Raw genomic sequence first — 71,890 nt, 5'->3', positions numbered from 1 at the left:
TAAAATGTGTAGTGATGGAACAAAAGTTTTAAATGACATCCTGAGTATTGTTATGGTTTTAATAGCAAAGACTCACACATCCCGAGGCTGTGTCACTCACAAACATTGTGTTATAGGCTAAATATTGCAGCTGGTTTTTAACTGCCGTTGGTACACAAAACCAATAATATGTGTCTTACTACTGCCAGCCCAATGTTTATGGCAGATGAGAAAAATTGTATTTAAATTAGAAATGCTAAAATTAATATTTATTGACTCCGTGTTTCATTATCATTAGAAATTAGTTTGTTCTTGGGTAAACAGTTTATAGCAAGATATAAATATGTTCCATTGACCTACTAACTGGCTCAATATATCTTGGAGTTATTGACAGCAGCAGTAAAATTTACTAACAGCTATTAAACCTTTTAACATACTTGATATGACTCTGTCCCCCTAATACCCAGGAATTAGGCTGTTGTGTTTTTTTCTTTTTAGGATAATCTGCTGCTGATATTAAATTCTTCCAAGATTTTAATATATTGTCTAAGTTTATGGGTCATAAAATAAACCTAGAGCTTACAAAAATTTACATGACAATATTATGTTTTTAAAAAGGGCATGTAAATTTTAGTACAGTAAAAATGATGATATAAACTATGGGAACACATAACAAAAAGTTTCCCAAACTGTGTTAAAGGAATACTTAGGGTCTTATTTCCATACACAAAGCCGACAGACCGGCCTGCCCGGAGAACCTGGGATAGCTCAACTTAGATCCACTGGGGAACGAAGCTGGTGCCCCGCGGGGGGTGAGCTGGGCACCGGATGCAGAGTGAGCCCTCAGGTGATTTCTGCACGGCCCACACCTCGTCCAACAGACTATCCGCCCCATCAGCGCCCAGCTGAAGGAAGGGGGGACGGGCCCTGGTGGGCTCACCAGACCTCTGCGCAACGTCCACTCCAGAGGCCACCTTCCAGCCAGCTGCCGGGTGGCGGGCCGCTGGACACGCACAACATGGTAGGCAGATAAAGGCCTCCGAAGACATAAGGTCTTAATCCCTGAAATCTGTGAATGTTTCTTTAGATGCAAAGACTTTGTAGATGTGACTAAATTAAGGACTTGGGGATGGGGAGCTTGTCCTTGGTTATCCAGGTGGGCCTTAAATGCCATCGCAGGGTCTTCATCAGAGGGAGATGCAACAGGAACAGAAGAAGGAAAGCCCTGTGACCACACCAACTGGAGCGATGAGGCAGCAAGCCAAGGACTGCCGGCTGCCACTAGAACAGGGAAGGAGCAGGACGGGGTCCACCCCTGGAGCTCCCAGAGGGAGCAGGGCCCTGCTGGCACCTTGGTTTTACCCCAGTGATACTGATTTTGGACTTCTAGCCTCCAGACTGTGAGAGAATAAATTTCTGTTGTTTGAAGTCATCCAGTTTGTGGAAAATTGTTATAGCAATCAAGGGAAGCCTAGCCACTTCGGAAAGTGGGGACACACAATAGGATCACATTTCTCAGACCACCCTGTTCAGGCTGAAATAAGGAGCAATGGGACCCCTGGGCCTCACCTTCCTCCCAACTCCAGGGACCCATGAGTTTATCCTGGACATTGTCTCCCATGGACCTGACTACCTGAGGGACTTGGGTGGCTTCCTGGAGGTGGAGGCATTTGGGCCTTGATATTGATCCCACAGTCTCCTCTCCTGACCTTTGTTTTTCTTTGGCAAAGCTCTTGCCATAGGTCTATCTCTGAGACATTTACTGCCCCCTGAGACATTTATGAGCTTTGATTTAGCTCATAAACATCTACGATTTCTCCTCAAGCATCCTGCCTTTTACCCCTCGGGCCTCCTAATGTTGAACCTCGAGGAAGTGCTTTGTCGTGGGCACATTTAAGCACACTGTGGGGACAGAGGACGCTGGCTGTAGAGTCCTCGCATTGGGACTCCACTGAGGTTCGGGCGCACTGATGATACCAAGGCCAGGGCTTGTCCCTAAAAGCAGGCGAGCAAAACCAGGTCATCACTCCTCTGGTCCCTCAGAGGGCTTTGCCAAGAGCCTCTCCCAAGACCCATTCATTTAAATGAGTGGAATTAGTTCCACCTTCCTGCTGAAGCCAATCTGGCTCACGACAGACCATGGCGACGACCCCATTAGTGGACTTTGACCTTCAATGATTAATGCCTCAAGCCTAAGCCATCCTCTAGTCCAAAAAACCTGTACATATTAAAAATTCCCAGCTGGGAATCAGTCCGAGTCCCAGCAGGAAACAGATGGCTCTTTCACATGGGAACAATCCAAGGAGAGCTGATTTTAAAAAAATCTAATTACAGGGGTGAGCTGGGGGGCCTGGAAACCATGAGAGTATTGACAAGGCCCCCTACCATGGAGACAGGGTCACCTCTATTCCCCAAGGGACAGGAGAGGGAACAGTGGCCAGACCTGGGAAGGACAGAGACTGAGTCAGAGCAGACCCTAGCCTGAAGGTCCTGTCGGGGGACACAGCCAGCTCGAGATGCCTCACAGGGAGAGTCAATAACCTGATTCTGTTTTCTAAGGATCCTCTGATCTCCTACCAGGTGGCCTGATCGCCTCAACTTGTGGATGAGAGACCAGTGCCCTAATCCCAGGCTGAGCGCAAGGGTGAGAAGGGAAGAGCAGGCACTATAACCATCTCCCCCAAACAAGGTCTGGCCTCTTGGAGACAGACAGTAAAGTGGGAAAAGCAATGACAACAAAGGAAAAGAGGAAGAAAGGCCCGCCTGTGGTAAGAAAGATAAACGACGTAGGTCCTGTGACCCAGCACCACATTCAACGCCGAGCTTCAGGGACCATCACAAAAAGAGAGTGATGCTTTCTATATCTTTTCTTTTAAAAACAGCCAGGGTGTCTTTTTCTTTCTCATGAGGAACCTTTAAGAGAAGACCAAAAAGTGACTGATTTCAGTAGAAATTGGCTGCAGTAAATTCAAAGTGGTATTCTTATCACTGTGTCTTATTTGGGGTAAAGGCTGGAGGGGTAGCGTTGGGACATCGCTCAGCAAAGTCAAACTATACAACTTTTTCTTGGGCTTCTGGATCCTTGAGTATAATTTACACTAAGGAGAAGCTGACAATCCCATTACTGTGTTTTTCTTGTTAGGTATCATCTCACTCTTACTGGGTTCGGGTAGGAGGTCATATTAGTGGGGGTTCTCCAGAGAAACAGAACCAACACAATGTGTTTATAAAGAGAAAGAAGATTATTATAAGAAGTTGGCCCACATGATGGCAAGTTCAAATCTGTAGTGTGGGTTGGTGGGCTGCAGAATTCCCTCTTGCTCAGGAAAGTCAGTTTTTCCATTTTATTTAGGCCTTCAACTGATTGGATAAGGCCCACCTACCTTATGGTGGGCAATCTGCTTTACCCAGAGTTCTCTGCATTACTTTCCAATTTCATCCAAAACCAGCCTCCAAGTTGACGCCCACAGTCAATCATTGCAAAGGAAGAGCTGATGTTTCCAAGTGTATACCATGGCCACAGTCTGTCGTGCTGTTCTCCTGTACTGCTGCGAGAATTCACACAGATCCATATCCATTGAAAACCAGAAATGGTGGGATTGGGAAACTAAAATAACATTGAAGTATCATGATGCTATCACCAACTCTTTTCACCCAGAGGTGGCCTGCAGCCATCCTGACTCTGGGCACTGTCACATTGAGTTCCTGGCACAGTGTTCCATGTAGTCACTACTTTGTACAAAAGCCTCGGAGACCAGGTCCCATGAAGATCTTCCCTTGATCCTTACGTCATAGCAACATAACCAGAGAAACATATGTCAAATAACATTCCAGAAGAATTGTTAGTGTCGCCACCAACTCACAATCCAACATGAAGAGACAGATTTACTTTATTTACTTAATCAACCACTTGATTTAAACTTGTAACATCAAAATAATTTCATGATCCCATTAAAATACGTAATCGTAATATTTCTACAGCCTGATGGAGACCATGAAATGGGATGATTTCCACCAACACTGGCCTTGACTTCTCCTAGGAGACCAATCACCTTAGAACATGACTCATCCTTCCCTTCTCTGGAGGACTCCAAGAGCCCAGCCTCGAGTTCTGGGCACAGGAGGAGAGGTCTACACAATACCCAGTCAACACACACCTTGGTGGTTTCTCGGCGATGGTTGGTCATGGAGGGTCCACCGGAATCACTTAGGTCAAGAGACAACGAGTTCCAAACACCTTTGCTCTTTGCCTGTCTTGGAGGTGCCTGCTCTTTGCTCCCCAAACCAGGGCTGGGGAGAGGCGTGCCCAGGGGTCCCTGAGCGGAGGGGCAGGGGCTGGTAACTGTGTAATCCGCGGTTTGCAGAATGAAACAGCTCCGGCTTCCTTTTGTAGGAGCACACCCAGTTACTGACGTGACACCAGTTTCCATGCTCGCCTTTGAAATATTGTAAACTCACAAGAGCTACTGTCGAGTTCAGAACAAACACAGGGGGTACGCTTGGTTATTTGTTTTTGTAGTAAAATAAAATATTTATTATCCGCAGACACCTACTGTGAACAGCGGGGGAGGCCACTGCGTTTTATCTCGCCGGTGTCATGTTTGACTTCCATTAGGGATGGATTACAGACCTGTGGGTTTTCATGAATTCAGAAAGTCCACTTTGAACACTGATTTCAAAGCCTACAGGGGGTGTGAGGCTGTAAGAACACAGCTTTGGAGGAAGGGACCTGTTGCATGTAGCGAGCACCTCATGTTTGATAAGGCAGATTGGAGGTTCCTGTGAGAGGGAGGCCGGGATGCTGCTCCCTTAATAAGACGACTTTAAAGGGAGCGGCTCCTATTGTCTCCTCCACTCTCTCCTCAAGGTGCACACAATTAATTCAGTCCCGGAGTCCCGAGAAAATCGCCGGTGTGTCCGTCAGCTTTGCCTTCTCCTTCTCGCAAGCTCATCACAGGGAATCGGAAATTATGCTAAACTGTCAGGGAGCTGCTGGCCTAGCGCTTCCACGCCTGCCAGGCCGGCTGAGCACACGCGCGTGCCCACGCCCACGCCAGGCCCGCGCTCTAGCTCTTTGAACCTTCGGAAGAAGGCGGCAAAGATGAAAGGGTTGATGGCCTTTGACGTCCACCTAGAGTCCTATCTCACCTAGACCCGAGCCTGAGCACGCACTGGAAAACCCTGCGCCACCGGTCTCTCTGAGGGAGGGGTGATGGGTGAGGGAGAGTGGGTGTCCAGCACTCGGAGGGAAGGCCAAGGGACCCCGACAGTTTTCCCGAGAAGATAAGATTAGGGGCATATCCAGATGATGACCTCGAGAATGTGAAAGTCAGTCTCATGGAAGGAAGTTGGAGTTTGTTCTGTGCTGTCAGAGATGATGCTAAAAGCAAGGTTCACAGGAGAGGGTTCCATGGGGGTGGGTTTGGGGTCTTCAGAGGGAAAGTTCTAACAGTCACCTCAGGATCCTGGAAGGTCCTTATTGGGTCAAGTGTCCCCTTGGTGGGCAAGATATAGAGGGTGGAAGGGCTGGATTAACAGTGGCAACAACCATGGAACTAGAAAATTCCCTCGCTCAATCACTGAGAAGTCATCTCCAGGGTAACTTTATAGCAAAAGCGAAAGTTTACAATGGGATATGCGCAAATACACAGGGGACTGTGTGCTTGCCTCTGCCTCCCAAGATCCACGACAGGCCAGTCCTCGCCTGAGCTAACACTGAGGGGCACGCATGGCTCTTTTCTTCTTTATTCCCTAGTGAGATGCCTACTTCCTGAGAGCTCCACGCCCAGAGACTACTGCAAGGGTCTTAGCACCAGCACTTTCTGCATCCCTCGAGACTAAGACCTAGAGAGCATGGCTGACACCAGACTCTTGCTTTTCCTAAGTGACACAAAGAGCACAAATGAGAGTATGGACCTAATTCAAGTTATTTCCCTTAATGTCTTTTTAAGAATAAGCACTGGAGGAGGTTCCCACACAGGGAGCAAAATAAAGGACATTGAGCTAGGAATTAGGGGACTTGCTGGGGAGCTTTAGCTCTGACCTCTTGAGTGGCTTTCAAGCCACTTAGTGTTGCTGCTGGGCCTCTTTATCAGCAAGGATATCCCATCAGACGCTTCACCTCAATTATAGAACAAGCAGCTCCTTGGGATTTCAAGATGCCCTGACTTCATCACTTCCCACTGCTCTTTGCCACACGGCCTGGGCAGATTTAGGGAGCGTGGGCTCAGCCTGGAGTATGCTGGTGTCTAGGATCTACCTCCTCCAATTCCAATCACAGCGAAGAGTGAGACCCACGGCTCTCTGCCAGGCTTCTGGGAAGCGGTGCTAACTCCTACGCACTCACTCCATGCTTCGGGGCTTCTCACACTTGACATCCTTAACTATCCACTCAGGAGAAGAAGGGACCTGAATTATCACGTCAATCCTCAACCCAAAGGAATGTCCATTTGACCGAGGCCCCCATCGTGGGCTTCTCGAAAGCAGAGGCTGAGGCTCGTGGGCACCCTCAAAGGGGCGCTTACGGCCTTGCCTGTAGCAGGTGATCCATGCTTTTTGGCCGAACTGAGCAGCATTGCCACTGAGCATGCTGAGTACTTTTGAGCTTGTCAAAGTACAGCACTGTGCTTACTTTCACCTTTTAAATTTCTAAATCCGTTAGGCTTTAATGGTGGCCTCATTTATTTATCCAGGCATTCAGCCAAGGCTAGTTAACTCTGCTCCTCCCAGTTAACACAGGTGGGCGGGTGTGGCTGGGTCCCCTCAGCCACTCCGGGCAGGGAGGCCCGCTGTTCCTGCTCCCGGGAGCCCCTCCATTTCTGATATTTTCCTCTTGGATGCTGATGCCCCTGTCCCCTGCCTGGCCACCCATTCCCCTGACCTCAGAAAGTCCAGCAGTTGCATTTTAATACATCACCTTCTAGCTGCTCCTTGGTTACCATCATTGATGAGGTCCCAGCACATGGTGCTACATCACAGCAGGGTGCTTGGCTGTGCCCCAGAAAGCCTGCTGGTGATGCCAATGTGCCCAAGGGTGACTCACGAGTTAGTCAACCTTCCATGGGTCACGTGATTCTTCCAGAAGCCTGGCTGTGGAATCCCGGCCTGGATGCTGTGGGTTCCCAGCAGCCAGGCTGCCTGGCAGACATGGCTCCGGGGCAGGAAGCCCTGAATGAGAGTCAGTATGGACACCCTGACCAGGCAACTCCAATACCATTGGTTCCAGGAGCAGTGTGTGGGGGGTGAGCTGACGGGGAGAAGCCAGATTGTCACTGAAGAGTGGCCACCCCGGGAGTCAGTGAGTCAGCCCATGACCTGGCATCCACCCCAGCCTCACCAACAGCTGGGATCGCCGTCTCAGAGCAGCTCGGGAAATACACGGGTTTAGAGTTTGCCGGAACTACCACAGCCATTCTGGAACCTTCCCACTTGGCCCTCAGCACCCTTGGCCTAACTTCTGCAAAGCTGTGCACTGGGAGGCCGAGGCCTTTCCTAGAGAAAGAAGGGGCAGGGCCGTGGCCTGTCTCTGGGGGTGAAATCCACCTTCTTCGAAGCTCTTTCCTGGATCGCCAAGGCTACATGGAAGCGAACCAAGTGGCTACTCCGTTCCCTGTCTCTTCCCTTGTTTGCTCCGTTCCCCTTCCAGAAATACAGCCTGAGCACTTGGGTTAGTCTCGAGAGCCTCTCCTTGAAGGCTTAGTTTTGCTAGGGGAGCAGAAGCAGCCATTCTTCCAGGGCTGCGTGTCTTTCGGGGTCATGGAGCAAGTCTCCCCCAGGCGGCAACAGGAAAAATCCGGAATTCGGGTGAAACCCGGACAGGTCCCCGTCTGCGCCGGAGGGAGCGCCATGTGACCGATGGAGAGCGGAGCCCGGCCTCTCTTATTCATGCATCAAGTAAATGTTCCACCGCACTCCATAAGAATACCTTAGACTGTTTTGAAAAGCACTTTGGGGATTTTTTCTTAACGGAAGTGCTATCTGAAATGGCCTTTTTTCTGTATTTGGCATAGTGGCGATGTCCCTGAAACATTAACTTCATGGATCGAGCTCAGAAATTTCTGGAAATTAAGAGTCAATGTTCCCATGGCAACCTCCTTTGTTCCACTGCACATATTTATAATGATGGTGCTTCTATTACCTCACCCACAGTAACAGCGAGACACGTAACGTGGCTGATCTGTCGGAGCGACGGCCGAGTGTGCAAGGACACGGAAAGGAGCTCAGAGGAGCCGAGGAGCCGGATGCTGACCACCGCGAGCAAAGAGATCTACCCCCTGGGCTTCTGAACTTCTCAGGCCTTTCCCCCAGAACCCACAAGCACGCCTCCGTCATTAGACGGAGCTTTGGGCAAAAGCGTGTAATTCCCCGCCCCGGCCTCCTATCACGGGTGCGAAAGGCGTCCTGACCGTGCGCAGAGTGAGCCACCGGGGACCGAGTCCGGACCTGCGGAGTCCCTGCCTCTCCCTGGACACTGCCCCCCACCCGACAGTCTTTTCCAGCTGGGGGTGTGTGGCACTGAGCTCCCTTCAAACTTCCACCCCCAGGTCAGGCCGAGGCCAGATGTGAGCCGAGACCACATCCTTTCAGAGCTCATCCCGTCCTTTCTGGCTCGCCAAGTTCACGGTAAGGTTTCCTGCAGCTCATTCCCTCGGGGAGCCAGGACCGTGCAAATCCCTGCGCCAGGCTCTGCCTCGGGGAACCTGACCTAAGGCAGAAGCCACACCAGGGAGCCCTGGAGGCCCAGTGTGTTGCCACAAGGCTAGGAGCACAGAGGAGTCCTCTGGCCAACATCAACCTGCCTGATGAAACGAACAGGCGAGACAAGCAGGAAAACATCGGCAGGGACCAGCTCATTCGCTGAAGGTTTCCATCAACATCGAGATGGTCAGAACGCTGAGTGCAGACCTGCCTCAGACTCTTAAGCCTGCAGTAAGAAATGACCCCAGCCCGGCCGGCGTGGCTCAGCGGTTGACGGCTGACCCATGAACCAGGAGCTGCCGGTTCCATCCCCGGTCAGGGCACGTGCCCTGGTTGCAGGCTCCATCCCCAGAAGGAGGCAGCAGATCGATGATGGCTGATGTTTCTCTCTCATCATTGATGTTTCTGTCTCACTATCTCTCTCCTTTCCTCTCTCTGAAATCAATAAAAACATATTTTTAAAAAATGGTAAAAAATAATAAAATAACCCCAAACAAAAGGGCTTTCAGCAACAGAAACTATTCTCTCGAAGTTCTGGATGCCAGAAGCTCAAAATCAAGGTATCGGCACAGTTCCCTCCTCCGGAGGCTCAGAGGAGGAGGGGTCCGTGCCCTTCTCCCAGCAGCCCTGGGTGCCCCTGAACTCTCAAACATATCACTCCAGTGTCTCCCGCTCAGTCATTATGAGGCCTTTCCTGTCCATGTCTCTGCTTCCTCTCTTTTTACAAGGACCCCTGTCATTGCATTTAGGACTGACCCGAAATCCAGTAAGATCTCATTTCAAGATCCTTAACCTACTCACTTCTGCAAAGACCCTTTATTAAATAAAGTACGTTCACAGATCCTGGGTTGATATATCTCTTTGGGGATGGAGGGGGCCCCCGTTCAACCCACTAGAGACGCGTTTGTAACCTCGGTCCCTTACTGAGACCCACAGTGAAGTCGCCACGTTGTCGGCAGCTAGGTTTTCTTCCCTCCTCCACCCCACGCCCTCCGGGCCCGGAAGCTGCTTCCAGAGCCACCGCAGCAAGCTGCTCCCCACTGTCGCCTGCCAAACGTCGTAAAGGGCTGGGCGGGCTCCAGGAGTCAGCAGCTATAAAGCGGTAATCCTCTCCGAATCCGTCCACGACAGCAGGCAACACGCGATTTGAAATCTCAGAACCTTTGAATGACTAAGAGTTTGGCCCAGAGCTTATTCATAACCCTCGATAGCCGAGGTGGATTTACATGGAATCATTAGAGTTTTAAAAAAGTCAACACTGTGCCCGGTAGAGGCAGCTTATCACTCATTTCCTCCTCGCCTGTCACCTTTCAGATGATGCATCGATCGTCAGGGACACTAGTCTGGAGTTGAGATTTACCTCCGAAGCCAGCAGGGCAGTTGCTGCACATGTGACCCCAAAACCACTGGCTGAGAGCACCCCTGAGGCCTCGGCGTGAGTGTGGGGAGACCCCGCATCTCCCAGGCATCCCTGGAGACCCCGTGGGAGGCCATCCGGGCCACCAACAGTCCTGGGAGGGTCCCTCTTCTCATCTCCTGCTCTTAGGATGTTCTCCGGTCACTCACAGAGGAAAACTTGGTCTGTGGCCAGGGGAGCCCGGGGCACCTCGGAAAAGGCCGAGGGTCCGGCCACGCGGCGGCCATGGCAGGATTAGAACAATGACCTTGATTCCCTGTCTGCGCTGACAGCGTCGTGTGACTGTGGGGACACAGGAGGCGCCGGAAGGTACACGGCGGCCCGCGTGGGTCAGTGTGGAGCTCAGCAGGAAACCGGCGGTTGCTGCGCAAACTGCGGCGTTGGGGCCAGTGACCCCTGTGCTGCTGGGAGGCCACATGCCCACGGGAGACACGATCCGCCGTGGCTCCGTCCACCGTGCCGTCAGGGAGGACACCGTCCGCAGCCCAGCTTCACTGTGAAACAGTCTCTGTTTGATTAATTCGGCCAATGAGAAGGCAACTGAGAGCCGCGTGATGATCTGTTTCAAAATCCAGAGATTTTATGTGCCAAAGTAGGAATGATGGCTCCTGATGATCATGTTACCGTTAATACAATTATTTTTAATTAATAATTTTAATTACACCTCATCAACCAGAGGGATAGATGTGCTGTGACATAGACTTGCTCCCCGGTATGAAAAGGCCTTTTTGAGGGCAAAAGGCCAAGCAGAAAGTACGCGCTCTCACCACACTATCAAAAGGATGCTAGTTCTATAGGAGCTTTTCTCTAAAATGCACCCATTTCCCAGAGTCTGAGCTGAGGAACCAGAGGATTAGGTCAGAACCCTCCATCTGGGTCCCCATCCTCAGGGATGACCCAGGTTTCTTGTCCTTGTGCCGGGTGTGGGATTAGAGATTCGCCTTGAGACCATCTACCCCGCAGTCCGCTATTGTCAGAAAGCGCCGTATGGTTCAGTGTCCTGGCCCTGTAGGAGGGACTGGTCACCTGGGGAGGCGGCCACCTCTTGGTTAGATAGTAGGGGGGTTTGTAGAGGATCACCTGGAGTCGAAACCACGCAGGCCAAGCAGGGACATAAAACTCACTGTCACTAGCATCCATCTACTTCTTTACATCCACAGCCTCTTGGAGGAGCTAATGCAAAACAAACCAAACAGGGGGAAAAAAATCTCAATTGTTTGGGGGATTTTAAGAGAATTCTTTAATATCAGATTAAGCCCATTTTGATTGTAAATCTGTTTTCAGCTCCACATTACCAAAGAATATTATAAGAAAACTCGGTTTTATGAAGTTATGATGATTTACAGGGCCCCTCTCTGCTCTTTCGCTCACTCCCTCTCTCACACACCCTCTCCAAGGAGCTAAACACCAGCCTAAAGCCATACATGTCAGCACTCGGGTTTACCCCACAGACGGGGGTTCTGCATAACACCTCTATTATTTCCTGGGGGGGTCCCCCGAGTATCTGGAAGCAGAGTTTCTTTTAGGGGACAGGGAGGGGTCTAGGGTCTGCTGGACAGTCACCCCATGGTAACCTTCCTTGTCATGATCTGAACTGGGGTCTTCCAAACCCTGGTAGCCCACAGTAACCTGATTTCAGTCGTCATTCCCCCTCGAGATTCGGGCACGGCAGGGTCTCCCGTGTGCCTGTCTCAGCCGCAAGTTAAATTCTCTATGGCCCTCTTTGAGCCGCGGGAGCCCCCGAGGCCTGGCAGGGTGATCCACCTGGGAGGCGCCTGAACTGCAGGCCGGCCCAAGCCAGGGGCTGCAGGCATTTTACAGAAATGACTTTGTAAGCGAGCTGGGGGCGCCCCGAGCATGCAGTGTAAACACCCGCATTCTCGAAGCCCCTTCCAGCACAGGCTGCTCTGCATCCGCTCCAGAAACACAGTTTTCAGGTCTGCTCAGAGGCCCATTTGGCCCAGGAATGGGACGCAGAGACGAGTGGAAGTCATTTGGAGCTGTGACTGCTTCCCAGCCCTGTCATCGGCGTCCGCGGGCTCGCCAGCAGAGATCATGCAAAACAGGCCGTGGAAAGCATGTTTCCAATGAGGACCTGGCCCCTCCTTCTGAAGCCCATGAGGAGGGACTCCCCAGAAAACCAGGCTCTCTGCAGCTCTGCCCTCAGGGCCAAGTGTAATACATAAAAACAAAAGATGTCTAACAGTCGTTATTGCTGATCAGCCACTAGATCAACTCAGGTGTGAGGAATTAATCTATGGACCAAAATAAATTTAAAAACTAAAAATTTCCTTCTAAAAGCTCAGCTCCGACTTTGATGATATTTTGGGACATCCCCTGAGACAGGCCACTTGAGGGGTACAGTTTAGACATTCCTGGAGCTCTGGAGGGGACGGAGATTTTCCAGCGTCGGTCTGAGAGGTTTTCGTAATGAGGCTTTGAAGGTTCCAGAGACCAGAAGATGCAGGTGAGGTTGAGAGTGAGGGGCGAGGAGGGGGTGGAAGGCTGCAGCCACCCTCCAGGTCGGCCTGGACAGGGCACTCCGACCTCAACAACGGGGAAGGCAGCTCGCGTAGGAACTCGCAGGAGGAGAAGCCACTTAAAAATGACCACCGCCTGGGAGACGCTGCAGGGACAGTGGCCTTGGAGCTATATGAAGCCCCAAGGAGGGACAGGCTACCTCAAGAACCATTCCCAGTACAGGACACAGTCACAGGCATCCTCAGACCTGGCTGCCACCATCTCAAGACAAGCCTGGCCAAGTCCCTAGACTTATTCGTCCAACACAACTGCAGGTCTGTCCGTTTAGACCAGCACCTCCCCATGTCCCCACCTCCCCGCCCCTGGTGACCACCATTCTATTCTGTTTCTCTGGATTCACCTGTTTAGATTCCACACATAAGTGGTTCTGTGCAGTTTTTTTCTTTCCCCGTCTGGTTTATCTCACTTAACGTAATGTGCTCCAGGTCCATCCCTGATATTGCAAATGGCAGGATCTCCTTTTTAAAGACTGAATGATGTTGCCTTGCAGACATAAAGCACGACCTCTTTATCAGTTCCTCTATCGATCGACAGGCACTTAGGTTGTTTCCATGTCTCGAACACTGTGAATGGCGCTGCAGTGTGACTGGTGTCTCTATAAAAAGAAGTGATTTGGACACAGAGAAGACACACGGAGACACAAGGAGAAGGCCACGTGAAGGCAGGGTTGGAGTGAGGCACTTACAAGCCAAGGGGGGCCTGAGCCCCCAGGAGCCAGGAGAGGCACGGATCAGATGTTCTCCTGCACCTCCCGAGGAGTACAGCTCTGTCAGCACTCAGATTTTGAACTTGGCCTCCAGAATTGTGAGACACTAAGTTTATGTTCTGAGCTCTCAGTCTCGGTTCTGTGCCAGGGCAGCCCCAGGAAACAATCCACACGCCCAGGCCCCTTCCTGGAGCACAGGTGGAGGGTGCCGCCCTGGGCAAAGCTCCAGGCTTCCGGACTGTGCCCAGCTGCCAAGTCCGCAGGGTGCAGATGTGTAAGGAGCTCCTGTGAGGGGCCGCCCTGCCTTCTGCACCCCAGCCGTAAACAGGAGGAAACAGCCCTTCACAACCTGCATCCTTGAACTCAGCTGGGGCCGCCGCAGGTAATCAGGCAATGAGCCCAGTCTTTTCCTATTTGGAGCTCAGCTGATATCCCGTGACCTATGGGAAATGAGCTGATCGCTTCAATCAGATGATAACCATGTGGGGTCACTCCCCATCACGGGCTCCAGGCAGCCGGCCGGGCCCCTGTGTTTGTCTAAGCCCATCACCGAGTGTCAGTTCCAATGAGTGGCCTTGCCACTGTTCAGAGGGCCATTACCTGGGCATGCAAACCGGAGGGGAACCTCACCACGGCGCTCCCCTGCTGGACAGAGCCAGCCTGACTTGGATATTTCCCACTAAACAGGCCTCGGGGAACCTCCTCGCTGACAAGGCACCTGACCGGCAGGTGGCAGAGGGCAGTGCGGAGTGTTCGCTGGAAGGAAGAGGGGGTCTCTTCGCCAGTCACAGGGCTGGGAGACAGCAGGTGTCTGAGGCTTGTATCTCTTGATGGCATTTAGAGATATTTAAAGAACAGGAACTTAGCACCAGCCTGAGTGGAACTCGCCCTGAACTAGAGACTCCGGTAACTAAAGCCACAGTCACCTCCAGATCTCAACAAGGAGGCCCGGTGGGTGGGCCTCACTGCCCAAGGGGAGGAGCGGGGCACACAGTAGAGGAGCGGAGCATGCAGTGTGGCCGGGCATCTCCATACACACAGCATCTTTCAGTAGAAATACATAAAATTCAAAGGAACGAAAGCTAATGCAATAGGATTCAGACACTTGAACTCAAAGTTTTCAAAGGCACAGAGGGCTCTTCTCTCCCAAGCAGCCCTTCCCGACACGGATCCCACGGCCCCTTCCTGTTACACCTTCGGCACACTCGGGTCCGAGAAGCTGGTTCCTGCCCAGCCCCTCCTTTCTGCCCGAGAAGGAAGAAGAAACTGCAGTTCCCCAGGGGAGTGGGAACGGAAAGTCAGTGGAAACGTGCATCGTTGATCAGATTCCAGGCCTAGAGACGTGATGCCAGACTGGGATCCCCGTATTAAATGCATCGACTTTCGGAGGATTCATTTACTTACAGGACAAATATAGAAAAATGGTGGAAGAGGGCCAGGTGGCTTTAGTCTGGTGCGTGCTTGGTTTTGGGGACGGAAAAGGGGGTCACTGAGCCGCACAGGTGGATGCAAGGTGGACAAGACACACACCTTCCTGGGATGTAAATTGGTGTCTGACGGTGGGGACATGGGGGATGCCACAGACACTGCCACATCTGGAGAGCTGAGGAGCATAAATCTGAGAGTGAGATTAAACTCAAGCTTCATAAAGCTCGCCCGGCTCCCCGTATAAGGCTATGAAATAGGGCTCGGGCTCTGACTGCGTCAAATTGGATGATGGACGGATACACCGTCACGAAGTCATCATGAAAAACCTCAGCTGACCCTCTGATCCTAGTGTCCCTCTGAGTGACACTGAAAGGCAGGTTGGGAGACGATAATAGACCAGGATCCCAGCCCTTCTTCAAGCCGTCGTTGGACCTTTGCATAATGCGAATAGGAGCTCCTTCTGAGTCTAAGGCCAATGAGCCCAAGGACCTCCTTGCTCCATTAAAAAGCCAATTTTATCCGTGAAATAATGGAAACCACAAGACTCGATATGGAAATGGACGATTTTACGTATTTCATTTTGTGCAGAAATATGTTTTAAATGAAATACTACCTGACAGATAAATTACTTGGCTTTGTGCATACAATGGATTGATTTAGTGTTCCCGGCAGCCCCTTGGCTGGCGATGACCGCGTAGGTGCTTAACATCTTAGTACATGAAGGCAATTTCTGCTCTAATGCGAAACATTTGCGCAGCGACCCCGGCGTGCAGTCTTTCTGTTTGAACCCAAGAAGATCGGCCTTAGAGGAGCCCGGTACAAATAGGCCGGGGCCACCCACACCTGCTCTAAAACAAAAAGGCAGTTGCAGGGACGAGAATCAGGGTCTAACGGTGACGCAGGATGGGGGCGCTTGCTCAGAGACTCGGCGCGACTGGGGGGCTCTACCGCAAACCTCTCAACAGACACGCGGCCGTTTGTTTTTCATCGGCCATCGTCGTCATCTCTGCTTTCGAAGAGTGACATGAAGAGGACAGCTGGAAACGCAGCTAGCTGCCCTCCCAATTCCCAGCAGGAGCAGAAACGCGCCAGCCCTGCAGGAGCCTCTCGAGGCCCGCGTGCGGGGAAATCAGCAGCCTGCGCTGGAACATATGTCGGACAGAAGCGGCGCCTTAACGGTAATAATGCGGGCTCGGTGTCCAGACCGAGCGCCCATCCTACAGGTGAGCCGGCTCTATAATGAGACGCTTGTGCTGCTAAATTGCTTGGACGGAGGCCAGGACGGATCTGCCCAATGCCAAGTTTCGCCTGGAGGAAACGGTACAGGAAACCAAACAAAGAACAGCGCTCCACTGCTCACCGAAGCCTCAGAGGGGGGGCGCAGGGCCATCCGGGGGCCGCCGAGCTGCAGCTCGAGGCTCGCTGGCCGGGGCCCCGGCTGCAGGGCCAGGCCAGCCCCGCTCGAACCCGGCACAGGTCTGCAAAGTTCCACAGCGTCCGGGTGCAGGGTGGGGAAGCCAGGTCTAGGAATGGGCTTGGGAATCACTCTCAAAGCTCAAAATCTGACAGATGAAATAAAAACTAAATCTTTGCATACCAGCCCTACTAAGTTACTGTGCATTCGTGCACACGCGTGCGCTTTGCTTATCTCTTAGGAGGAGACGCGTTGATACAAGCTAAAACTATAAATGCACCCTCCAGGGATATGCTGGTGGTAACTATTTTGCATTTGAATGTACTTGGGGCCCACCATTGTTTTTTACGGTGGACCAATAGAACCCAACCAAGGGCACATCCAAGGACACGTCCTCAGGCTCAAGGACCTTTTGAAAGTCTTCAGAGAAGAAACGGAAGTGAGGAAGAGCTTGAATGGTCCGGGTGTTTTGTAGTCAATTTCCATGTGAAATGGACTTGTGACAATAAAATGCTTATCTTTTCTTACCACAGCGTTTTTAATACCAAGTCAATGCTGGAAGGTCTTTGAGAACCAGTGGTGCCATTTCTTTAAGTTGACTTGAAATTTCCAAGTGGAAGGGTGTCTGGCTTCTTCCTCCCCCCACAGGACCAGCTGAGGAGGAGGGAAGCTGCATCCAATCTCCAAGAGGAACCAGGTAAACACATAAAGGTGTATCATCTGCAACAGGGCAAGACCCAGGGGTTCCCACTGTTCCAATTCTCATGCCCCCAGATGCCAGCAGTGTCTGTTAGATGCACGGCCAATGGTGACAGATGGCATTAACACAGCTGTGTCTCAGTAGACCCCAGGACCCCCCTTAAAGTTCAGGAGGAAGACTATATCCCTTGGTCTGCAGCACGTCCGTGGGCCACAGCAGACGGGCTGGAAGAAGCATTTGGAATCAGCGGCCCTGGAGATTACATGGCAGTTATGCAGAGCAGACTCAGCCTGGTAGGTGGCACTTGTCTCTGGTTAGCCAACAGAAGCCCAGGAAGAGGTGGGCAAGTCATGGCTGGTGGATGATATAGAAGCTGGGTCACACACGAACCCAGGCTCCAAGGGCCACTTCCCCTAACATGGGGACACGGTGCAGGAAGGATGGGCTCCTCTTGGATCTGCCCACAATTCCAGGTCCCTCCTGACCCGCATCACTCTGTGCTCCTGGATCTGGAGTATGAACATTTATCAGCCAGTCCTAGAGCTAACATCCAAGACAGCATCCCCAGGAGGTCTGGGGAGAGAACCAAGGGGCCCCTGTCTTCCTGGAAATGTGAGGCCAAAACAGGCTCCTTCTTATTTGGAGATGAGTAAACTCGGGGTGAGCCTAATGAAAAGACCCTCAAAATAAGAGCGAGCTGAAACTGCTTTTGACGTGCTGGAGGAGAGAGGGGTGCTTCTGAGAAAGGTTCCTTAGAGGGCATGTCCACCAAGAACAAAATGCAAGATTTAAGTAAGAATCAAACAAGAAAATTAAAGAACTAAATTATAAGATGGCAAAGGTAAAACAAAGATATATATATAAACCCTCATAAATTGTGTCAAATGTCAGAAGTGGTGTTAAAAAATGCAAGTTAGTTGGTATTATATGCAGCCAATACAACTGTCGACTGGGAAATTGTTTTTTTAAAAGGTCAAAATGCACAACAGTGGTTAGTAACTAAATAAATATTCTAAAATATATAGTTTGTCTATATAATTATAGAAAACATAATGAAAGCAAAGCCCAATTGGTCTGTTGCAGTTATCTGCACTAAAGGTAAATAATAATAAACTGGCCCCAAGGGGAAGCCACGTGCGCGAGGTCAGACACACACGTAGATGGAACACAGGATGAAGGCGTCATTTTTAAATCTTTGGCAAAGGGATGATAATTTTTTAAATGCTGGTATGACTTCTTAATTATTTAAAGATCAAAAGGAAAAAATTATCGCATGGCATGCACTATAATACTGGTTAGATGAAAAGCTAAAATATAAATCACAGAATTATGAAAGAACTGGAATACGATATAGCTACTCTTTATCTGATCTTAGAACAAGGAAGTCCTTCTCAGCACGACACAAAGGAAGGAACTATAAAGGAAAAGACAGATCTAACTACCTTAATTAAATATTAAAGGGAAACATCACAGACAAAATGAAAAATCCCACTACATTCTGGGAAAAGTATTTCTATCACATTAAGAAGTTAATATGTTTACTATATAAAGATTTCTTGCAAACCAATAAGAAAACAGTGAACAACCCAATGGGGGGGAAATGGGCAGTCAATTCACAAAATAAGGAACACGGATAGTTAATAAAATATTCCAGATGTTCAACTGCACTGCTAGCATAGGACTGGGGATTAAAATAAGAATCTATAATGTTTTGCTTAATCAATGATCACTATTTTTAATTTTTAATGAAGACAGTTTCTTTGAAGGTCTGGTGAAAGGATACGTTCTCACAGGCCATTGGCAAAGATCTTATTGTTTCAACAATTTCAGAGGGCAATTTGATAATAAAATTTAAAGGAATGTACACGCCCTTTAACATAAGAATTCCACCGCGAGGCCCTCGGGATTGCGGGTGAGGCTTCTCCCTTGCACAGTCGGTGCGCAGTGGTCTCATTGACGGCAGTGATCCCGGAGACAACCCGAACGCTCCGTAACGGTGGGCCAGTTAACTGGCCGTGGTACATCCAAAGGACAGAATAGCACTTAGGACTGAAAACCATCTCCCCACGTACCAAGGGAAACCGGCCTACTTGAAGAGGGACGTGAAGTCAGGCGCCCGGCGTGACGAACGAAGGCCAGAGCGAGCGCTCCCGGGCACGCCTGCCTGCGGCTCTGTTTTTCTTTACACGCTTTGGAGTCTTCCCAGCGTCCAACAGAGAACCCGTGTTCCTTTCATAGGCAGGAGGCTAAGTCAGTTACATGTTTTAGGTAAATAGATACGGATTAGTTACATGCCTCCCATGACCGTATTAGACTTTTCTACTGCAAGGACCACAATTCAAAACAAATGAGTGGCTACGGGAGTGGCACCCCAAGCTGCGATCCTGCGCCACTCGCTCACGGGAACCGGGACACGTTCCAGTTGCTCTCTAAGCTGACACTTGACAAATAGTCTTTAAAGGTAGCAATTCGTTAAAATGTGAATTTCCTTCATATCTATTCACAACCTTAAAAGGGGGTATTATTTCATTCGTTTTTCCTCCCGAAGTGATAAGCCAGTGGTACCACCCTGGATGGCCAGTGGACTATAGACCGCGCCGCGGGAAATCCAGGCAATAAACTGGCTTCGTGAGCTTGCTGTCTTCACAACTCAAGCTTCATGCACAGTGCATCGCCTTGAACTTACCAAAGGGCCCCCAGAGCTTCATGCAAATAGAGCTGCAAGGAGTTTAGGGGTGCGGCTGGTCACCCTCCACGCCGCCCGGCCGCCCAGCAGGGGGGCGTGGACCTGGGCCTGCACACCCGGGAGGGTCTCTGCAGGCTGCATGGACAGTGCAGAGCGCATGCAGCTCCCTCACCCAACCTGAGGAGGGAGCACTAATTTCTTATTCATAATGGGTCTCAACCAAGCGTTGTTGGTTTTATGCATAAACTTAAACATATACCGTTAGATAGAAATGAAGACATAAAAAATCCACAGAGAGGGAGCCAGAAGTAAATATGCCAAACACATAGACAAACGGAATTCCCGGGCTTGTGTGATAGACAGGACACCCAGATCCTAGTAATAAAAATTAGACATGAAATTGACATATTTCCCAGGAACTCTATCCACGGGCTGCCTTTCCAAGTCCTGCTATAATTTTCCATGGAGCGAAAGCAGCGCTAGGAAAGGCCAACGAGGCATTTTAACCTATGAGCTCAGGCTCCCATGTCTAGGATATCCTGAATGTTCTCATTGGATTTGTCTTGGAGTAGGAGAGGAAAAAAAAATTAAACTAAACCCGAGCCAACAGGAAATTTGCACTTTTTTTTTTTTTCATAGTTGAGAGCCAAATGAGCTGCTGAAATACAAAGCAAGGGCTCAGAATGTAGTCACTGCGGCCTGATCGCATGCAGACCCTTCAAGGGGGCTGAGCGGGGTGGGACAGCCTCAGAGTGAGCCCTGCTGCAGGAACCAGAAAATGAGAGTGGATTCCAGCTCTGGCTCTTCGCGGCTCCTTTTTGGGGAATACACTCTGGAGGCTTGACGGAGCTTAGAACTTGAGCTTGGAGAGAAATGCTCGGAGACCCGTGAATGGACCGCGGCCACGGGGGACTGCTCCACGGCCATCCTTCAGCTGCACTTTCTCAGCAAGCTTCTAATTTCAGCAGGAATGCCAGGCACTGATGGAGTGCTCTGGGGTCTCAACTGGTCTCAGATTTAAAAATATTAAGCCAAATCTTCAATTTAATATTGCAGAAGAATTTAATTTTGAGTCCTGACTGCAGATCAGTGTCAAAAGAACCCCAGGACGAGGAGAGGAGGAGAGGAGGGGACGAGAGACGCTGATGAGTTTCCAGGTCTTTTGAGGCTGGGCCAGACGTCGTTCGGTGGAGGTGACTCCAGGGGGCTCTGGCTCCCAGGAACTTTACTGCTGACCCAGCAGGTTTCCGGCCCGCCTTGGATCTATACAGGGGACTATGGTACTGACTGCAGAGCGGATGGACAGACAATACTGGACGGAAATGGTTTCCTGCTCCACCCCTGCGAGGCGATGGTGCCGCCCAGCACAGACGAGGGAATCGTGATGGGCACGTGGGAACCGGCTCCCTCCGCACCCCTGGGAAACGACACCCAGGGAGTAAAAGTAGAAATACCCCGACTCAATGTCAAATCAAAGAGAGATTTTTGAAGACCATACTCTCAAAGAGTTTAAAGGATTGTTGAATAGTATTTACCAGAATTTAGACCTCTAAGCCTAATTTAGAGCTTTGGGGCAAAATCCTCTAAAGGAATCAGTCTGCCCTTCCTGCCCCCACGGCGTGGGTCCACTCAACCACGAGGCAGGGAGGGGGCCGCCTCTTGTTCCCTTTTCCCACCTTAGGCCGGAATAGTCAGTGAGGGGGTCCCCCGGAGAGCTCTGGACTTAGAAGCAGGAGGCTGGGTGCAGTCGACCGAACTTCCCTCGGTCCAGTCCCACCAGCCCTGTGGCCTCCACTTTGCCACCTGGAGAAGGCAGCAGCTGGCCTGCATCGTCCCTCTGACCCCGACAGCGCCACGTGCCGGTTCCCACACCAGGGATGGCGGGTGGGGCCCAGCTCCTCCGGTGGTAGGTGAGCCAGGCCCTGCCATTCACTGCACATCGCAGCCTGGGCCCCGCAGGGCAGTGCACCCCCCGAGCTGCGCCGAGCGTGATCTCCAGGTAGGATGTGAGGTGCTGGGTTCCACCCTGTCATCCTGGGCCCACGCCCAGCGCTGCCTCCACTTAGTGCAGGAAACAACCTCAGACGAGGCTGAGCGTCCCTCCCTTTCTCGGGGCAGCACCGGGACCGGGGGTGTGGGTGCTGGAGCGGGGAGGACCCTCCGGAAAGGCCCTGGAGGCCCGGGGCTCGCTGCTTCCAGGGACGCGTGGGCAGGAACCCAGGCCTCCGGGCGACCCCGTGCTCCTCCTGGGAGGGTGACGTTAAAAAGTAGGGACAAAGTCTTGCCGTGCAACGGTAAACACGCAAAAGCACAAACTGAAAACAGTTACAAATATCCCATCATGTGAAATTTGGGAGGATTGTCAATATGAACTCACGATTTATCCACCAGTGGGCCCCGGGGGCAAGCGCAGTCCAGGGATGACAGGCACCTCGGCTACCTAGACTTGGATGTGTCCCTGCCATTCTCCGTTTGTCACCAGGATTTAGTGGCTCACACAGCTCTGGGGTGAGGAAAACACAGGGTGAGGCTGGGTACCCACCAGCAGGGAATTGGAAAGTACTCCGAGATAAATGGGCAGTGCCACACACACCCTGCCAGCTCGAAACTGTTCCCACCGGCCACATTTGGGACAATTATTTGAGCATCAAAACATGATGATAATAATTGTAACTGATTACAAAAATGAATAAATGATAATCCATAAATCCAGAGGGAGGCCGCCTGTGTGTGTGCACGTGTGTGATTGAGAGACAGAGAGAGCGGGGGCTCGGACGGGAAAGACGGTAACTTTAAGAGGCACCTGGCTCTCGTTAGAAGGAACCTGGATTCCTTGGGAAGCAACCGATAGAATTTTTCAGGCTCCCGTTCTGTGAATTGTGGGGTTCAACGAACACGTTACTTTTTTACTTTTCTCTCTCTCTGCCCTGGCCCCCTCTGCCCAAGCTAGAACGAAGGGGTCCCCGTTGGTCCCCATAACCCTGTCTGTGTCGCCAGCGTAGCTCGGTCTGGGTTTTTGGAGATGTGTTTGCGGTTGCTCCGCTCCTGCAGCCTGGGATTCCTGAGCTAGGACGCTCTGCGTGGCCGTGTGCCCGGAGTTTAACACAGGGCCTGGCACATGGCAGACCGTAAAGGACCATTAGTGGAGTTGGCAACAGTTGGCAAGAGGCATGCAGGAAACATCCCTGGATGGCAATGGTGACACTGATGATGAGACGAGGCAGCCCGGCCAAGCTTAATTGGAAGCATCCAAACCGAAGTCATCTTGGGAAAAACAAAGCCAGGATGAGCACCAAGCACCTGGCCAGGAGAGAAGGAGTGAGCGAGCGACAGTTGCCATCTCTCTGCAGGCAGCCTGGTGGGAGCCGGTGCCACCTCCACCGCCAGAGCCGGCGACTGGCGGGCGTTCATTCACGCATCTGTGCGCCGAGAACACGAGTGCGACGTGGGGCCACTTCAGAGCCATTTGCGAACAGATTACATGCGAAATGCCACATTCCAAGAGAGCCGGGAGCAACTCGGAAGCTTAATACAAAAGCAACGCGTCCCCTTTTGTTCCGCCGCAAAGCTTAGCCCTCCTCAAGCAGATGCACATGGAGTGTGGGGGCCCCGCAAACCCGGGGAACAGAGAGTTTGCAGAAAATTGTCGAAACGGGAGTGTCGGCGAGCTGGCCGGCAGGTTCTCGGCGCTCCCAGCGCCCTGCGGAATGGGAATCGGTCTGGACCAAGTCCCAGAATGAATTCCAAATGGTCTGGACGGGGTCCTAAGCGAACAGGGACACGGGCCCTCGAAGTCCCGCTCCACTCAGAGAGGCCAGCACGGAGGGAAACCACGGCGGGTGAAGGGGATTCAAGGCGGGATGCGCCTTTGGGCTCAGTCCTGCCCCACGAGCCAGGACAGTCACCTGCGCAGTGTGAGCTGGTTGGGGGCGCCCTGTCCCCTCAGCCCCTGCGAGGAGCAGACAGAGCCCTGTGACCCCGTCTTCAGGGGGCCACCTTCAGAGCTGCCTGGCTCCGAACACGGCTCAGCCGGGCCTGGAGCTCGCGCACGTGGCCGCCCCATCTCCTGTCCCTCCACCCTCGCCGGGCTGCTCTGAGTGCGGGTGATGTGAGAAGGCGCCGTCTCATCGAAGCGGAACCAGCTCACCCGACGGGGACGCAGGCTGCCACAGCGGCCTCCCGGCTCCCGGATGGGGGATGGGAACCCTCGCACCTGAGCCCCGCGCCTTCTCTTTCCTGCAGGAAGAACCCTGCGGCCTAAATTACCACGGGAAGGACCCTGACACACAGATTCCTGGCCCCGGGAGCCAGCTCCTGGTGACTGAGGCCCGTGGCCCAGATGGCTCTCGTTAAGACAGACCGTTTGCTGCGCCCAAGCCCAGAGCTTCCCCTTAAGCCAGCCCGAGAGGGTTCCCCAGAATCCTCACCCAACATGCAGAAGGCCCTCCTCCAGCCTCGAGACCTGCAGACACGGGACTGGAATCTCATAATGCTCCTGCTCCCGCAGGCCGTCTCGGTGAGCACGGCCCGTCCCCAGAGAGCTCACTGGCCCCAGGATCTAGCTGCGCTCACCTTGGAATGGACTCACTCCGGGTGTGGGATCAGCGTCAGGCACCCCAAAAGGAGCTGAGCCTTCTCCCAGGTCCCCGCAGTGTTTCCTGACCACCCACTAACGTTGGCTTTTCCTAGTTTCGGTCTCGGAGGTGGCCTGATTCCCAAGTGGTGGCTGGAGCTCCATGTTCTTCTGCCTCGTGTGTCTCATGCTGGTCCCCAGTGAGGACAGAGTCTGGGCACCCATGTCCACCTGACCCCCATGCACCTGGCACCCAGCAGGCACTGGTGGATGGAGCTGGCCAATATTCCCTCGTGTCATTGAACAATAATGTACGGAACAGGTGAGCTGAGAGCCACTGTAGCTGGGACAGGAGGTGGCCTCGGGTGATTGCCCTGGACGTCCAGGGCAGGAAAAAAAGCTTCTGTGCCATAGGCTACACTGTCCCATCACTAATCTTGCAGAGAGACCTGGGTGTCGTGGAATATGCCCTTGTCCAGTGTAAAGATTAACTCTGTGTCCTGGAATGACCCAACAGCGTTCTACACTTACTGTCTTCTAATCAGTGAATCCTATAAATGCCCGGAATAAAGAGATTTATAACAGCTCATAATTCCAGCCGGCCAGCTCAGAACAGCACTCCCTTCAGACGAGACCCGAGACCCGCCGCAGCCAAGACACAGCTTCTGTGCACGATAACTTACCAGTTTCGAAGGGAAAATGCCAGTCACATCAAAGACTCCAAAATATTTTACTTAGCGTTTCAGAGTCATGGGGCTAACCAATGAGATGAGTTAGCGCATAAATAGAAATTATGTACAACACGAATCGACGTATATTAAAACTTCTGAAAATTCTCTGAGGTGAGAATTAGCAATTCTCTTACAAGTTAAGTGGCTCAGGTGAGTCACATCAGGCAAGCTCCTGAAGGCCGAGCTCTGACACACTTACGGACGTGAAATCTGCCCGCCTGCCCAGGCTCCCTGCCTCATTCCCATTTCCCAACAGTAGCCTCCTAGAATGTCAAATTTGGACAGGGAACCATAAATAAAGCTTTAAAATATTTAATAAAAAGTAAGTTATGCACATTCCAAAAAAAAAAAAAATTAAACTCTAGAACAGGATACAACAGGGAAAGAAAGTCTCCCTCCCTCCCCAACCACGAAACGTCTCCATCAGATGTTGCCACCATCGCGAGTTTCCTGTGCAGCCTTCAAGGATGCACAGGTGTGCCTGTGTGTGTGCACGTGTGTGTGTGTGCATGTAGGTCTTACTTACACAAATGAGTGCATTATGCAAACTGTAGTGCATCTTGCTTTTTCCTCACAGAATTTTTAATATACGTCAATTGGTGTTGTAAATAATTCTGTCTATGTGCTAACTCGTCTCACTGCTTAGTTCCAATATAACTTGAAGATAAGTTCTGTATCAAGGCATACAGCTATAAATCAAGCATAGTTTTTGTAATCTATTTTGTTAATTTAGCAAAAACTATTTAACAAGTACCTTATTACAGGACAATTATTTTTTTCTAGCTTTTTGTGACTATTAAAATGAACATTCTTATACATCTTTTCCTTAATGAATGCCCAAGGAGAATTCCTGGTTCAGAAGGTATGCAGATCATTATCAAGTTGCCTTCAAAGAGAAAGCAAAAATTTACACCGCCATTAAAGTGTACAAAATGCCTATTTTTAATTAAATTCATCAATGCAATGCAATAAGATTTTAAAATATTTTATCAGTCTAAGAGATAAAAATGGTATCATATTTTAACTTTAATTTTTAATATATTTTTTATTGATTTTAGAGAGAAAAGAAGGGAAAGGGGGTGAGAGAGAAAGAGAGAGAGAAATACAGAGATCCGTCTCCTCCCCCACTCCACCTCCTGGGGATCCAGGCTGCAACCTGGGCGTAGGAATCAAACCTGTGACCTCTCCGTGCACAGGAGGACAAGCCACACAGGCCAGGGCGAATTTTTATTTCTAAGAGAGTGAAGTTAAGCTTTTCCCCCAAATTTTAGAAGCCGATTATATTTTTGTGCCCATGAAGTTTACTCAGCTCTTGTGTATAATTGCATATAAGATCAAGGCATCTCCTAATTGTGAGCCCTCTTTATGCATGAAGAAAGGGGGATCTGCATTTATTGTTTAAATGGCAAAATTCTTTTTTGCCCTCAACCTGTTACCTGTCTTTTTACTTTGGGTAATTTCAGATTCTAAATCAATAAATATGTATAGTTTTATAAATAATGTGGTATATTAATTTTGTTTCCTTCTTACCAATTTTTTTCCCACTCTGAAATTATATAAATAAAATTCTTCCATATTTTGCCCTAGTATTTTTAATTGGATTTTACACCTTTAAGTCTGTGGTCCATCTGAATTTACATTAATATATAAGGAATGAACTGAGGGTCAGATTGGTTTTTATGTCAAATGGTTGGTTATTTGTTCAACAGTATTTCTTATATAATCTATGCCCTTTTCACTGATTTTATATTTATCACATACTAAATTTATACATGTATTAGAGTCTATTTTTATACTATATTTTCCCCATTCTTCATATCTGTTCTTATACCAATCACCAAATCATCTCACTCATAATAAATTTATATTGCCAAAGTATCTTTTTATTCTAAATACAGGGCATGTTTCTCTTTTAAACCATTCAGCAGAATTTTAATATTTTCTCTATATAGATGTTCTTTGGAGTTTATTTGGTTTATTTTTAATTATTTGGGTCATTGAGGAAATTTTAAACAGAAACTTTTTCTTCACTAGAGCAAATAAGTTTTATATAGAGATAGAGATAGAGACAGAGACAGAGACAGAGACAGAGAGAGAGATAGAGAAAGAGATAGAGAAAACATCATGTACTAGCGCCAAGACCAAAACTGAAACATATTCATTCTAACAAGAACTAAATGCACACTAACAGGATCAGTGACATCTGCCAATGACTAGAGTACCTGCCAGAACAAACTCAACAACCATAAAGGCAACCAACAATCCCCCTCACAACATGTCACATAGAATGGTTACGACATGTCATATATGACGGTCAGCATACAATAAAAACATTACAAGACAGGGCAGGGTAAATGTAACCATAATCAAGGGGAAAAACAGTCAATAGAAATTTATGTCAGAGAATTTAAAGGTAAAGAGAGACATTAAGAGTGAGCAGAGAAGAGACCTTAGCAGCAAAATGAAGACTATAAATAAATGAACCAAAGGTAAATTCTAAAACAGAAGACTAGAATATCTGAAGTGGAAAATTAATTTAGATATACTTGCCAGCAGGTTAAACAGTGGAGAAGAGTGAATCCATTAATTGGGCATCAGACCAACAGAAATTTGGCAAACTGAAAAACACAAAAAAGAAATATTTTTCAAAAAATAAATAGAGCCTCAGTGACCTGAAGGAGAATAACAAGCAATGATATAAATGTACAATTGGATTCCCAGAAGGTGAGGAGGGACAAAATTAGTCAGGGAAAAAATATTGGGCAAGTAATGGCTGAACTATTTTCACTTTTCATGAAAAACATCAATCTGCAGAGTTAAGAAGTACAACACCCCCTAGCAAGATAAATGAAAAGAAAACCACACTACGCACTTCAGAGTAAAACTTTTTAAAACCAAGTACCAAAAGAAAAAAATTAAAAGCAGTCAGATAAAAACAATACATCAAATACACAGAAAAAACAATTGACTGCTGACTTCTCATCAGAAAAAAAAAATGGAGGCCAAAGATAAAGTAATGACATTTTTAAAGTAGTAAAAAATAAAAACTATCAATCCTATATTTTACACCATTAAAAATATCCTTTGAAATTAGGGGGAAAAGAAGATATTTCAGAGAAATGAAAGTTAAGGAGATTTGTTTCCAGCGTACTTGCACTATTTGAAATGATAAAGGAGGTTCTTTGTGAATGATAATAATATCAGATTAAAATTTGGAAGAAATGAACAGTGCTATAAATGGTGAATGTTTGGATAACTATAAAAACTATTTTTTTAAATTTTCTAATTTCTTTATAGTAAACTGTTAAACATAATATCATGGGATTTTTTTTTAACATCTGTAATATAAAACATATGTAAAGACTAAAATATATAAAAGTAAAATATAATACTTCAAGGTTTTTATATTTTATCTGAAGTGGTACTATATTAATTTTGAATAGAAAATGATAAGTTAAAATGTATAGTTTAAATCCTAGAGTAATCACCAAATGCCAAAATATTAAATAAAAGGAAGAAAGACACCACCACCACCTCTACCACCACTACCACTGAGAGGTATAGTTAAAAAAAGCAATATAGAAAATGGAATTTTAAAAATTGGTTAACTCAAAATAAGATAAAAAATAAGAAAAAGGAATAAAAACCCGACAGGTCAAAGAGAAATGAGTAACAAGATGGTTGCATTAAATGTAAATGGACTAAATACTCCAATTAAAGGCAGAGAATGTCAGACTGCATAAAGAGGCAAGACTTAATCGTGATGTCTACAGAATTTCAACTTAAATATAAGGAAATAATAGGCTGAAAATCAAAAGATGGAAAAGGTATATCATCCAAACAGTACATTAAGAAAACTCGTGTGACTATGTTGATAACAGAAAAATAGATTTCAGAAAATGTGTTACCAGAGAACAAGAATCATCACATAATGATAAAGCACCCTTTCCCCAGGAAGACATACAAGTGATAAAGGTGGGTGCACATAAGAACAGAGTTAGAAAATAAATAATTCAAAAGCTAATTGACTTAAACGGACATAGCAGAATCAAAATTAGAGGTTTTAACACTTCTTTCCCAGTAATTGAAATAATCATTTGATAACATACTAGTAGGTATACAAAAGATCTGAACAACTCTATCAACTGCCTTGACGTAATTGAAATCTATAAAATGCTACAGCCATGAGCCATAGAATGGACATTATTTTTAAGTGCCCATGAAATGTTCACCAAGAGAAAACATATGTAGGGCCATAAAATGTCAGTAAATTTCAAAAAGCTTCAAAACCTTATAGTGAACCCCTGGCTGGTGTAGCTCCGTTGGTTGAGTGTCGACCCGTCACTGAAAGGTCCTGGATTTAATTCACAGTCAGGACACATACCTAGGTTGCCAATTTGACCCCTGGTAGGATGAATATGGGAGGCAACCAATCCGATAGATATTTCTCTCCCACATTGAGGTTTCTCTCTCCCTCACTCTCTGTCTCCCTCTCCCTTCCTCTCTTTAGAGTAAACATGTCCTCAGGTGAGGATTTAAAAAAAAAAAAAAATCTTATCGTGTCTGTTCTCTAGCTAAAATTGTATTTAATTGGAAATCTATAACAATAAGATACTTATAAAAATCCCAAATACTTATAAATTAAATAATACACTTTCAGTAAGACATTGTTCAAAGAAAAAGAAATTACAAGAAAATATTTTGAACTGAACTATATTGAAAATAAACATCAAAACATTTGACATTCAGAAAAGGCAGTACATAGCGAACATTTTGTAGCTTTACATGCATATGTTACCCCTCAAATAGGTTTAAAATCAGTGATATTGATTTTCTTCTTAAGAAGCTAAAATCTGAAATGCAAAAAAACCCCATAAAGCTAATTAAGGCAGTCCCAAATAAAGATCAGATGAATCATTGAAATAAAAATACAAACAGTAGAGAAAATTAACACAGATAAATTTAGTGTGTTGAAAATATTAATAAAATCAATTAACCCTGGCAAGCCTAATCAGGGGAAAGGAGAAAGAAAATCTTTACTAACGCCTAGAGTGAAAGGATGGGTGCCATCAATTAATTATGCGTGCTGCGTCATTAAAAGGGTAATGTGGGAACAGTATGAACAACTTTATGCCAATAAATCCCATGACTTAGCAGAAATGGACAAATTTCTTAAAAATATGACTGAGCAAAGCTAAGACGAGAGTAAATATAAAATATCTGAACAGTTAAAGCAATGAGGCTGGTTATGAAAGTTTTTCCCACCAAACCACACACACGCCCCACAAGCCGAGTGGTTCAGCCTGCAGCGCAGCCGATCAAGCACGTAAGGGTGAAAAAGGCCCAGTCGTACCCAAACTCTCGGAAAAGAGGGTGGGAACGGTCCCTTCCAACTCATTTTCTGAGGCCAGTGTAACTGATACCTAAAATTGGAAAAGTAAAGACTAATATTCTCCATAAACATACATATAATAACAGTTAACAAACCATTAATAAATCAAATTCAGCCACATATAAAAAAAGATAACACAATTATATGTCCTAAGCAAGTGAAATTTATCCCAGGAATGCAAAACTGACTTAACATTGAAAAGTCAATCAATATAATTCACCACATTCACAAAATAAAGGAACAGGAACGTAGGACCATTTCAGTAGATGCAGAGAAAAGCCTTCGTTGAAATTCGGCACCCAGACAAATCACCACAGCCAGCTACATATTAAAGTAAACTTGCTCATGCTGATAAAAGGCATTGGCCAAAACAATCTACATCTATTATCAAATTGAATGGTAAAATGTCGAGTGTCTTTCCTCTGAGGTTCATAGAAGGTACAGTATCTGTTCTTATCACTTCAATTCAACAGAGCCATAAAGCAAGAAAATGAAAAGCCATAAAGTGAGTAAAGCTATTTTTACTCACAGTTACCATGATTATGTACCTAGAAAATCCTAAGGTGGCCGGAAACCTGCTGGAGCTAGCAAGTGAGCCGAGCGAGATCACAAGATAGAGACAATATAAAAGTGCCCGCGAGCCACGCGCCCGTGGAAAACACAGCTTAGGAAACAGCACCCCCGGCAACAGCAACGCGGGTGAATTTCAAAAGCACGTCGAGTGACACGAGCTAAACGCAGAAGAGCACAAGCTGAGGGATTCCACTGACCCGAAGTTTAGGAACAGAAAGAAGTCGACAGTTTCCTGCAGAAGTGGGAGCAGAAGCAAGAGAAAACCTTCTGGAGGAAAAGAAAGGTTCCGTATCCGGGTTGTGGTTTGCGTTACACAGGTTCGCGCGTTACCCGAACTCGTCGGCGTGCCTAAGTGGGTCTGATGTTCTCATCTTGGTTCCTCGCTCCAAGGCGTGTTTATTTTTAACACTACACATCTGTGGGAAGCGAGGCTACAGAAGGGAGTGTGCTGGTGACGCCGTCCTTCCATTGTCCGCGGTTGTGACACGGCCAGGGGTTGTCACGACGGGAGCCTAGCAGCGGTCATAACGTGCGAGTGTCTCAAGTATAAACGAGCAGGTCTGATGTGATCGGCATTTCCCGTACGAAGCCATCTCAAGCTTTCTCCTTTCCTTTTTTTTTTTTTAAACAGGATACTTAATGACATCCCAAGAAGTCAGAAATACACACACACACACACACACACACGCACACAAATGGGAACCTCATATGATCCCCTGAGCTGCAGATGGGGGGACAAAGGTCTCACCGGTGAAGCGCGGCCTGGAAGTCACACAGCTTTGGAGAGAGGACGTGGCCCAGGACCCTTTGTTCCAAAACGAGGTGATGTTGGCTCTGTCGGTTATCAGGTTATCTATTGAAAAAATTAGTATGTTCCTGTCCGAAGCATGTTGTGTGCACATGACACGCCCACTTCCAGGCCCCCTAAATTTTGCATTTAATCCTAGAATGAATATAAAAATGTGATTTTATGTTTTTCTGGAATAGCGGCAACGTTCTTCTCATAAGACTGATTTATTTCAAAACCTCCAGTCAATGAAGAGAGAGCGGGCGGTGCTGTTAGAGACATAAACGGCACGTATCTCAGCACCTCGACCCACGTGGCCGCAAAGGGGCATCCCTCGCAGACCCGGGGGACGGTGCGTTAAGCATGTAGTCAGCACTAATCTCCACTCCCACCCGCCGCGTCGAAATTTCCCCGTCGGTCCCGATGGAATTTAATCCCTAATGTTTCAACCCCCCGAAAGCCAAAGGTACAGGTTCTGTGATTTTGGAAAATGTCCTTCAGTTGTGTTAACTGATTGTTTAAAAACAAATGAACCCCAGCTCCATCCAGATCAGCTCAATTTCCTCTCCCCGCCGTCGGATCCCACAGCCCCAAACGGGGGGCCTTTTCTGTGCTGCCTTGAGCCCTGCGAACGGAAGAGGGGAGGGGGTGTGGGAACCGGTCCTGGTCGTACAGGGCCTTGGAGAAGACCCAATGGCAGGGCGGCCCCCGGGGTGTGGGCTGGGAATGTGATGAATGAGCCGGCCGGGGACCCCTGCCTCCTCCCCAGCATATGTTTTTGTACTTTCCTCCTAATATATGGCAGGATTATTGCGAAGGCGTGAACAGTTCTGGAAGGGCTCCCCCTCCCCGAAGACTCCGCCAGCCCACCCCGCGTTTTACTTGAACCATAAACTACTTGGAAAGACAAGGCTCGAGCGGCTGTTACAGGCTCGGAGCGCTGAGCAGAGGGTGCACCTGCGCTGCGTCGGGGCTCTCAGACCCCAACGACTTCCCCATCTTTTAGGGGGGAAAAAACGAAGAACACGATGTTTTATGGCCGGGCAGAGGGTCCGGAACACGCAGGGCCACGCATACTCGCACTGAGAACCGTACCTGGGTCTCTTAAAAAAAATTGTTTCTGGAAAAGACACGTCTGCCAACAGCTCCCCACCCGTCCCCACGGCGGGCCGGCGGCATCCCGGCGTCTCTGGGCTCCGGAAACGGCTGCATCAGGATCCCGCTTCTGGGGCGTCTCGGAGCTTTGAGCCTTTTTCATGGGTCAGTTAGATTTTTATTTTTTTTTTAAACTCTCAGAGGCAAAAAGTTTTTTTGTCCAAAGTTTTAATGAACTCAAAAGCCCAGGAAACTGGGCTTCTCTTTAAATCTGCATAAGGCTCATATTGGTCCACATGAGAAGGCCTGCGGGAGGAGGGAAGGTCTGAATACTGGGAATCTTGGCGCTGAATTCCCTGTGACGCGTCACCTACACCCGACTACTGCTCCTCGGGGTGTCCGCAAAGGGGACTTTGGGTTTCCAGGGCTGGGTGCCCAGGCATCCTCGCAGCCCGAACCTTCCAAACCCGCCAGGAGGGGAAGGTGGAGCCAGAGGAACACTTGCAAAATAATATTTAAAAAAATCCATCTCCAGACGCCCTGGCTGGGGGACTCAGCTGCTTGGAGCATCGTGTTATACCCCAAAAGTCTGCAGGTTCAGTCCCAGGTTGGGGTGGGCACCGGAGGCACAGATAGATGTTTCTCTCTCACATCAATGTTTCTCTCTCTGTCTTTCCCTCTCCCTTCTTCCCTCTCTAGAATCAATAAAATCATATCCTTGGGCGAAGATTTAAAAAAGAAAAATCCATCTCCAGGAATAAAACGGGGCTTCCAGATCTGCAGAGCAATAAAATAGAGCCCCAGCCCCCTTCTAGACGATCCAGCGTTTCCCCTTCTCTGAAAGATGTTTATCGTAGCTGTTTTTCAGACCTAAGGCAAACGAGGCAGCAATTACCTTCAGGAAAATGGGAAGCGTTCGGGCCAGAGACCATGAGTCACACTCGGTTTCTTTTCTCCAGCCCTCGCTGGTTCTTTTGGAGGCTCCTGGGTCGCGGTTATTAATTCATCTTTACGTGATTTCCAGCTGCTGGTCACGTGCGCAGCCGCATACGAAAGGAACAGAGAGGAGTCTGGGGACCAGGCCTTTTCTCGGAGTGAAAAGCAGGCTTTACAGTCACAAAGCCGGGCACCCACGTCCCTCGGCAGCCTCTGCCATTTCTCCAGGAGGCGCCTCACCCAACAAGTGACGGAGGGCGGTCGGCTGGAAAATGGGATTTGTCCTCGTGCGGGAAGGGGAGCCTGGGAGTGAGCACCGGGGTCCACGCTGAGCCGGGCGTGGCTGGGGAGAGACAGCTACGGCTCAGTGATTCCTGCTGGGAGCTGCTTCCTCGGCGGACAGACAGCTCCATGGCGCCTACTGTGTGCTCAGTCCTGTTTGAGAAGTAAGGACATACGAAGAAGGGCCTGGGTTCATTAGAGCCCCCTAAGCACCTGCAGTCGGGAAAGGCGGGGGTAACCTTGGTGTGAAACTCCTGCGAGCTTCTGGGCTGGGGACAGCTCGCCCACACGTGCCCGGTGTCTGCCCCGGGCCATTCCGCCCCAGAGATCGCTTGATGAAATCGAAGCGCAAAGGGCGTCCATACATTAGGGCTAACAATGCCTACCTGGCCCGGGAGGGGAGCGGGCGTATGAGTGTCTCGTGAAAAACTCAAGCTACGCCTACACGGAGAAGTCGGCTGAGGTCAGCCACCCACAGAGTTCAAGGTCAGAGGAGGATTTTGGAAACAGATAAAGGGAGAGGTTGCTTTTACATTTGGGGAAAGGGGTGTGCCAAGGAAACCTTTCGAGGGGGCGGGTCTGAGCTTGGGGGTGGGACCTCGGGGAGGAAGGCGCGCAGGTAGGACTGGACCAGGGTGAGCCGACCAGCCCCCGGCTCAGGAACAGAACCAGGTAGGGCCGGGAGCCTGGGCAGCCAACTGAGCATGCAGGTGAGGGATGCCACCTCCCCGTGGTGGCTTTTGAGTCACCAAGGAACAGAGTCTTTGGTTTGTTGTCTCAGAAGTTAAATTTTACATGAGGGAGTGGATACACTGTGGGATAGGAGCCGTCTTGTCTTGGACTCGTCGGTATAATTATAAGGCTTCAGAGTTTAATACGGTGTCGAGAAGAAAGCTTGCCCATCCCCGGCCCTTCTGGGCAGACTCTTCCCCTTCGGTGTGTGGCCAGTGTCCCTGGGCCCCTCGGAGGCAGGAGCCTCTCTCTTCTTGCTCCGTCTACATGCACATCAGGGACGAAGGATGCTGTGGCCTTAGAGTGACAAAGGATGCTGTGGCCTTAGAGTGACAAAGGATGCTGTGGCCTTAGAGTGACAAAGGATGCTGTGGCCTTAGAGTGACTGGGGTTTCAGAGTGACTTCAACCCTTTTTTGCCAGCCCTGCTACACGCAGGTCTCAGATCTAGAATACGTGCCGTGTCTCTCTCGGTAAACACGACACTCAAACACCCAGCCGGCGACCTCGGGGCATCCCCAGGAAGGCCAGGTCCTCCCGCAGCGCCCGCGGTGGCGAGCGCCCCGGGGCCTATGCTCCGTACAGTAACGACGCAACTGCAGGCGGCCTGCGTGGCCGCCACACGGCACCGCGCTGCGGGGGAATATGTTAATATTCTGCACTGGCAACTCTCCTAAATAAACAGCACATCAACTTACTTAAACCTAATCATAAACGGTACAAATTGGGCCCAAGTGCAAACAGAAACCCGAGCCGAGGTCCGGAGTTAAAGCAGCCATTGTCTCTCTCCTGACCCGGGCTCCGAAAGCCTCGCGTGTCCGGTTACATCTGCGAAAGCGATCTGAATGCCAGCCCCGTATTTTAATTATAAATATATAAAAAATTTTAATAAGCCGGTATTCTGGGCTTGCTAAGCTTTTAAAATGCTCATTGGGGGTGGAGCGGGTGGAGGAGAATTCCATGTGCCCCAGACCCAGTGCCAGCGCATAATGATTGAATGTTTTCCTGTAATAAATTGGAAAAATCTGGTTTGTGAGAACGGATCCAAATCACTTGGCTTTAGAAAGGTAATTTGTTACCTGGCTTCCAGTGCCTTGGAACTCGGTGAGGAGCCGAGATCCCCAAAGAAAGGGAACGCGCGCGAGGAGGAAGCCCGGGCCTCCCCCACCGGCGGCTTCCGCCACCTTCCCGGCCCCTCCCGCACCCCTCCCTCGGCCTTTCCTTTCTCACGGCTCCCCAAACAGAGATTCTGCCCCCAAACGTGGAAAAGGGGCTTCCCAGGACCCAAGCCAGCTCCTCGCCACCTTCCCTGCACCTCTCCAAACCACGGGCCTGCTTAATTATGATTAATTGCCACGTGGATAATCAGATACAGTTTCAAAAGGTTGGAAATGACATTCCAAGGACACCAGGGAGGACGGGAGATCTCTCTTTGTTCGCAGGAAGAAAAGGCAGGTCCCTCCCTCGGCCCCCTAACCTTTTCTCATTTTAACAATTCCAAACAGAATTAATACCGTCGGTATATGGTTCCCGCCCCAGGGAATCGAACTTGGACTGTACAATTTCTGCAGCTGTCAGGGTTTCAGACCTCCTGTCAATAACGCGATGTTGGGGTGCCCTCCTGCTCCAGCGAAAGCAGTTTCGAGTTTCTGCTTCCCGTCTGAGCTTTCTGGGTGGTAGGACATGATGAGAAAGGACTAAAAAAAAAATAATAATAATAATAGCGGCAGTTAAAAAGCCTCCACTCTTGACTTCACTGGGTCAAACGTAATAGACTTCAGTCTTCCCTCCCCATTTCCTCGGCTTGTTCTAGAAAACACTGGAAAGCGAGGGCGGCCGTAGTCTTGCCAGAGCGTCCCTCCGTTCAAATCCCTTCGGCAGAGTCAAGGATCGCAGTGTGTCATTTCCAGTCTCACAGAGCTGCTGGGCCCCGCTCGGCTCCGATTACCAGGAGGCAAATCCCTGGTTCCCGGCGCCAGGGGCTGCTGCACTTGGCTCCCGGCCCGGCATTGTTTCCTTCATTACATTCCAGAGGGCCTCTCAGCCAGTTAATGTTTGCACTGGGAGGTCCAAATACCCAGCCATCAGCACTGAACTTCTCTCTTTTTGTCGAGAATGGCAGGTTTCTAGTGAGAGAGCCCTGGCTTTCAAGGGAAACTTACAGGTGAGCACAAAAGCACTAATTTCCATTTTATGCGCAAACAATAATATTTGCAGCCCTTTTTCCATGTGCGCTCATAAAAGGCTTGTAGAAGATGTCTGGCTTTTTAAGACTTTATGGTGGCTGGAGTTGGTTTACCAATTTAAGGGCACTCATTTAATTTTCTTTCTCAAATTCGAAATCGCATACGAGGGTTTTTATCCGAGGCGGCTAACGGTCCATACGCCCCGCGCTCACGTGGGGAATGACCGTCAGAAAGGGAGAAACTAATTTGAACCGGTTTCAAGCACACGGCGTTTAATTAAATCACATCTTCGGAATGGGCTTTAGAGGTTGGGATTTTCGGAGCACGCGGACTGCGCTCAGCATCTTGGCTGTGGTCCTGGGGAACGGTGCCAGGCTGGCCACGACGAGCGGGCCGCGGTGGGGACCAGCATTTCGTGGGGTTTCGCAAAGGAGTTCATGCCCGATGGAAGCGCTAGGGGAACTCGGGGTTCCGGCCCTGCCCAGAGCCGCGGGGACCCCTGGTACAGTCGGGGGCTTCTCACCGGCACAGCCCGGCGGGGCTCCCGTCCACTTGGGTCCCGGCAGGGAGGCCACGGGAGGGCTGACCCTTTCTCCACGCCGGACTCTGGAGCCATGCCCATGGACCAAGGGGATGGGGGCTGCGGGGCTCCCCTTCCCCCACCCAAAGGACCCCTCAGGATCCAGAAGCTGCGGCACAAGTCTTTCTGGGAGTTGGGGAACAGGGTGATGCTGAGGGGCGCAGAAGGCTTGTGAGCGCGTTTCCTGAGGGCCTTGCCCTCGGAGCGGAGAGGCGGAGGCTTGGCCGGCCGGGAATACAGGTGAAAGCCCGCGGCTGCCCCCCGTAGGCCCGGAGGACACGCTGGCTGATCGCGGCCACCCTGTGAGACCGTCCACCAAGGGTCCCCAGGCCGATTCCGACGCTGCAGAGGACGGGAGTAGACAGAGCTCTTCCTCCCCGGCCCGTGGCCACCCAAGCACATCCTTCTCTGCTCCGTCAGTGTTTCCCGGGCCTCAGAAGCTAAACTGACCGCCCTCTCCTCACTTGAAATTGAAAGGAAGCCTCAGTTTACTCTCCCCCTCACGCTGACTTCATCCCATTCTTCTGAAAACCACAGCTTAGGAGATGGCAGAGCTTCACGCACACTCTCCTCCCAGGGCTGCTGGTCCACTTCCGCTGGCAGGTTGCTCAGATAGAGGAGAGGACAGGCCAGTGTCCCTGACAAGCCGGTGTCCACTCCTCCAGGCACAGCTCGCTCCACACTGCATGGCCAGCCTCGGGCGGCCCCCGCGAGAGTGAGCGCCCCCCAGTGCTGACACTCCTCGGTGGCATCCCTCTCCCAAGTATTATCGGTGGATAATCGACTACCGTGTTTCTTCCTCACTTCATGCACTCACCTCCCATCTGCTCACCTCCCATCTACTCACCTCTCATCTGCTCACCTCTCATCTGCTCACCTCCCATCTGCTCACCTCCCATTCTCACCTCCTCAGGCTTCGGGCCCCTAAGAACAGGGCCCGTGCCTTAGCCCTCTCTCCCTGGACCCTCCCCAGGACTCAACGAGAAACCCAGGCGGGGAGCCACTGCCTGGCGTCTCCGTTCTTTCTCCAGCAGTCTTCACTCACCCTCCTGTCTGCCAGGCACCAGAGGTGGGGAGGGGGGAGCCTGAGCAGCTATCCCCCCGCTGAGGACTATGAAAAAGCCCACCGCGCAAAATGTGGGGAAGAGTAAATGGTGGCGGAGCACGGGCTCCCCGCTGTGATTCTGAGAGCGTAATTAATTTGCTGGTGAGTCTCCAAGGGCCCAAGAGGCTCCTGACCCATCTGGAATGTTCTGCGGCTCCTACAGGATTACCGGGCGCTAAAGAGGTGAGGCCGGGAGATGTGTCAGGGGCAGGAGGGCGGGAGGAAGCATTCAGAACATGGCATCAGATATGTAAAGCAGACGCTCTGCAGCGGAGGAAGGTACATAACAAACCATGAGCAGCCTTTCCTAGCATGTACCAACAATGCGAATATTCTTGCAACTGTTATTTCACTTAATTCCTATAACCGGCCCATGCGACAAGAACCAGGGTCCCCTTCGTTTTACAGGTACGGGAACGGTGACAGGGAGGGAGAAGTGCTTTGCTGGAGTTTGCGGGTTCGCCGCTGCTCGCCTGGCATCAGAGCTTGCCATCGTGACAGTATTTTGCTTCACTAACTCGAGATTAAAGCAAATTTTATTTGAGGGTAGAGAAGCTTTTTCTTTGCAATTTTCAAATGGCAAAATTGAGGACAAGTATAAGCTTTTACTTCATTTCTTAGAGTAATTAGGATCCTTTTTTCCTCATAAGCATGTGCATTACTCATTTCATTGCTGGTGACATTCAGGTGTCATTTGGAAGTCTCAAGCAATTAGTGGCATCCAGGTGCAATATGACATGGCAGAAAAAGCCAGCATCGACGTGAAATTCATCTTAATTTGAATCCCAACTCTGACGTTTGTAAGAAGCGTGAATTGGGACAACTGACTTCAACCAACCTCTGTTTTCTCCCCTGTGAAATGGAACTATGTCCACCCCACTTTCAGAGTCATTGTCAGGATTAGAAATAATGCAACTCAACTGCCGCCCAGTGTCTGGCTCCTAGTATAGAGTTTCCATTTGTTTTGTTATTTAATTATAACCAGACCTACCTAGGGATGGAATGAGAATAAAATTAGATTGAGGAAAGGTTTTGTCCACCGTTTTCCACCTGCAGGAGACGCAGGCGGCCTCGTTTGCTGGCGGCCTGAGCAGGATGCAGGAGGTGGGGCCCAGGGCCGGGACTCCCTGTATCCACACAACCCCCACGGGGGGGCTTTCTCAGAGGCACCGGCGTGGCTTCTCCACGCACCTGATTTCAGAGCCCTGCCCCCGTCTCAGGGTTGTGTCCCGGGACCTCTGAGCAGGAAGCCACGTGGGGAGAGCGGGTGGCCAGCCTGTGTGTCCGCCTGCTGGCGACATCAACTGAATCAGGGCCGGCTCCCTCTTCTAGTACAAAAGCCCGAAGGGAAACCACGAGACATAAAAATGTCACCCTGAGGTCACTGCTTGTGTGGTTGGCACCTGCACCCTCCTAAGGGCGCATGGCTTCAGGGGTCTGTTCCATTAGTGCCTCTTCCAGGAAGCCCCGCTGGTCTCTGCCTCTCTCTCGTTCCCAGAGCTCAAGTCACACGCACACGCACACACGCACACAAGGTTTCCTGTGAATCCAAGAAATAAGGCAGAAAACAAAAATTTGGCAGATGCTGCTTTTTCCACTTCACTGCACAGACTTTAGAGTATTTCTCTGCGTTTCTCTCCCAAGACACCCACCTGACCTCGCTCGCTCCCCACGTTCTCGCCACTGTGGCCGAATGTCACAGGTCACAGGAAGCTGAGCGGCCCCCAGAAACCTGCTGTAACCGAGAGCATCTGCCCCTCGATCTCAACCCTTCTCTCTCCTTGGACAGCAAGTTCTTGTCGGGAAACGAGAAGGCCCTTCATCGGCCGGGCCCTTCTGATGTCCCCACGAGGTGAGCGGGACACAGCCTCTCCAGGAGGCTATGGGGAGACGGTCATTGTTCGTATTCCCTTCCGGATGCCCCGGGGTCTCCACTAGGAAACTTTAAGAGCTGGGGAAGTGGCGGGGAGGGAATCAGCCCCCTGGGGCTCCCACCAATAGCACAGAGACAAGGCACACGCAGGAGCGATCAGGGCCTTGACGCCCACCTTAGAACTAACTAAAAGCAAGGACAGGTGATGCCATTACGAGAATTTAAACAGCTATTTCAGAACCATCTTAAAGGCAAGATAGTGCTTCCAGCATCATAAACACACACGGGCTGTGGTTTCACATTCACATCAAAGCCGCCTCTTGTCTTTTTAGAGGTTTTCAGCAGTTTCGGCAAATGCCAACAGAGCTCGGGCATGTCTGCGGCCAGGCACAGCCGCGTTCCGAGCGCAGACATAACCAGGACGGCGCTTTATTCCTGAGACACTCCTCCCAGACATGCAGGTAGGTGCCCCACTTTTACCAGCCTGGAGAGGACCTTGCGCGGCAAGCTGCCAGCCCGAGGGGTCCTCTCTGACGCACAGGGGTCTGGTCAGGGGATGGGTGGGGGGAGGACTGGTAACTGTGGTTTTAATGAAACTCCTGAATTTTCCAGGTTGCTCTACCACCTGTAACATTGCTTATTTTCAGTTTGTTCTTTTAAGTCTGCGCTCAGGGTTTCTAAACAGGAAAACTGCTGTGAGCATGAACGTTTTCCTTCAGAAAGTCTCCTCTTAGCGCCGGGACCAACTGCTGGTTTTAATCGCGTCCCCCCGGGACTGAAGGGCTACGTGGATGACTCCTGAACCGATTACTTAAAAGCTCTCCGTCTCTGCCCCCCTCATTTCAAAGATACCTACAGGACCTTCAGGGCAGAGCAACATCTCGGGGACCCGAGGAGCAGATGGCGTGGGGCGAGGCGGCTCCTCCCGCCACTGGCCTCAGCTGCAGGCTGGCCGTCCCTTGTTATTACTTCTGTCTGTGGGGCATTCTGTTCTCAGGGTCCAGCTCTGCTGAGATGCACCAGATGACACGGTGCGCGTGAGGAGCGTGCAGACTGCTGCCCCAGAGCAAGAGAAACATTACAGATGCCTCCGAGGTATCAGGCCTGATAACAGGATAAAGGGTGGTGTCGTTTGCTAAGTGGGGGGAGTGGAAGAGCAGAAATATTTTCATAGGGAGGGAAGCAAAGCTCGAGGTCCCTGTTGGGGACAGGGGGGCTGGCAGGTAACGTGCAAACCTAGCGCTCAGTGCAGGAGCCGGGCTCCGTCCACATGCCCACGGTCCCTGGAACAGGGAGAGCTCACGACCACGGGGCAGATGGGGCGTCTCAGGAAAGAACCAGTGTCTGTTCTTAAAGAATCGGCCTCCTGACCTGTGACCCTGGATAAGTCCCTACTCTGTTTTCCATCTGAAGAGCAGGAGGTTGGCCGTGCACGATGCCAGGGCTCCACTCCAGCTCTAACATTCAAGGCTGTTCTCTAAACTCGTTCCAAGGGCCCGTCCTTCACACGAGGGAACGCGCTGGGCCGTCCGCTGAGCGATGGCTCCTGGCAGGAAGGCGGTCATCTGGTCACCTAGAAAGCCATCATCGCTCCCGACAAAACTCGCCGACAGTTCACCACGGGCAAGAGGAGCAGCCGGTTTTCTTGTAGGAAAGTGACCCTCACGTCGCGTCCTCGGAGGGGATCGAGCTCTGGTTGGCGGCGGCGGCGAGGGCTGGGCCGGCGGAGGGGAAGTTGACCGAGGCCGGGTCAGAAAGTGCAGCTTCTCCCAGCGCCCCCGTGGCTGAAGCTCTGGCCCAGGCCCGTGTCCCTCGGCAACTTCCCCTCTGTCTCCCACACCCCGCCCTTGGCCAATCTTTCTCAGCTCTCAGGGGACTATTAACAGGGAACCGGTGAGATAAGCGGGGAGCAAGTCAATCTCGGAGTTTATTAAAAAAACAGCTATTGCAGAATATTTCCTAACTCCTCTGGGAACATACTTCCAACAACCAGATAAATCCCCGCGGCCTTTGGCTCTGAGCAAACATACCACGGATTCAAAATGAGCTTGGTTTTAAGCGAGCCAGCTTTCCTGTGTCCAATGCATCGCCATCGTATTGATAAGTGTTCAATCTCCAAAAGGTTCGGAAAAGTGCAAAGATAAAACTGCCCCCAGAATACTCAACTTCGAATTTCACTGTCCTGCTGTTCTCGACAGAGGTGGGTGATTGCCTCGGGAAGGCCCGTCACACACCTTTAAAATGACACCTGGTTTTTGAAGGATGGTTTCCAAGCAGTCAGATCTCCAGGAAAATCACTGAGCTAAAAAACAGTAATCACTGGAAGATGCCCTCTTATTTTAGCACTAACATTTTACTGTTGCAGTTTAATTAAAATCATGTGCCAGGAGTGCGCCTTAACCTCCTCGCCACTTACCGATCTACATGAGAAAAATTAACCCCACAGTCTTTGTCAGTATCCTGAACAGAGAAAAATCACAATTGACTATGAATGGGGGGAAAAAAAATCAAGCTTAAACAATTCTCTGCTCTCCACCGAAAAAAACTTCTCAGAAATGGAAGATTTTGCAGGAGAATTTGGACAGTTTAGAAAGGTTTATTTTTAAAGCATCATAATCATGTATAAAGGCCTTGATTATGTCATCTGGGCACTTCCCAAACATCGAGACTTTAATATTTAATTTTAATATGAAATTAGGCTACATATGCAGATTTTTAGCAACTCCTAAAAGCATTTAATTTAAATGTTTAGATTTAAAATACAGCAACAACTTGTAAGAGATTTATTTCTCACAGGGGCAGAGAAATATATTTATAATAATTATATATATTATATAGTTAATTTTTAGATTAAGTGACAAGACTTCTTTGTTTCCAAATAGAGCAGACTTCAGAGAAGTACATTTTGCCAATACTGCTGGCCTGTAAAACCTCAGACATAATGAAATATAAAAGGACAGATCAAGTGAAAAATCTTTCCCCACATCAAAAACCTAGAATGCTGTTGAAATTCCAGCAGAAAAAAAAAAAAAGAAAAAAAGGATTTCGATTCATGCACCATGCACGATCTGCCACTCTGAAAGCCATATAAAACCCCAGATAAATTATAACGGGCTGTGGAAGTTGCCTATATTGATTAAAACATCAAGCAGTAACGTACCAACCAATAATGAATTACTTCGTGCTGGAAGATAAAACTTTGTGATATTTAAAATTACAGACTTGAAAGTAAGTGGAATTACCCCTAATTACGCAGAAGGGAGTAACACCTTCGCAGTAAACAAGATAAGCACCTCAAACAGCACTAATAATTTTAATTAACATTTTCTAGTTTCCTTTCACCTCTTTTCAAGGTCACCTCCTCCCGCCTGGAGGAGCAGCTTTCCAGCTGCTGCGGCACCAACTCCCATCGCATTTCTTATCGTTAGAACTAAGCAACAAGCATATTTTATGGGACTGGTTTTTAAAAATAAGTAATCGTGCACCAAAGTAAATATTGAATCCTGGAAGCCCGTTAGCAATGATTTAAAAAAATGAATTGCAAATCCAATTTTCCATCCTTGTAGGATAGCAACTTGTCTTTTACTAAGTCCCTCGATTTGAATTATGAAATATGCCCGAACTGTTGAATATTCAGGTTCTAATCCGAGTCCAGAAGAGTTTAGCCGCCGATGCCGCAAAGAGCCTCATGCATAACACAACCCGGCTACACACTGTTTGTATTCTCCGCTGAAGCCTGATTAATACATTCATTTGTTCAAGGTTTATGATTTTGCTAAACTGTTTTCTCTCTTTTGTAAATTAAGAAACCGGCGGGAAGAGGGCTTTGTTATATCAATGGGTTTGTTCCATGCCACAAATTTAATGTACGGGGTCACCCAGAATATAATGTGGAGTGAAAGAATCTCATTAGGCTAAAATGAATGTAAAATGTGTCAATTTGATCCAAACGAGAACTGTAGTAAAACCATGTTTGATGTTCATGTGCAATAAATCTTTAACATTTGTCTGTAAAGTACGAGCGGACCCGGAGGGAGCTGTGTGTTTGTGAGAGCCGCACTCTGCCCACGGTTTCCCTCTGTTTTCCTTCGTTGGCATTTAGCATAGAGAAGGCAGAAGTGAAAGCCTAACACCGGGGTTATTAACTGTGATTCCAACGTAAATAGAAAATGCACCTCCCGCCCGGGACAGCACTTCAGAAAGACTAGGGATCATTTTTAAAAATAAGGGAAGCGAACCTGGGACGATGCCTTCATTGTCCATTTGGGGAGATGCTGCAAATAGTCCCTCAGCTCCAATCTTGGGGGACAGTGCCCGGTTTCATCTGCATGTGCCCGGATGGAGTGTCTTTTACTTTTAGACCTGATTTCGGTGCGATTTTAATGTTTGCATTTGCGGCGGCATATGGGATCACCATTATCTTTCCAATTCAATTTTTATTTTGATATATCCATAGTGTTAATTACTGTTGTATTTCAATTTTCTCTCTAGTATTTTTGTTCCTTCATAACGGCTTTATGGTTCACTGGACCGAAATGACGAAAATGAAAGATTTCCAAGATTTCTTCTGGGAGTAATTTACAAAAGACCACCATTTTTTAATTGCTCCCGATGTTTAGTTCTGGACGTCTGCTTCGGAAAGAAATCAATCTCTGTCCTTTAGGTGCCATACTGAGCACATCACCACCTTTTTCAGAAACCTTGATAATTAAACCCTTTTTTAATTACTTAAACATGTTCCTTCTCAATCTGATTTCTCTAGCAGTTCAGAGCGCGATAACGCACATACTATTTCTGTTTACATTGATTCATTTCATTCTTTGCAGAAACTTATTTTGCTCTTTAATGTAGTGAGAAATAATAACAATCAGTGTGACGTCAAAAATAATTAGGAGGAATAGCCAGGTTTACCCGATAGGAGAATCCTTTCTGTCGGAAAATGGAATGAAGAATTAATTCCCCAGCGTCACTATAATTAAAATCATCTGCAGAATCCCCGCGTCAAAGAAAAAAGTTGACAACTGATATGCTTTCAATAAGAAACAACTCATTTTTAAAAAAATCGACATGGTAAAGATCTCAGAGCGTTGTTGATAAGCTCGGCAGACGAGTTCTGCCAAGAAGGGATGTCTCGTGCCACGTCCTGCTAGGGGTCTCCTCAAAGACCTTCCCTGTTCTCAGGGGTACGCATGTATCTTCCCCAGAAGCAGGCTGATTTTAATGTCAAATTCGCATGTGGATGGACGGGGGCGTCTCCCTCCATTGCCTTAAACTAGATGGCCGTTGCCCACTTGGCACAGAAAATCGTCGCATTGGGCATCCCCTGTAACTATTTTCTGCGTTATGTAGTCACCCAAATGGTCAAGGTTGTGCTCCTTGATGACCAATATTCTTGTTTTTTGTAAAACTCTATTGTTAATGTCCCCCCTTACTCAAAATGCCTGTGTTTAGAAAAATATCAAGATTAAACTCAATATTTTTGTCTGTCTGCACAAAGTAGTGAGCCACGTACTGATGTCTGCAAATGTACGAAGTTACCTGGCCCACGTCCAGGGGCAGCTCGTCTCCCAGGGGAGGCTGAGCGGCCTAAACCAGACGACGACTCGGCCTTGGCCAACCTGTTCCGCCCTGTCCCTTGGCATTCAAAGAGGGGCTTGCCTGTGCTTTCTGTTGGAGTTTGGAGTATATTGCCCAGCATTTGTATAGCAGATTTATTTTCCTAGCTATGCGTGGCTGTGATAAATATTAAAATGAGCTGCCAACTCCTGAGTGTGCACTGTGCTGGAAGGAGGCCCAGGAGCACACTCAGAGAGGGAGGGAAGCCAGCCTGATACTGTACTGTGGACGATTCAGATACAGTCAGGAGCAGCCTCTGGTGGATTCCGCTAGGGAACCGTAGTTGCCCGGGAGGCTCCAGGGGAGGCCTGGTCCGGCGCTCAGCCAGGGCAGCCTCCTCCGGTCCTGCTGTAGATGCTTCCATAGGCCACACCACAACCAGAGGGAGATCCACAGCCAAGCTCAGCCTTGAGCTTGGGGGCTCTCAGGGCCTGGGCACCGTGCAAGGCCCTGGGAGTCCCCGTGGCAGTGTTTTAGTTGTAATTTGGAGGCCTCAAAATTGGCATGAGCTCCCGACTCCCACCAAAGAATGGCCTTATGCCATCCGCTAGGAAAGGTACGATGTTGTTTTTGAATTTTTATTTTCAGTTGCCTGTGTTCAGGCTCAAGTTAGAAACCACCTATTTGAAGGCCGGTGAGGGAGGCCAGCACCCCTCTCCCTGGGGTTCAGTTCACTCTCCTAACTCAAGAGGCCTCTCTTCACTGAACTGTGGAAAAGAGTGAGGTCCCAGATGGAATGTCCTCCACGTGGGCCTCACTATGTCCCCACATCAATGCCTCCCTCCCCAGGTCCCCAGCCAACTGCAGCCCCGAGTCTGCGACCACTTCAAGCATCCCTCATCCATCTCCTCAGCGGCCCTTGCCTCCCACCCTGGAATCCATTCCCAACCCCCCTCCCCAATCCATCACCATTACTTTTTCTGCCCAATTAGTCTTCCTACCGGGCACATAACTCATCTCATTGGGCTGAAGTTCATAGTTACGGAGAACCGTTTCCTTAGCTGCCACTCAAGGCCTCAGCAGCCCAGCCACCTAGCCTTCTGGCCAGCTGGCCTTCTTCCTCGTATAGACACCATTCTAGCCAAACTGTGGGGGGAGATGGGTCAGGTCCCAGGTGCCCACCTGCCCCTCACTAGCCTGTGGATTTGGATGAGCTAAGTTCTCTAACCTCCCCTTCGGGCCTCTATAAAATCGTGCTGAAAATAGTTCCTACCTCCAAGGGTGACTGTGAGCATTATCGAGGTAAATATGTAAAGCTTGGTGCACAGTAGGTGCTTAATAAAAGTTCTTTTTTTCAATACTGATCAGCTTCTAAATGTCCGCGCTGTGCTCATCCCAGTCACTCAGCCTGTGTCAATTTATAGGACGCCCTTCCCCCTGCGCACTCACCTGTCAAAATCCTCGCCGCCCTTCAGGACCTGTCTGTTAAGTTTCCCGCACTCCACTTTGTCGTTGTCCATGCAGGGCCCCGTCTCAGTCACCTCTGAATCTCCAGGGCCAGCCCGAACAGAGCGTGCACTCAACAAATTAGCGCTCGATGAATAAATGAAATGCACCGTAACCTCGGCCAAGGAACCGCTCCTGCCCCTCCCGCCCCGAAGTGGTCTTGCCCCCCCCAAGCCGAGGGAGAGAACTCCCCTGTATCTTTCAGGTGGCGTCTAACACTTTCGGTCTTATAATTGGGGAGAGGAGCCGTACACAAACAGCTATAATGTATTGAGCTCCTTGGGGGCAAGGGCTGTCTCGGCTGCTGTGATGGAAACATCCATGACACTCATGGCAGACCCTAAAGGATTATTCTGATGGAAGGTGTTCCTTGCTCATGTAATAGATCCAATTTAGCCAACTGCTCCATCAAGCAAGTTTCCCATTCTCTCATTGACTTAATTATAAATACATAAAATGTGTCATGGATCACATGAATGACTAGTTAACCCCTAGATCCCTAGATAAATTGTTGACACTGTTTTGGAAATAATCCCTAAACCTTGAGTTATTTATTTTTTTCTCTCTCCCGCCAGCACAAAGTTTAGAGCGAGGGCGATTTTTTTTTTTTTTTACGCGCTCCCCTCCCCCACGGTTTTCCAATCCTTATACTCGCAGGTCTCTTTCCAGACATCTTTGCCCAGTAATAATTACAGTGTGTTCCCAACCTAACTGATGGCTGGTGTCCTCATTAAGGACCATTACCCTGAAGAGGGTGTTTATTGAACCTGGCAGAGTGCTGATATTTGTTAGACCCTGTCATATGGTTGATGGCGTTTAGTCAGAACTCATTGGGAAGCAGGAGTGAGCCGTTCAAACTGGCACCGGCAGCCGGGACACGGGTGGGCTCAAGATGGCAGCCCAAGGCTCCACGGCACCCGCAGGCCACGCGAGGCCGCCCCGCCGCCCCCGCGCTGACTCCTGCTTCATGGATTTCTGTGGCGTGAAAGGGACTCCTACCAAGTCAACAGAAATGAGAGACACCACAGTGTGTCAGGATTGCACAACCGCTTTGCCCTACACACTCCGGGCCAGGGTTCTTTTAAAAAGATTGGGACTAATTGGAGAATCGAGACCGTTGGGGAAAAGTATGTTTTCAGATAAGCCAGTAATTTAATTCTTTATTTAATGAACAAAGGATTGAGCTCATGGAGAGACGAAAAAGTTCATTATCTTCCAGGGAGATCTTACAAAGATAGAGATTTCTGTGTAAACACCTAGAATTGCCATATGTTAGTCATTACATTCCTTAAAAATATGTAACTCGTGGAAAGAGGAGTGTTGGGGTATCAACATACAGAGACAGGGCCAGATTCCTGGTCAAGACCCCGAGCTCGAGTCTGGCGCCGTGGCCTCCCCCAGCTGGGGAGACTCAGCCCGTCCCAGCTGCCGTCTTCTTTTTGGTAAAACGCATGGATGCCAATGACTTTCAAACACGTTTGCCACGCTGGAAATGATGGCCGGGACCACGCGAGCAAGGCACGGGGTCAGCTCTTGGAGGTGATCACAGCTAGATGAAGAGGGGATAGTGTGTTTCTGTGAACATTTCTTGATGTCCTTATAGTCTACAAATATGTACACAGACCAGGAATTACAGAAACGCAAAAGCTGAAAGATGGACTCGTGCCCAGAGAGGCTGGACTCAAGGTAGCGACGATGGCGCCCAGTGACGGCGGGTGTTTACTGAAGCTCGCTCTGTTGGACCCGCATGGATGGCACACCCACACGAGGTCACTGAATCTGTTGACACTCCACCTACTGATTCTCTAAATCATCAAGGGTGAGTTGTAGATTCCCAGAAGGAGGAAGAAAGAAAAGACATGGGAACTGCCTACAGAGAAGACCCGAAGCGTTGATGCCTTGTGCGTCCACTGATACAACGGCTGTTCCGGGCGTTGGGATGTTGCGCTGGGTTCGGGGCTATAATACCAGACAAAACAGCCCCACACTCGGAATTCTCCGTCCAAAGGCCGTGTTATGAGGCACGTGGGTTACAAACCAGAGACTCTGTGAGGGACACGAGCTGGACCAGGAGGCCAGGGAAGGCTTGAGGGAGGGGTGGCCAGGGAGCTAAGGTCGGAGGGAGGGCTATGAGAGATTACGTCGAGAGGGGAGAGCGGACAAGACGCGGGGCCAAGGCAAGTGTGAGGGTTGGAAAGAGGTCAGGGAGGCTGGGGCAGAGGCTGGGGAAGAGGCTGGGGCAGAGGCTGGGGCAGAGGCTGGGGAAGAGGCTGGGGCTGGGGCTGGGGAAGAGGCTGGGGCAGAGGCTGGGGCTGAGGCTGGGGCTGAGGCTGGGGAAGAGGCTGGGGCTGAGGCTGGGCAGAGGCTGGGGCTGAGGCTGGGGAAGAGGCTGGGGCTGAGGCTGGGGAAGAGGCTGGGGCTGAGGCTGGGGAAGAGGCTGGGGCAGAGGCTGGGGAAGAGGCTGGGGCAGAGGCTGGGGAAGAGGCTGGGGCAGAGGCTGGGGAAGAGGCTGGGGCTGGGGCTGGGGAAGAGACTGGGGCTGGGGCTGGGGAAGAGGCCGGGGCAGAGGCTGGGGCTGAGGCCGGGGCTGAGACCGGGGCAGAGGCTGGGGCTGAGGCTGGGGCTGAGGCTGGGCAGAGGCTGGGGAAGAGGCTGGGGCTGGGGCTGGGGCAGAGGCTGGGGCTGAGGCTGGGCTGAGGCTGGGGCTGAGGCTGGGGCAGAGGCTGGGGCTGAGGCTGGGGAAGAGGCTGGGGCTGGGGCTGGGGCAGAGGCTGGGGCTGGGGCTGGGGAAGGGGCTGGGGCTGGGGCTGGGGCAGAGGCTGGGGCTGAGGCTGGGCTGAGGCTGGGGCTGAGGCCGGGGCAGAGGCTGGGGCTGAGGCCGGGGCAGAGGCTGGGGAAGAGGCCGGGGCTGAGGCTGGGGCAGAGGCCGGGGCTGAGGCTGGGGAAGAAGCTGGGCAGAGGCCGGGGCTGAGGCTGGGGCAGAGGCCGGGGCTGAGGCTGGGGCAGAGGCCGGGGCTGAGGCCGGGGAAGAGGCCGGGGCAGAGGCCGGGGCTGAGGCTGGGGCAGAGGCCGGGGCTGAGGCTGGGGCAGAGGCTGGGCAGAGGCTGGGCAGAGGCTGGGCTGAGGCCGGGGCGAGGCCAGAGCTGATGGTCCTGCAGAGCCTCCCTGCTCCCTAAGCCTCTGGCTCGCACTCTGGGGAGAAAGGCAGGGGCAGGAGAGGTCACGGGACGGCACCTCCTCAACTCTCCAACTCATGGGTCTTCTTTTTTAAGCCTCACCTAAGGATACGTCTGTTTATTGACCTGAGAAAAAGAGAGGAACGTCGACGTGAGGGACCACGTTGGTCGTTGCCCCTGCGAGCGCCCGGCGGGGAACCCGCCGCAGCCCAGGTGCGCGCCCTGATGGGGAGCTGGGCCGTAGCCCTGTGCCCGCGACCACTCGGCGGCACGGGGCTGGGAACGGAGGGGCGAGTGTGTCTGTGCCTTTGTTGCTGTGTCCCTGGCAAGCACACTGCTGTCCCCATATGACCAGGTTTTTTAGTTAATGAGGAGGGAGGGTGGGTGTTGGGTGGGCGGTTAACGTTTCTACCCTGCCGCCTCCGGCCACCGTGGCGTTGCACCGCGTTTATTGCTACCCACCGGCGCTCGGCCTGCTGACCGCTGTCGCCCCCGGGCAAGCCCCAGGACACGAGGGGCTGCTTGTTTTACCCGCCACTCAGTTCCCGGGCCCGGGGCCCACCCCGCGTATAACTGGCGCCTAATAAATATCTGTGGGCTGAATATGTGAAATGAGAGGTGGGTTTCCCCGGAGTCGGTGACGGACTGGAGGTGGGTGAGGGGGGATTTGGAGAAAGGGGCTCAGAGCGACTGCTGCTTCTACTTGTTCCCAGGAACAGATGGTGGCACCATTTACCAAGAAGGGGAGCCGGAGGAGGACAGGTCGGGGGGAAGCACACGGACTTGTAGGTGCCCCCAGGAGCGCCACACGGGCAGCTGGCTGGGCAGGTGCGGGCCTCGGAGGAGGGGTGAGCCTGGAGATGCACCTTTGAGGCTCGTCCAGGACTCGGTGGGAACCAAAGCCCAGCCTGCGGATGAGGTTACCCAGGGAGGACCTATACGAGGGAATGACCCTCTTCTTTGGTTGCTGGCGACGCAGGAGAGATATGGAAGGATTTAGGGGACGAGCCGAAAGCGCCGGCGGAGACCGACTCAGTGTGGCTTTGCTTCCCACGGCGAGGCATCTGCGCGGAAAATCCTGTGTTCGTCCACTCATTCAGTGACTATTTGCTGATGTTTCCTACGTGCCAAGCACCGACTTGGGCCTTGAGATACTAGAACGATGGCGACACTGCCCCGAAGCGCCCCACTCCCTTCTGGAGAGACGGGGTACCAAGAAAGTGCCATGATTCGGTGCAGCAGGTGGAACTGTGCACGGGGCCGTGCAGGTCACAGAGGAAGCTGGTGGGCATCTGGGTGGCATCGTGCCTGCTGTAGATGGTGACTAGGAGTCAGCCGGTGGCGGGGTGTCTATCCACGACACAGCAAGGCTGAGAGACGGCGCGGACGGCGGCAGGGTTGGTTCACTCCAGGGTGTGTGGTGCTGGGAAAGCAGCTCGTGGCAAGAAGTGAGGAAGGAAACACAGGCAGAGGGAGCCTGGGAAAGGCGAGACTGTGCTAAGGAGCTGGCCGTTCCCTTGTAGGTAGCGGGGTGTCCCTCAAAGGCTTCAGATAATTTTGTTAGCTGGACACCTGCAGCGCGTGGAGGCTGGGCTGAAGGAGACAGAGCCGGGCGCAAGGAGAGCGGGGCAGAGGTCTGGCAGGGGTCCAGGCAGGAACCTGTGCAGTTCTGGCGGGAAAAGTAGATTTTACAGAACAGGGACTAACAGGTTGGGCCCGAGGCCGGTCAAGGATGGCTTAGACACCTAACCTGGCGGACTGGCACGTGGCGACTCCACTAAGCAAGGGCCAGAGGGGTGGAGGAAGGAGAAAGCCAGCTCTGTGGATAAATGACCCACCCGTGGATGCCGCCTGAGTGGATATTTGTGGATCCAGAACATTTAGGTAGCGGAAAAGAGAAACAGAGGCTAGGATGTCCCCCAAGCTTCTGACTTGGGTGACTGGGTAGAAATGGTGCCGAGAACTGGGAGGAGGAGGCATGGGTGTGGGGTGTGAGCTTCACACCCAGGGGGAAACAGCATCGGCAGCACCAGTGGGACCCTCACCTGAGGACCAGGGGACAGGGTCTGGAGCTTGGGGAGCAGGGGTTTTTGCATGTGGAACTACTGAAGCAAAGGAAACGTTAGCTCGCCGCTGGGAGGGGGCGGAAGCCCAGGGGCCCCGAATTTGGGGGTGGGAGAGAGTTGCGCTGTGGGGCAAAATAGCAATACAAGGAATTACATCATGACACCCAAGAACATTCAAAATACTGTCAGCCCAAGATGTCAATCTACCATTACGCGTCAGCCAAAATTACAGGGGGCTGCCGTTATAAAGACAATGTAAATTTCATATATGAAATATATGCGTAGATTTCTTTACATTTTCTACATTTATGTGTCCCCATATTTATGTTTTAACATGCAGGGCCACCTGATGCAGCAGATGAGAAGTCAGAAATGCACTGGGAACGCCGGCGTCGGAGCCACCAGGCAAGTAGGTCACCAGGGAGTCTGAGGTGGGTGAGCAGCGGGGCTGCAGGCCGTCCTCTGAGAGCCTCCCTCCCACATAGACGCGTTCCTCCCAAACTCCCAGGGGAAGCGCGCAGTTAACTCTATCTGCAGGCTTATGTTTACTTTTAAGAGTACACCACGGTCCTTTCCACAGAACTAGCCTGTTTCCCTGAGTGGTCTCAAACCCCGCATTAACCATATAGCCCTAAGGACAAGTCTAGGTTCTTAACTCTTATAATCAGCTGTAAGTTTGAAATAGAAATGCCGCCTTAAGGTGGTGGGGAGCCTCGCACATACCAGGAGGTGACCCCTGGAGGACTGAGGGTGCCATTCTCATGAGGGCTGCTCGTGAGGGGGCGGGACCTGGGACTGGGGGCCTGAGTGTGAGGTGAGGGTCCTTCACAGATGAGCAGGGATCGCCTTGGCCAGTCGCCTAAGGGCTCCTCTAGTTTCCTTGTCTAAAAAAATACGTGGCTAAGGCTCATACCTGGCCCCAGTGCCACACCGTGGTTCTGAACCTATCAAACGAGAGGACACCTGGCCCAGGGCTGGAGCTCAGCAAACTGAAGGTATGTGTCTCCCGAAAGAGCTTGGAGAAAGGGGCCGTGAACAACCCAACCAAGGAAAGAGCATCATGGAGCAGAGGAGATCTGCAGCCGTTAGCAGCGACTGAGCCCGGCCTCAGCCTCTCTTGTTCGTGTTAGACGAAGCGACATTTCCCCACAGTGAGCGTCACCTCCCGCAGTCACGAGTTTTACTCCGCGCTGGTCTCAGGTGATTCTGCCAGTTTCCTCCCAAAGCCTCGTGAGGTCGGCCTGGGGCACGTTCCCCAGGGGACCAGCCACCCTTCCCTTCCGCTCGGTTCCAGTTGATTGTATGATACGGAGCCCAACAGACGTCTCGTCTCAAGGCCAGAGCGCGTCTTCTCCGCAGTGGCACTTCGCGCGCTGTTGGCCTAGTTTCCCCGAGCCCCTGGGCTGCGCTGGGCTCTGCTCCCACCGTCTGTGGCCTCTGGCGTGGAGGACGCCCAGGCGGAGCGCCGTGGCCCCACGGAGGGGCCTCCACGGCACGCAGACCTCGCCCTGCTCGCTGTGACGTCCACGGGAACACTGGCCAGGGGCAGCGCCGTTTCACTCCGCCGCTGATTTGTATTCCTCTGTGCCCGTGTCCGGGGCTTCCAGCAGGAAGGCACAGCGGGACGGGACGGGACGGGACGGGACGGACGGGACGCTCGGCCCTGCCCTCCAGCTGCCGCCCGGCCCGGGGGCACAGGCTGGCGGGTGCCAGCTGCCCGGCTGCGCGGCTCCCGCCCGCCCGGCCCGGCGGTGATTTACCTCCAGGAGGCACCCAGGCTCTCGGAGGACAAGAGCCGCTATAACTCAGCCCCTGCTCTCGGCTGACAACTAGAAGGTGTCAGTGTAATTATAATCTGTGTGGAGACTGTGAGGACTTAGAACATTTGAGGACATTAACTGCTTTCATTGGAGCGTGACCCCGTTTCCACCGTACCTGGAAGCCCCCGAGCGAGCCGCTCCTGTGACCCCAGGTATTTCTCGCCACCAGGTGCCGGCTGCGGCCGCAGGGCCTGGGGAGAGCTTAGGCTGGGGATTGTGAGGACCCAGGCTCTGTCTACAATGTAAAGATTTAAATAAAATGTAAACAGTACACTTACCTACAATTTAAAAGGTGAAATCAATTGCGAGTAATAGTTAACTATGAGGATTAAAACAACAGAATGTTTTGTCATCTTCAGAGAGAATGATTTCGCACCATAGCACTGCAAGTCCACAGGCTGGGCCCGGCCCCACCTGCTCCAGGACCAGACAAGGGCAGAGAAGATGCAGGCGCGAGATCAAGGCTCGGGCTCACCGAAACCCGCGCATGCCTCCCCCCGCCCAGGAGAGCGGGGTGCCGGGTGGTGCGGTGGGCTCAGGGCGCAGGCCCCTTTGCCAGGCAGAGCGGGAGCCAGTGGGGGTCCCGGCTGACAGTGCTCCCTGGGCCACAGACGCCCTGCTGGGAAGGAGGGCTGGAGGGGGTCCCCTTTTTTTGACGGGGCTAGTAAAGCTGCGGCTGCTGACCACGCCCACGGTCACTTCCCTGTGAAGCCAGGACCTAAGGAAGACAGGAAAGTCCAGCCCCAGCCTGTGCCCAGAGCCGCACCAGCCCCAGGGGGCACGCTGACACGCCTGGGCCCAGGGGGCCAAACGGTGACTCTGGAAAAGCTCCTGGGCGGTGCCGAAAGCAGGGACAGAGAAGGCCTTTCTCGAAAAAATCATGTGAACACAAAATTCCAGGAGACACGGGCAGGAGCCTAGTGCTGAGAAAAGTCGTCCCCATGACCAGTGACGTGAGGACAGGACGCGTTTGCTCCAGATGAAATGAGAAACGCAGAATCATATGAGAAAGGCCTTAAAAAATACTGTGTTTAGAATCCTCAGTATATAAAGAAAAACACGATACGCATTTTTAGAAGACAAAAAGTTATGAAACAAAAGGAACACTGCGAAGAGGATCAGTAGCCATGAATAAAAAAGGAGCCGGAGGGAAGCCTCGCAGGTGCCTGGGAAGAAGGAAGGGCTTCTCCAGGGCAACGCAGAAGCCGGGCGACGCTGGAGGACGCCCTCCGAAGCCCGAGAAAGGACACTGGTCAACCTGGAGTTCTTTCTCGGCCACTCCTCTCAAGAAAGAAGGGAAAATACAGGGTGTCCCCAAAAATGTGCACACACGCTGTGAACAATTACACAGGCAGTGTTTATTAAAACACATTTCATTTTCGAAACTGAGCTATTTTCAAAATTCCGCTGTGAAAGCGTGTATACATTTTTGGGGGGACGCCCTGTCTATTTTCAGATAAACAAAGGCTCACAGTGAGCGTCACAGAAAAAGCTGCTGGGAGCCTCGCTTCCTCGAGAATGAAGGGAGCCCGGAGGGGAGGGGCGGGTGCAAGGGGTATCGATAAAATACACTGGTAAATTTAATTAATTATTGACTCAGAGAAATAATAATTAATTGTGTGTGCTTCGTCAGGTGACCTGACGCTTAGACGCCCTGAGGAGGAGGCCGGGGGAGGGGCAGGGTGGTCCTTGGGCTGCTCAGTGCTGAAGCCTCAGTCCGTCTCGCTCAGGAGTTAGATGTGGATTCGGGATAACTCCACACACAGGCGAGTGATGGGATTTTTAAACAAAATGTAAACAGTTACAGATAACCACAGTAACAGGGAATACAATCTATAACTTTCAAATCAGAAGGGAAAAATATAAAGGATATAGAAAAAATTTTAAATCCCTAAAAGAAAACAGAAAGGAGAAAATACATAAAGATAAATATTGATAAAGAGGGTCCAAGAAGTAAAATGGTCATAATTCTAAATGAGTTTCTTGTTGCAAAGAAGATAAGTGATTAAACTTGCATATTAAAACCAGGAAGGCAGCCAGAGTTATTTATCATAAATAAATTTTATCGTAAATCTATCTTCTTATGAAAAACTACAAATAAATAGAATGAACCAAAAATAGTTTCAACAAGGAAAGAGAAAAACATATCCCATGGAAATACTAACTGAATGGAAATTGTTTTTGTAATATTAATATAGAAAATATAAAAATTAAAGGTAAAAAGAGAGTATATGTTACGATGACAAAACAATCAATAAAAAAGATGTTTCAATCGATTTAATTCAAACACAATAATAAAGCACATTTTGAAAATGAAAAGATTTACTAAACAAACCATAGTTTAAAGAGGAATATTCGGAATGAGGGACCATGGCGTTAGTACATACAAATGCTTGTGGGACGTATCTAAAGTGGCACTTGGAGGTAAATTTATAGCCTTAAATAACATTTATTAAAAGAAACATTTATGGAAATAAATAAAAGAAAATAGGAGAAAGGAATAGTAATATTAAGAGCCAAAGCAACTGAAATAAAGTGAACAGAGAGGTGTGAAGGTGGTTCTTTAAAAAGACTAATTAAATAGAAACAACAACAAAAACTCCAACAGGAGACAACAGGAGAAAAAAAAAAAAAACCTGCAAAAATTAAAGATATTAAGAATGGAAAGGAGGCTTATCTCCAGGCATAAAATGTCCTGGACAACTGAATGTCTCTGGTTGAGGAAGCCGCCCACAGTATACATTCGGAGCTGGGCGTTAAGTGCTTGAAGAAGTAAATGGGACTCAGTTTCCCCACCTGGGAACCTCCTCCTGCAGATAGGAAGACCTAGATTAGTCACCTTGCGTCACCAGGCTGGTAGCTGATCACCCCGGGAACCACTGGCCCTGGGTTTCTGCTCCCTCGCTCCCAGTCCCTTCAAAGAATATCCTGGAAGACTTCCCATTACACTAGTTTATACTTAAAAATAAAAGTGGAAGCGGTTGGGCTATTTGTACATTACATGCCATTTGTTATTCCAAATGTAATTTTAATCAGTTCACCACCAAGGCATCTTAATATTCCCAATAACGAAGCCGGCGACTTTAAATATTAACCCGCACGAGGCCTTCCCCTGCTTGTGTAGGAGCTGCCGCATCCGCGTCGCGGGCTGTGGGCTGACCTGCTCGACACTTTCGGAGCTCAGTTTTAGGGGACCCTAGTGCTGGCTCCCAAGCCCCTGGCAAGTGCTGGGGACACGAGTGGTAAATGGGGCCCCGACGCATCGCAGTCAAGCGTTCCTAATTCTCAGCTATAAACGCATCCTCACCGTGCAGAGGGGCAACCCCACCCCTCACCTCGTGTGTGTGACACTCAGAGAAGGCTTTTAGGACACACAGCATGACCGTAATTTTTTTTGACTGGGGTTCTCCCAGGACATCAGATGAAGTCCCTACCCTTAATTTTAATTGCATGTGCTGCATTCTTAATTACAAACTGTACCAATGGATTTTATGCCATGCCAAAAGACATCCAAGTTCATTAGCTAGAAAAACCTTTTTAAAAATTGATGCAAATATGTGAATTCCTTAAAAGTTGGAGCTCAAAGTCCCCATCTTATGTTGAGCTGCTTTTAATCTAGAGACTAATGAAGTCAACATGAATTAGGGGGTTTCTTTCCTTGTTGTGTTTTTTATTTTTTTTGGTTGGTTTCTGTCTTTCTGATTTTTGCATTTTTCTCTCGTAGGATGAGGTTCATTTTAAATTCAGATCCTTCAGAGATTTGTAGGAGGGGATCCTCGTTGACCTTTCCTTCCTGGGCTGCAGGAATGAAAGCTCATAAGCCCTTTAATAATTTTGCTTATTAGGCCACAATTACATCAGCTTCAGTGACAATAGAAATCAAACCTGCCAACCCTTCTCCACTTATTGCTGTAAATTCATCATTTTCTAATTTAAATAATTTTACTCCAAAATGTTATCAAAGCCACCTCGCACCGTTTTAAGCTTTGAACAGCTGAGCTCAGTCGAAGACACTGCAGGACCAGTTCCCCTGTTTTCGTCATGTTTGCAGGTAGGGCACCTGGTGCACACCGGGCAGTCAGTGAGGACACATACTTGCTGAGCAGGTGGGTGCCGGGTCTCACTGACCAGGAGGGAGCGGATCTCTTCCAGGCGGAAGAAATTTGGGTGGTTGGGGTTAGGGAAGTTACTTATGAGTAAATCACAGCCCAGAGTTTCTCTGAAAAGAAATGGCTCTATGACTGTTGTTGTAGCAACAAGAACAAAAAAAGTGCATCTGTAGCTTGCACAGAGCTGTGTTGCCCACGTGCCAGACACTGCTCCCCGGTGGCTGTTTAAGTTTACATTTAAATTGGTTAAAAGTTCATTAAATTTGAATCTGAAATTGAAATTGGATTCCTCGGGCATGCCAGCCACATTCCTGAGGCTCAGTGGCCACCGCGCCCATGCGGCAGGTCCTGTTGGGCAGCACTGACATGGGACATTTTCACACACACGTGGGCGTCCCGTCTTATCTGTTTCTGGATCTTAGCTTAGGTCATCTTCACCTTACTCCTCACAAAATTTAAAAATGTGAAAATCAGTCAGCTTCTAGAGGTGAGCCTCCCTTCCCCGTCTCCCAAAGCCCTTCACCCACCCGGTCTCAGGGTCCTGCTCCTGCCAGCACCGAGGCTCGCCCTCCCTTCCCCGGCCCCCGGGGCACTTAACAGAGAGGCAGTTTTCAGAAAACATCTCCAGTGTGAAGGTCATGAACCTTATTTACGTTTATTCAAGGCCCCAATATGCAACAATGGGCTGTGCCAACCCCATCCGGACGCTGTAGGTGTGACTCGTGTGACAAATAGATCACCAGCTCTCACCGAGGCAAGTGTAGGCTCCGTTACTATTTCAGGAAGGTTCAGCAGGGAAAGTGAAAGCATCGGAAAGCCCTGCTCAGAGACGAAACCCGAGGGCAAAGGCTGGCCTCGTGGGTAGCCCATGCCACCCTTCGCTCCCGCCCCCTCTCTGTGCTTCTGCCATCTCGGAGGGACTGCCACACGTATCAGCCAGGCATCGCCGCAGAACAAGTGGCCCCAGTGGTTAGCGTAAAACAACAACGATTTCTTGTGCCTCCCGAGTCTACGGCGCGGTGGATGGCTGCCCTGGCCGGGCGTGGCATTCCTCGGCTGGGCTGGCGCAGGCCTCTGCAGGCGGCTGGCGGGCAGGCTGGCTTCGCTGGGCTGCCTCCGCTCTGCCATGCAGGTCTCTCCCCTTCCAGGCGGCCAGCCCAGGCCGGTTTCCACAGTGAGGCAGCGAGCAGAAGCGAGTCTCTAGGAAACGAAGGCTCGGAACCGGCATTTCGTCGTATTTGTCGTGTGCTATGGGCCAAACAGGGTCATAGGTGGCCCAGAGTCAGTGGGGGAGAAAGAGACTCGTCTGCTCGACGGGCAGAGCAAAGGGGGGTGGATCCAGAGACGAGTGAAGGACTGTGGTTATTTTTTTCAATATAACAGCTTTATTGAGATATAACTCACATACCGCACAATTCACCCGTTTAAAGGCTACCATTTAATGGTTTTTGATATGTTTACAGAGTTGTGTAATCATCACCACAATCAATTTCAGAATATTTTCCTAACCCTAGAAAGACGTTCCATACGCATCAGCAGTCATTCCCCATGTCCCCCCGCTCCCCTGCCCCCAGCCCTCGGCGACCAGGAGCCGGTTTCCATCTCTGCAGAGAGGAGGGTCCTGGCTACTTTTACACCCCGTGGGCCCACCCCACCTCTCCTCCTGAAGGACCCCACAAAATGCACTGTCCACGAACCACGGAGCACCGGTCTAGCTGGGATAGGCGTCTGATTCCTGTTTCTGTCCCGCCCTGGGGGTCGGGCCAGGGGGCGCTGAGGCCAGAGCCTGCGCGGCACGGTCGGCTGTTCTAGGCTTCATCCGACAGGGTCGCCTCCCACCAGAACCTCGGGAGGAGACCCCCGGGGCTGGGAGGTTTCCGCGGCAGAGGCTCTTGGCCGCAGCCAGATCTGTTCTGGCTTGAAATCTCATGTAAAAGCTGCAATAACTTCTGGGTTAAGGAAAGTTCAACCGTGTTTTTCTCGCATGCCTTTCCCTTCCCTCTGCTCTCCCCCATCTGCACCGGGAACGGAGAGTGTTGAAATGTTGCAAGTTAAAAAAAAGGGAGAAAGAAATCCTCTCCTGGTGTTTCTGATCCAAGCAGAAGCAGGAGTGCCAGGGGGTCTCCCGGGAGGGCCTCTTCTCAATGATCTGCAGTTGCATTTTTACGGGCCCATGAGGTTGGAGAGTTAAACAAACTTTGGACACACGCCGCTGGCTTTCTGTTCGTCTATGAACTAACCCCTTCAATTCTTTGGAGGTTCAACCCTCGGCACTTTTTTTTTACAGAGCCTGGAAACAAAATGTTTCAATATGATTGCAATACACAGTGTTCAGAAAATGTAATAAAATGGAAAATAAAAGCCCAGTGTTTCATTTAATAGAATTATTCAAAGCCTTCTTCATAAATTTTGTTTACACGGAAATCCATTTGGGTCAAGTTGAATGAATCAGCACGTTGGCCCGGCTGGTCCCCGGGTGACTTCGGCAGCGTTTCGGGATCCCCAACTTTCTGCCCGGTCGCTGGGCCTGACAGTGCCTCTCCAGGGTCTCCCCGGGAAGAACAGTCCGGAGAAACATGCCCACCGGGCGACAGTCGAGGTTCGCTCTGTCCTGGATCTGGCCGAGCTGCCTGCAAGCGGCCCTACGGTCAGGTCGCCTTCTCAGAGGTCCCCCCCCCCCCCCCCCCGCCTTCCTCCTGCTTGCAGGGGAGGGCAGCCGAGCCAGACACCCGGGGAGACGTTACATCAGGCAGAGAGATGGGGCGGGGTGGGGGACCGGGAGCGGCCTGATCGTAGGCACAGCCCCCCGCGCTCCTGAGGGCTCCTTCTTCCAGAGCCGCTCAGGAGGTGCTGTGAGACGCAAGGAGAGGGAGGGAAAAGCCGAGAGGAGGCCTCGGTACCACGCCTTCAAGTGCCTTTATCAAAAGACGACAGCGCCAGGAACACGGGGACGTGGGCAGGAGGGGATGCCAGGCGGCCGTGCCAACCCAGCCTCTTCTCTGTAAGGCTTTTGTTTCTGCAGCGGTGCCGTCGGGCTTGAAAGGAGACGGAGCGCGGGCCCAGGAGCCCTTCTCCCGCGATCCTTCATTCCCCCGACTGTCACCTGGCCCGCAGCTTTCTGCCCGCCTGGCGCGGCCCTTCCCTCCGCCCGCTCCGGCCCCGTCGCGGTTATCAGCCCGCAGCGGGCTGGTCGCGAGCAGCCCCGGTAACGGGACACAGGCCGCGTCTGTGCGGCTCTTTTACGCCTGGAAAAGCGACAGCTTGTCTTGCCTTCCCTGTTTCAGGGGCCTCGCCGGAGACGATGCCGCAGAGCTGGGGCGGCCGGTCCTGGAGGCCCACGCAGCGCGGCTGCTAAGCCACGCGCCAGACAAAAATGCAGGCGATGCAGAAACCTTCTCCATTTGTCCTACAATCATAAACTTCACCAAGAAACTTCAGACCCCTTCTAAATATATCTTGGCACCTTCCCCAGGATGGGGAATAATCGGAAAAAGGTGACTAGTTAAGGACCATGGTTTTTTTTCACCCCTTCTCCCAAGGTTTCATTTTCAAAAACAAATAAACAAACGCCTCCTCTGCCCATCTGGCCCTGCACTGTGTCCCCGGCCCCAGCCCCTCTCCCTGCAGCCGCCCAGCCCGCGGGGCTTTGATCTTTCTAGTTCACACTCCAGTTCAGATATTTGAGTACCTGTGATTTCCAGGCGTCGCGCAAGGCCCTGAGAGTGCCTAGGTGAGCAAGACACAGTCCCTGTCCCCAGGCACCCCCCGGGCCAGCGCAAGAAACTGCAGCACTATGTGATAAATTCTTACCGGAGGTGCACGCTCGAGTTTCCTGGCACCCGGAGAGGAGGGAAGGCGCTGACTGTGATGGGAAGTCAGAGCCGATTTCGTGGTGGAAGGGCTGATATTTTAAGAGGATATTAAATGTGAGGTCGGAGTCTTCAAGGCGGAGGAATGAAAGGGTCGCAGGAGCAGGAGCGCAGCTGGGCACGTGCAGAGGTCGGGCCTGGGCAGCTGGTGCCGTGCTCGGGACACAGCGAGTCCTGAGGCGCCCGAGCTCGGCGTCCGCAGCGCAGACGACAAACCCGCCGGGGCCTCTCCATGAAGGACCCGTGTGCCCCGGGAAGGAGTCTGGGCTGTCTCACCCTGGACGGTGCTAATGGAAGGTGGCCGGAGGGGTGAAAGTGCCAGGAGCAAGGCCACCTGCTAGGAAGCTACTGCTGGCGTCTCAGCAAGGAGGGGGGACAGGAGGGGCCTCCTGCTTGACCGCACATGTCTTGGTGACCCATGAACGGTGAAGAGGCCTCAAAGTAGCCTGAGAGGTCTAGGTGACGTCAGTTAATAGTGACGTCATCAATGCAGAGGCGGCAACCATAGGAGACAGGCCAGGGGCAGGGAGTGAGAAGAAAGAAAGTGACCCCAGTTTCTGTTCTAGGCCAAGGTGCCCATATGGTTCATCCCAGTGGACTTGTCTGGACGCCACTGGAGACGCAGGAGTGACTCTGAGGCAGGCCTGGGGTCTGGAGAGAGAAATGTACAATTCACAAGCATATCGAGCACAGGGGAGAGTCTTGGGAAGACTGACGCGACCCAGAAACATTCTGTAAAGGGACTGAGCCCGGGGGGTCACAGCGATGCCTGGGGGCAGTAGCAGGACCTTCCACTCCAAGGTCCACGATTACTACCCGCTCTGACCCTGACCCTGAGGTGCTAGGAGAAGGCTCTGCCACAGCCACTCCTCACCTCACCAGAGACTTTCCAAAGGGGCACTTCTCAGTCCCCTGCAACTGAAAGCACAAGACGTGGTCTCAGAGAGAGGCACTCCTTTAGGCAGCCCACACTCATTTAATAGGCGTTTGGTGGCTCGTGCGTGCCTAATGTCTCGCGGCAAGGTCCAGGCAAACAGCGCAGGGAGATACAGGCTTGTCCCCAACCCCATTTCCCTGCCCCCTGCACACGGGCAAAGGGTTCACACACACCAGCTGGAGACGACAGACGTGAAACCAAGCGCAATAAGTCGTGAGAGCCGTTGACAGAGGTGAGCGTTCACGGTTTGCTCTGGGGGCTCGCAGAACAGAATGCTGAAGCAGACGATGGGAGATAAAGGAGAAACCAAGGAGGGCTTCTCGGAGGAAGGAGGGCTTGAGCCGATTCCCGAAGGCAGGAGGGATTCAACAGACGGATGAAAGGAGGGAGGGCAGCCCAGGGCACAGCAGGACTGGAGCCGGGGGTGGAACCTCAGCCGGCAAGGTGCCTGGGGCTGGGCCTGAGCTGGGAGCAGGGCTGGGGTGGAGCGCGTGGCGGGGGAGGCTGAGGGTAAACGCAGGGTGAATTTATGCAGGAAAAGCGCTTCAGACTTCACCTTGTAATCAAGGGCGAAATACCAGAGAGAGTAACGTGATCCGGTTTGAGAGGCCATGAGGGCAGATGGCGGAGGGAGATCTGGAGGCATCTGAGACGGGAGGAAGGGGGACAGGTCAGTGGCCACGCCACCTCCAGGCAACAAAGAGCGATGGTTTGAACGATGGGCAGAGAGGAGCGAGGCCGGAGACAGAAGAGAACGACGAGTCGGTGAGAACCGGCCACTGTGCAGCCACCTCTCAGCTCCTGGCTGGGGCCAGGGGGACAGGGGCTCCTGGCCGAGATGGAAACCGAGGCAGAAACAAACCAGTGCGGGGCCGGTGAGGCGGCGGGGTTGGGGGAGAGGGTGGGACCCGAGGAAAAAGATCACCAGGCCTCCACCCCCCAGCTCCTGGTCCCCACTGTCATTATCCGTGACACGGCCAGGCTGAGCCCTGAAATCACAGCTTTCCCGGTAAATGTTGAATGCAGACTGTTACATTAAAATAATGTACATTCAAATCCTTCCCTATGGCATTAACCCAGCCCCAGCTCCTCTCGGTTTCCAACAACCTTTCACTGCTGGGAAGCAGCTGGACACACAGCTAACGCCTCCTAACAGCCGAAGCGATGACGCTTTCACTCCCTGGGTGTCATTGGACCACTTCCCCAAGGCAGGAGGGGACCCAGGTTCCCCTCAGTCGATTCACGGCTGTTGTCATTGAATTTCGCCCGTGGTGTATTTTCTGTCTGGCTGGTGTGGAATATGTAGTGGGCGGGAAGCACAAAATTTACGCAGAGTAAGTATCAGATCGCCACATTTTTCCTGAACATAATAATGTCTTCCAGAGATGGGAACACGGATTATCTGCAAATCATTACCTAACAGCTATTGTGTAATGGCATTACTCACTGATTTTCTGGGATAATATCACCACTGGAAACCACCATGTGTTTGCTAAGCAAGCCTACCACCTCTTTCAGTGTGTTCACTCGCAGAGTCAGTTTTAGGACGAGTCTCTGTTCCTCCCCAAAAGTCAAGTCAAACTGTATCCTCCGAATGTAGTTGAAAAACAGGTGCTGCAAAAATAAAAGAGACAACTGAGAACAACTCTTTAATTTAAAAAACCTATTAGAAATGTGCTCTTTATTGGTGTCTGTCTGCCTGATGACTCCAATTCTACTAAAATGCTCTCATGTTTAGGACCCTAAGAAGGGAAGGCCGGTACATATGAGGGCAAAGAAGGGGGTGGGTTTAGAGAAACACAGGAAAACACGGCGTAAGTATTCTGAATGCACGGCTACAAGGCTCCCGACCAAGACACCGCTGCCTACATCTCAGAGCTTCAGAATCTGCTCGCCAGTTTTCTCTGCCCCGAGTTCTGTTTCCGTTGAGAATGTTGAAATCTTCAACAGATCTTTGCTCCCACTCTAACGAGAGAAAAATTGGAAAATCTACAAATCTTACATTTTCTCGAGCTGATGTCACACGGTAACTAGGTAAACTGAATTCTGAATGGTGACAAGCCTCTCCTAAGAGACTGAGACACACTAATGGTTTCACTTGTGGCAGCGCACGCGGAACAGAGGCAGACACCAGGAGAGCAAGGGAGGAACAAGCTGAAATTTCAACAGGCCCTTAGAGATCAAGTGTGGGCTACGTGAGAATTTTAAATCCCTGGGAGCCTCAGACACAAAGGGAGCCCACCATTCCTCCCAAACTCTTTCCCACAGGCCGCTGCTAGGTGCTTACAAGAAAGATTGGGGGGCCCTGGCCGGTGTGGCTCAGTGGGCTGGACCTCATCCTGTGCACCAATAGGTTGCCGGTACGAATCCCGTCAGGGCACCTGCCAGGGTTCCGGGCTCAGTCCTCAGCAGAGGGCAGCCGGCCGATTCATGTTTCCTTATCACATTCATGTTTCTCTCTCCCTCTCCCTTCTTTTCTTTCTAAAAAGTCAATTAAAGAATAATTTAAAAAAAGAAAGATTGGGGGAAGAGAGAAGACCTATATGAATCTACCTCATTGACAAATATACATTAAACCCCACATCTCAGAACTTTCTCTCACAATAACAAAAAGGCTTAAACAATTGAGGAAGGGACAGAAAACCCACCCCACTACCCCAGACACAGGCAAAGACCCACTGCCTCTGCAAAAGAGGCAGAGACCAAACAATCTCCTCCTGCCCCCAACAGGAGCCTTGAACTCTACCTCTGGGAAAGAGGGGCAGGAAACTCTCCCCCACCAAAGACACTGTTCTAGATGTACAGCAAAATTCGGCTACCCAATGTGAAGGGGACATGAACACTAAGGAAACCCCACCCATAAAGGAGAGATATACAGAGCCTGCTTAAAACTGAGATAAAGCCAGGAGAGATGAGAGCCACTCCTAATCTCACCCGAGTCTCATACCAGGTACATGCAATAGTCATCTACCCTGCAGGAATACAAGTCATGAAGATCATAGAGAAAGACCCCAGTTTGCAGAGGTGTGTAGGACTGCTGAAAGCTAAAGATGGAACAGGGGCACTGAAAAACCCTCAGGCAGCCAAGACTCACACAAGGAACAATATTGTAGCAGCCCACCTACCCGTGAACTTGAAGTCTGTGGTGCAGTAAATATCACGATAGCAACAACTAAACCCAAATGCAACTCAGCTAATGATTAGATTGACTCAATTCCCGTAATAATGACCCAGCAGAGGAAGAAGAATGTCCATTTTGAGCATAAATATGCTTCACCTCAGTATCTGCTCCTCTACACTTAATGTCCTACATTCGATAAAAAATCATCACACACACAGATACACACAAGAGCAAAGGGGAGAAATTCCTTCAAGAGGTAAGATAGTCAACAGAAACAGACTCAGAGATTAAAGAAATGTTGTAACTACACAGAGGGGCTTCAAAATAGCTGTAATCAATATGGTAAAAATATAGTGGAAAAGTGGTCAATTTGGATAAACAAATGGAAGCAGTTCAGCTAAGTGACGGAGACCACAAAACAGAGTAAAATGAGAATTCTAGAAATAGAAAGCATGATATTAAAGATAAAGAATTTTTCAATTGACACACTGGCAGACTAGACAGAGCAGTTAAAAAAAAAAAAAAAAAGTGAATTTGAAGCTAAATCAATAGAAATTATCCAACCTGAAAAGTAAAGAGAAAAAAAAGAGTGGAGACGTGAGAGAAACAGAACTCCTAAGACATGTGGAACAATGTCAAGTGGTTTAGCATACTTGCAGACATGGTCCCAGAAGGTGAAAAATGAAATGGGGCAAAAGAAATATTTCGGGAGATAACGACCAAGCATTTTCCAAAATTAATGAAAGACAAGTCCCAAAACCAAGAAGCTCAAAAAAACTCTAAGATAAATTGGACACATATTTTGCCACATCACGATGAAACTACTAAAAAAAAAATATTGAAGGCGGGCAAAGAGAAGGAACATTATATACAGAGAAATAAAAAATGAGAAATTACAGAGATTCATGTCTGAAAATTTGGGAGCCAGCAAATAATAGAGGACATTTTTTAAGTACTGAGGGAAAAATTTACTAACCAAGAATTTTATAGCCAGTTGAAATACTTTTCAAAAAAAAACCAAACCAAAACAAAGACGTTTTTATAGAAACTAAAATTGAGCAATTTCATCATTGGAACTGAAACCACAAAAAAAGTTAAAGAAAGTTTTCAGACAGAAGTAATATGATAACAGATGAAAATGCAGATTCCACAAAGCTATACAGAGCTCCAAGAATGGTAAAAATGATGATACATGTCAAAATTTTAAAGTTTTTAATTTCTTTAAAAAATATTTGACTTGTCTAAAGCAAAGATAATAAAATACATTGTGGGTTTATAATATACATAGAATGAAGTATATAACAGCACAAAGGGTGGAAGAGAAGAAATAAAACTTTACTCTCACAAGATTAGTACACTCTACTTTAAGTGGTATAATAGTATTTGAAGGTGACTGAGTTAAGGTAAAGATGTATATTATAAACCCTAGAGCAGCCTGTAAAAAAATAAGTGGTATAACTAATTGGCCAATTGTAGAGACAAAATTAAATCATAAAAAATACTCAACTAATTTAAAAATGACAGGAATTGAGAAAAAGGGAACCAGAAATGGGCAAAACACATAGAAAACTAATAGCAACAAGGTATATTTAAATTTAGTCATATCAGTAATTACATTAAATGTAAATGGTTTATACACCCAATTAAATGACAGAGATTGTCAGATTGGACCAAAAAAAGCAAGACCTAACTGAATGCTACCTATAAGAAACTCACTTTAACTATAAAGACACACAAGGGTTAAAAGTACAAGAATGAAAAGAAGAAATACCAAGAAACATTCATGAAAAATAAAATAAATCTCGAGTGGCTATATTAATATTGGATAAAGTGAACTTTGGTAAAGAATTTTACCACAGACAAAAATAGGCAAGAGATAATAATAAAGTGGCGATTCATCAAGAAGATATGACTTCAGTAAATGTGTATGCACTTAATACTAGAGCTTCAAAGTACATAAAACTGAAAGGAGAAATGAAAAAAAACCCACCATTATAGAGATTTCAACTCTAAAATATGATTTTAAAATATTCATTCATTCTCAAAGGCTTACACTTGTGTGGGGAGAGGTGGGCCCCCTCAGATGCTGTGTGCCTGTCTTTGCATGTGTGTGGAACTCTAATGAACGTCCCATCAGTGAGGTACAGGGCTCCACGCGGGCAAACAGCAGGAGTCTCCCAGTCACATGGCAGCTTCTCCAGTGCTTTTCTGAACCATAATAATTTTGGAAGCCATTGGCTCCAATTCAGCCTCCATGTACCTCTTCTCATTGATCAATCCACAAGCGTTTATCCAATTTTCCTCACAAAGCTGATTTTTGGCATGTGTAGACTTTTCTCTTATACCAAAACTTCAACAGCCACAGATTGAGTGGGATGGTGTGAGTAAACCACACTGGAATCACTTTGGAAATGCTTAATAATAACACGGAACAGTAACTCAGACAAAACCAGAGCATCACACAGCCCTCATAGGTTAACCTTCAGATATGCCTTTATCTGAGACACGTGGGTTCAACTATAATTACACCAAGACAGGTGGATGAGCAACAGTAAGGAACTGGAAAGAAATCTTTAGTTATTTTATAATTAACATATTATAACAACAACAATAGGCACCGCAAGGATGTTCCTCTAAGTTCCAGGAACTATGCTAATAACTGCATTGACTCCTTCGATCCTTCCACAGTCCTCTGGGCACAGTTAGGCTCATTTTCAGGATGGAGATGACGAGGTTTGGGGGTGTTACACAGTGCTGGCCGGGGTCACTCAGCTGGTAAATGGCAGAGCTGAGATTCTAACCCAAGTTTGCCTGAATGAGCAGAACTCATTGACTTTGAAGCCAAATATCTATGGAACATTCACGTTGCTTAAGGAAGCTATTTAGCAACTGTGAAGACACGCGAGCTAGCAGTGCCTTACGGACAGTCTGGTGGCAATGCCAGCAGTCTCTCACTCATGAAGCCAGCTCCCAGGACCACAATCAGAGGGCACAGGTCACTGGAAGGAGACTGCTGATAGTCACTGCAGAGGGCAATCCGATTAAAAAATCTGCTCTCCTGCCCTCCCCCAAACGGCACTTGTTCTTAGGGACTGAAAAAAATAGCCTTTAAATGGACTTTACCATCTGTTTTGAATAACTTTGCATAATGTAAATAAGCTTTCTAATTTAGCGTCTCAGGTCAGCAAAAGAATTTTTAGAAAGAGACGCAAAGATTGGATTCAGCCTTTGCTGACCAGTATCACACAACTCATTTTGTTTGTAAGAGGCACTGGGGTAGGGAGATGCCGTTTTTCTCTATGTCACTTATTTATTTAGGGGATAAATGAGGTATGAACTCAGAGGTTTTGGCCTAAGAGGTATTTACAGTTCTTTCTGAAGGACTGTGGTTTGAGGGTGCTCTAGGATACGCAGCCAAGTTCACCCAGGAAGGGCGTTATGGTTGTGTGGTCCACTCCATGGACATCCTAGCAAGGACTGGCCAGGCATCCTGGCCGTCCCAGCAGAGAGAGTCATGGGGACCCCGCCGGGCACACTCTGAACCCCCCAGCTGCAGGCTGCACACCCATGTCTGCTTCTGGCTGCACACACAGCCCTGCACGTGTTTCCTATCGCCAGACGCACACCCGCCCCAGCGCATTCGGGGCCCCGGCCTCCGGTACCAGGAATGATGGGGGGCTGTGAACAGTCTGCACTGTCTCTGATATATGATGTGAGGGGAAGGAGACTGGACAGGGGGAGGCTGCAAGGATTACCGAGCATTCCAGTCCCAATTTCCTGACTCCCTCCTCTGGCCACGTCCATGGTCTGGCTTCAGAGCGGTCCCGGTGGCATGCGCACGTGTGTGAGACCCAGGGAGGGGGGGGGAGCGTCTCTTACCTACGTGGCTTAGTTAGAATATCAACCTGAAACAGGCCACTTAGAAACCTTAAAACTCTAGTATATGTCTATTTCTCTTTCATAATTAATACATGCATCAGTTTTCACAAAATGTGTGTTACTAGTGCCATGACACAACCTAATATAATTAACACTATTGAATTCCAGATATCATAAATAGTCACCTGAGCACTTATGCCATCCCTAACCTAGGCACTTAACCAGAATGACACTTTATTTATTTTCTTTCATCCTAGTATTTTGATAAAGACTATATCGGGGGGGAAATGAACGTGTCTAGGAAAGAAGTGGAGCCCTCCGTGTCTCATGCAGCCACGAAAACGCTTATATTTTGACAAAGAAGCCATGCGGTGCATAAAGGAAAGAAAGCAGGTTCTAATTATTGCCGCCCAAACCAGTTCTGGGAAAGTGAGCACAAACCCCCCTCTCTTCTCTTGTTTAGCATCTATTTTTTTCATGGTTCCAATTGGCACGTGCTCGGAGAGCGTGCTCACAGGAGGATTTTAATTTATCGACGCTTCTTGCCCTACTGTACGTTGCCGGCTCCTCGCTGCGGGTAATGGATGGAGCAGATGTTGGCCTCCGCAGCGCCTCGCCGTAGCTTCACTTTCAAGCACAGTTTACAAGGACTTCCCCGCGCCCCTTCCCACTCGGCACAGGAAGCTGAGGTCACCGTGAAACATGAGGCGGGGGCGGGAGCCTGAACCCGCGCTCTGCAGCTGGGCCTCCATCTTCCGAGCACGCTGGCGATTTATGAAACAGCCATAATTTCCAGCTTATGGACAAAGAAATAAAAGTGTTGACACCATTATTGTAACATCTGTGGAGGGGAAAATATGAGCCGCTTTCTAAGGGCATAAATGGTGCCGGAGTTATAAAGATTCTTTAATGCTTAATTGTATTCATGATCAGCAGTAATTGTTTCTAACGTGAGCAGTTTCTTCCAGTTTAATGGCAAGCTAAAAGGTTAAGACCTTACCGTCGAGGCATTTCTACCCGGTGATTTGTTGGGGCTGCAATGTTATGCTAATTGCCGAAACTAGTCTAGCTTCTAGGACTTCACCTGCCTCGGTTAAAGCGTGTCTGGGTAGACCAGATCTCCTTGTTGACATCAGGAAGGGCACTCCTGGGCAGGGTCTAAAATCATTTCCAGGTTTATACTATGAGCCACATTTTTGTCATCAGGGGAGGGACTACTTAGGGTTCTGTCCACCCCAACTCCGAGCATCCACAGAAACAAACCTCTATAATTGTGGTGCTGGTGTTGAGTGATGATGCCCTGGGGGAAAAGGCTCCAGAACCCTGGAGCATGTCATTTATGGGTAAGATGCCAGCCTGGCTAGTTAAGGTGATGAAGCATGTCCTCCCGTACCAGCAGGGAGAAGCCCCGGTGATTCAAGCCCTTCTGTTCACAAGGG

General features: G+C 50.0%; 1 long non-coding RNA gene across 1 annotated transcript; it reads left to right on the top strand.

The window, feature by feature from the left end:
* Nucleotides 1-40,256: 40,256 nt before the first annotated feature.
* LOC107530363 (uncharacterized) lies at nt 40,257-45,005 on the top strand. The gene is made up of 3 exons (XR_001602515.2): nt 40,257-40,391; nt 40,745-40,873; nt 44,904-45,005. It is a non-coding gene; the product is annotated as an uncharacterized LOC107530363 (long non-coding RNA).
* Nucleotides 45,006-71,890: the final 26,885 nt, after the last annotated feature.

This window comes from Miniopterus natalensis, chromosome 14 (genome assembly GCF_054644295.1).
Source record: "Miniopterus natalensis isolate mMinNat1 chromosome 14, mMinNat1.hap1, whole genome shotgun sequence".
NCBI classification, from domain to species: Eukaryota; Metazoa; Chordata; class Mammalia; order Chiroptera; family Miniopteridae; genus Miniopterus; species Miniopterus natalensis.
Note: the sequence above shows the minus strand (reverse complement) of the source record. Positions and strands in the feature narration are given on the sequence as shown.